This window comes from Cucumis sativus, chromosome 1 (assembly GCF_000004075.3).
Source record: "Cucumis sativus cultivar 9930 chromosome 1, Cucumber_9930_V3, whole genome shotgun sequence".
NCBI lineage: Eukaryota > Viridiplantae > Streptophyta > Magnoliopsida > Cucurbitales > Cucurbitaceae > Cucumis > Cucumis sativus.
The window spans coordinates 29,802,570-29,874,658 of record NC_026655.2 but is presented as its reverse complement, the minus strand read 5'-3'; the positions used below and the strand labels follow the sequence as shown (position 1 = coordinate 29,874,658).

The window sequence follows — 72,089 nt, the reverse complement described above, 5'->3', positions numbered from 1 at the left end:
GGTCTTCAAGGATTTGGTGTGAATGCTTTAGGAGACAAAAGGCATTTCGTCTCAAAGTAGGAACCTTCGATCCAAAATTGTATATAAATATTATCATAGCATGAGACCATAATTGTTTGGGTCAATCTGAGTTAGATTATACAGCTCCAACAGGAATTCCGCAAAGCTAATGTCACATCTTACATCCAAATCCTCTATATTATCGTATACGTAGCGTAGTCTCATTCATCCTCGTTTTAAATATCACCGTAGCTCATGAACATGCAAGACATTTTTCAATGGATATAAAAAAGATAGTTATATGAATAATAATATAATTATGTAGTTTAATAAAATTATGTTTTGGGAAAGAGAAAATTGATGTGATAGGAGATAAGTAGTAGAAGGTGATTGTTTGAGTCTTAAATGAGAAGAGAGAAGAAGTTGATTTTTTGTTCTTTAAAAAGGAATGAAGAAGATATTTGAGAATTTAAAAAGGAGAAATAATAATAATAGTTATTATTATTTTATTATATAGAACCTTGGAATGCATGCCCTCACTATTCATCATCTTCTTCATCTCCAACCTTTGCAAACCCTAGCCGCTGCAACGTTTTCCACCCTTCTCCGTTCGAACGTCACGCTACCAGTCGCGCCTCTCTCTGTCACTTTGAAGTCGAATGTTTTTTCTCTGCCCTCGTCGTCGTCCGCCCGAAGCCAGCTGTTCTGCTCCATATTTTGATTTTGATATTTTATTTAGATTTATTGAACTTATATTTTACTTTATTTTTCTTTAAAAGTTAGATAGGGTCCCAACTACCACTAAACTTTGGTTGACATTTTCTCTCTGATTGGATTAATCATGTTGAGGTTGGACGAGAGGATTGTGTTATATATCTAACTCTTTTTTGTCTGTTTGGTGTGTTTTGGATAGCTAAAAATGCTTTTACACCCAAAATTTGACGTTATTCTTCATCTTTAAAGCATTTATTTTAAGCTATATCTATTTCTTTAACCAAAGTTGTAACAAGCCTTCAAATGTTAAAAAAAAAAAATCTTTCCATAGCTTTTATTATTTTTTTATAGCTTTTTTAGGAATTTTTCGTAGCTTCTTTATTATGTTCATGTTGCTATTATTTATTTTATACCTTGCTACACATTAAAAGTGAAAAAAAGTATTATAATTCACATTAAAAAAATGTATATATCTTTGTTGGATTTCACTGTGTTTTACAATCTCCTTGTTAGTTGTTTTTGTTGTCCAGGCATTATTGTATTCATTGGTAGCTCTTATCAATTTCCAAAAAGTTAATAAGTAATGAAAAGTGAAGTAAAATTATTGAAATAAAGTACAAAAATAGTAAATAGATATACATACAAATTAAAACTTTGTACTTCGGCATATTGCATCTTGGATGTGAGGTTGTACGTAGGATGGTAGAAGACAATAAAGATAATGGAAGAAACAATGATCCTGCAAATATTATCTATAAACAAAATCCATAAATATAACTTCCAACCAACTTCAAGTGCCTAATATCTATCTAAGAAAATCACAAATATGGACACACAAAGTTATCTTTAATAGACTTTTTCGCCATTAAACAACGTGACAGAATCTTTGAAATCGTTTTTAACCAAATATCCCTATTAATTAGTTGCAAGCTTTGTACGTTTATAACATGCAGAAGTAAATTTTTGCCTTACATATATATGCTAAACCACAAAGGAAAATACTACCATCACTTTATATATGTTCACTTTGTGTTTTGGCCAACCAAAAAGCATGGTGTTTGCTGATTTAAAATGCAAAAACATTACAAAAGTATACAAAAGATCAACATAAGTGAAATACAACAAGCTTTCTTATTAGGCAAATTCAATGATGTGTGCATTCAGAATAGCATAAATAGCACAGTTGGTTCTCAACAATATCAATGTGTAAACTTATGAGGAAAACAAAAAGAAAAAATGTAAACAATTATACAATGGATTCATGTGTCCAATGTATCGATCAAAAGGAGCATAGAGAGCAAGATTTCTAGTATCAACGATGTTATCATAGTACAAATGAAGTGACTTACAATTTGACTTTACATATTGTACAAATAAGACACTAAAAGAAATCGGGGCTCTCCCGACATAGAAAAAGACATCGACAAAAGCAACGTTGGAACAAACGTCCTTCTCCAACGCATAAAAATACACGTCGGCTGAGACATGTATTTTCAACGTTGTAGTTCAAGACATCAGGAGAAGATAAATAAATATTTAATTCTCACATTTTTTTCGAAGTCTCTTTGTACGACGTCGGAAAAAGTTTATACATTCCCGACATCATAAGTAAAACGTTGGAAGAGAAAACTATTTTCGATATTTTTACTTATAACGTCGGAAATAGAGGGTGTCTTTCGACGTTTTAGATGTGCGTCGGAAATTCTCTTATAAAAATCCACTTCAGTTCTGTAATTCATAGAACTGAAAGGAGAAGGCCGAGAGAATTGAGAGAGAGACTAAGAAGGAGAGAGATCCACGCCGCCGCTCGTCGCTCGCCGCCGTCCTTGTCCAACCGTTCGTTGTCATCTGCCGCCGTCACTCTTCATTTTGGTATTTGGTTTAGTTTAGTTATTGTTTTGTTTTAGTTAATTAGTTTTAGGTTTTAGATTTCAAACTAGTTTTAGGTTTTAGATTTTGAATTAGTTGTAGTATTTAGATTTTGATTAGTTGTAGGTTTTAGTACTGAATTTGAATTTGAATTTGAAGTGTTGGGATTTAAAATTGAATTTGAGATTGAAGTTGAGTTTGAATGCCAATTTGAATTTAAGAATTATATTGAATTGGAGGAGGGTTATATTGAAGGGGGAGGGGGTATATATTGTGGATTGTAGACGACGTTGCCCTAAATAATTTCTATATTTGGTTGGATGAATATTGTTGGTGAACGGTATTGTTGTGTACATTTTAGTTTAAGTTTGTATGAAAAGTGTTGCTTTTATAATTTATAGTTAGTTTGTGGTTGAATTTGATTTATATTTGATTTTGTAGCTATTCTCGACAACGTAAATGCAACGTCGAAAATAGGTATCACCTCCCCTGACGTTGCATGCATGACGTCGGAAAAAAGGAAATAATTATTTAATTGTTTCATTTTCTTCGACATGGTCAACATTGATGTTTGAGAATGGGGAACACATTCCCGACATTTGTGTGTTTTGTGTTGGAGAAAATGTAAAAAAATAAATATTAATTTCTCTTTTTCTCGAAGTGGCCAAGGCGACATCGAAAATGGGGACCACATTCGCGACGTTTGTGTTTACTGCGTTAGGAAAAAGGTAAGATTTAAATATTAATCTTCCTTTTCCTGACGCCTTAAATCATGACGTCGAGACTAGTCATCTAGGTCGACGTATAATTTACGACGTCAGAGAAGTTTTTTTTTTTACATGATTTTTGCCTACGCCTTTTTCTGTGTAGGGATAGCTTTGAATTCTTGTAGTGCCTATTCTATTGCCGAGCAGTCACTCAATTAGAGCTTAGCATGATAAATCCATGATAATAACACATGCATAGAATAAAACATACATACAAGCAAGCAGAGAGCGATCATGTACAAAAATCTAAACAATATTGATACAAGATCTAAACGATCGTGTACTAATATCTAAATGACAAGTTGTCCATCCCATATACACAAAAATAGACCAATATCACTAATATATCATTTAGATTTGATACAAAATCATTTAGACTGAATACAAGATCATTTAGATTGAGTATATGGGACGTACAAAATCATTTAGTTAATTACAAGGGACGTACAAGATTGTTTAGATTAGATATAATGGTACAAGATCGTGTAGCAAAATGACTTAAATTTGATATAAGATCATTTAGACTGAGTACAATATCGTTTAAATTAGCTACAAACATACAAGATCGTTTAGATTGAGTACAAGAATACAAGATCGTTTAGATTGTATACAAAGGTACAATATCGTGTAACTAAGTAGAAGGATACAAGACTTATTAATGGCGGGGTATTATTTTTTTAATTTGAGGTCGTGGGCTGTGGGTTTTTTCTAATTTTCTTTTTCCAAAATTATTTTCACCCTTTGTTTTATTTTGAAAAAAAAAAACCTTTATTTAATTATTTGATTTAAATAATGAAATATTTAAAAATCAAGATCTCAACTAATTGAAATTTAATAATAATGGGGGAAAATGGGAAATGATGTTTAAATTAGAGAAAGGTAAGCATTTGAGAATTGGTGGCCGAATTGAAGTTCCGATATGGTGAGAGAGAAGAGCCCTGGCTTAAAGATCCTCTGGGTTTGGACTCTTGGCACTGCCGCCATTCTCGCTACAAGCGTTGTTCGCATGAGATTGAGAGATATGGAGAACACAGTCAACTTCAACTCCGATCAACAACAATCTCTTCACCACCAACAAACTTCTTCCACCGATTCCTTTTCCCTTGACGATGCTGACAAATCACAGGTTTAGAAGCTTTCACGCCTTTTAAATTGAAATTCAGCTTAATCTAGTAATTCTTTCTATTCCAATCTATCATCAAGGAATCTGGTTTTTCTTCAAATCCCATTTTCGGTGGAGTGTACATAATCTGTTTGATAGAATTCCTGAATGGAAAGAACTCCCATATTTTCAGTTGTAATGACCTTGCAATTGCTTTGGATCTTTGATGTTTTAGTTTAAATGAAATGTTTTATGTTTACTGCTACATTTACAAATTAGAAGGTCTGCCTCTAATTTGAAATTGATGGGTGATAATGAGGCTTTATACAACAAGTGTTTGTTGAACTGTCAATTCTTCATTCTTAATGAGCTTGCAAGTGCTTTGTTGCATCAATTTGAGTGAAATTATGCTGCTGCTATGTTAGCTAGGTTGATTACTAGCTCTGCCTCTTAGTTGCAAATTGCAGTTTGGTATGCTGAATGAGGTTTTGAGACAATTTCTTAGGATGGGCTTCATTTATCATTTTTCAACTGCTCTTTGTTTTTAGTAACTCTCTTTCTAAAGTTTTTTCTTTTGGATCTTGTTCAAAGTTGTTATTTAGTTTCTCACTGACCTGTTGCTCCACTTCTTTCAATTCTCATAGAAACTCTTGTTGGTCAAACAGTTTTGTGTGGCTTTCAAATTCACTAAGTGGGGGAGCTTTTGTCTAACATTAGAACATGTGTTTACGTAAAAACGTATTTATGCCTGGTCTAAAACCCCTAGAGGTGCAAGCTGAAAATGAACAAAAAAAGTAATAAGAAAAACATCAATGATCTTAACAACAAATGCTAGGTTGTTTCAATTGGAATAATTTTGGTCGATCCGCTTAGTTTTGTTTTCAAAAAATCATCTCATTGGTGTTTTATTTATCTTAATTCGATAGGTTGACTTATAGAAAGTCTTCATTTTAGGATATTGCTGAGGGTGCAAATGTTATTAACTAGGAGCACAAGTTGAGCTTGCACAAATTGGCTTTCTATAGGCCTGTAGATCATGTTGATTGCCTATATGATCATTGACCTTTTACATGGTGATAATCACCAGGAGAGTAATAAAAAGCTTTAATATGTCAGAACCATAATTGTTATGTTCATGAACTGCATGACATCTTGTGATAGGATCTGTCTCCTTAACAACTACTTTGCTTCATATGTTATTTTCATTGTCAAACAGCTTATATGCAATAGATGTGTGATCCATGAGAATGCATAACTTGAAAAGAAAATATTTAAGAGTGACAAGCAATGCTTATATGCAACCCACATTCTCGAAAACTCAATGTGTGTAATTATTTGATGTTGTAGTACCAAATGAGTAGCTATCATCAATATATCTTATATTTTATTTATTTATTCTTTTGTTCTGGGATGAATTTCTAGAATATATATCTTGTTGAGAATTCCACGCATGTAGAAAATATGTTGTAGAGGGTTAATACTGTTTGTAATCCTACTTTCTGCTTGTTTCGTTAACAGATGTAAGAAACTTTGACAATCAGTTTAGGGATTTAATTGTATAGAAATTTGAGTGCTTACGCTTATAGAAATAACTACTGTTTTTAGTTCAATCTATCTACCAATTTAAACTGAATAATATGTCCATAATGCATGAAGCTGACATTATATAATTGGTTGAAAGATCTTACACTCACCTTTTAGGAGCGGTGGAGGATGTCTTAGTTCAAGGTTAATGAGTTCATCTTTCCAATTGAATTTGGATGTGAATTCCTCCCCTTCGTCTGATTCAATTTTGTTTGGGAACCGATGTTATATAGTACAAGAATTGTCTTTGGATGACAGTATTGACCATGACAGTATTGACTTTGTCTCTCATCTAAAGCAAGTGTTCTTAGGTGATTTACAAGTGGTAGACATCTGAACAAGAAGAAAAGTTGGTTTAGGTGTTGAATGAGTATAAGTTAGCCATTGGGTGAAGATTCACATGTGTCAAAAGCATTAATCCTAGCTTTTTACATGCACATGGTTGTTAGAGAATGCAAAACTTTCAAAGCCAACTGAGCCCAACCATAAAAAAAATAGTCATGAAAGAGATTTTCAAGGTCCTCCTATGTCATAAGCAACCATCATTTAACTTCCTAACATCGATATCACATTCCCAACCATCCTAAACTCGCATGAAACAAATTCATTACTATGATTTCTAACTACTTTTTAGGCGTTCACAGTTGGATGAGTAATACCTGGATCCATTGCATTTAAAGCTCCCTAAAAGATTTGGTATCACTCTCCAACAAGATACGATGGCGAACTTGTACTCCTTCAATATCCTAACAACTTTTTTTTTTTCTTGATTAGATGTTAGCTCCTTGGATATTATAACATGCATTTTCTCAAGATTATTGATCTACCAAAGCATGCCTACTCAACAATAGGTCGCTCTTTTAATTTATTAGTTTTTGCAGAAACTTCAACATTGAAATTAGCTGGCTTAGAAAATGTTGCTGAAAACAACTTCAGTCCGCAAGTCATCTAAAAGCAATTTCTACATGAGTGATCCAGAACATTATTAAGAGAGGGGTCAAAGTAGGATACTATATGACATGAAACATATTAGACTTCACAATCTTGCCATCAACTACTCTACCGATAAAGTACTTTAATCAACATCAATCTTAGTCGTAACAGTTCATTTTCAAAATGTGAAAATGTAAAATCATTAGGAGATCAACTCATTAGTAGAGATGTTGAGGGGACAAGGTTGGGGATGGCTTTCTAGTCCTCAACGTTGCTCCTCTTTTCTGTTTTTCATCTTTGTAAAGTTCTTTATTTAATCTAGTAGAATATCCTGATTTTTTTCATTTTGTTTTCTTTTTCTTAAAAGAAAGAACTCAATTATTTTAAATAACTAAATGTTTTTATTAAATCATTCAAAACTTAGAGAGAAATTACTCAAATTTAGTGGAACAAAATAATTACCTATCAAATTCTTTGTTTATGTAGTTGGCAATGGCTTGGGTTTAAGAGTGAGAAATGAATGAACCAAGATTACATTTGAATAAGAAGATCTTGAGAATATGAAAGTAGACTAAGAGAGGTTTTAAAGAGTTGAAAAGATAAAACTATACTATCAAGATGCATCTTCTCTTTTACTAGCTGAATCATAGGAACTCTATAATTAAGTGTGATTACCTTAAACACGTTATCAGGTTGCATGAAAATGTTAAGGGTTATTAGGTGTTGAGTTCGTATTTCAAATCCTTGATTCAAACAATGAACCTAGGGCGTTACATAATCAATGACGTTCAATTCAAATATATTTGTTGTTTCGGTCATTAAACAATAAAACTTAAAACTTAATATAATGTTTATATAATAATAAGAACATAAGAGTTATAATAATAAATTATGGCTTAATTCTAAAAATAATATAGTTGTAATATCTTTGGAACTTAGCCAAAGGATAAGAGAATAAATTTATAGGAAAATGGAGTCAAAATACTTGGGAAGGTTAAGTGTCAAGGAAAGACAAGTTAGGCGTTTAGAGGTTATGTAGGTGGCAAAAGGACACCAAATGACCTCTAAATGAAGCTTAATGGCGACAAGATGAAGCTTAAGAACCTCTAAGCTTATCTGATTGTTATGGACTAGGCAGCTAAGAAGAAGGCTAAGGCTTGAGGGTTGAAATGATGGCCAAGTGTAAAGAAGTTATGTTGTTAAGTGTTTGGCGTTGGAATTGTACTAGGCAAGAGGAAGCTTGTGGGTGTGAAAAACCTCCAAAGAACAAGGTGATGTTTGAAGTTGCTAGGCGTTGAGCTTGAAGCTAGGCGAAATAACCTCCAAAGAGGTTATCTATGTGTTTAAGGTGTTAATGGGCTAGGCAAGAAAGGATTGGAGGTTAGCAAGGGGCTTTGGACGTATAAGTTTGGCGAGAAAGAAGTATCATAGAGGTTAGGCGTTTTGTGTTGGGCGGCCAAGGCTATGCGAGATGGTCATGGAGGTTAGCTTGGCATTTTGGACAACTATGTGACATGTTTATAGCAAATGGTTTAAGAAATAATCCAAGTGTCTTAATCATGTTAACATGCATTTTGAGATGGAGAAGTTTGTCGTGTCTTAAGGAGGTTTAATGGTGGATTAAGCAAGGTTGAGGTGTCAAGTTATTTACATGCAAGGACTTCTATAAATAGGCAACTTCGCTTAAGATTTTCTCACAACTCACTAGTGAAAAATCACTCAAATTGATCTTGAAAGTTTAGAAATTGTGTCTAGTTTATGAGAGAGCATTGCTGTTTAATTTGGGTTGAAGAAGCTTACGTTTAGATCAAGTTTAGGTGAGAAGGTCATTTTCCTGAAGAAAACTGAGCAAAGTGCATTCCAAGAAGGCTACATAACTTGTCTTTTAGAGTTTTGCACTAACATTTTGAGGTAAGAAAATTAATACATTTTTGAGAAACTTTGTAGAAGGAAATTTTATCAAAAAAATTATGGCTTTTAAGTTATTAGTTTTCAAAGTTGGTCATGTATTCTGGATGAAAAACGTTATTATGGGTAGTAGGTGAACGTCATGCATGCTAGGCGAGATGGACTTGGTGTTTTGGTAATAGAAGTTATTTTGTGTTGTTGTGACATTTGTGGCTAGGTCATGGCAGAACTGAGCGGTAAGATATGCGCTCAGCTGCGTGGACATGTGGTGGGGTTGATGTGTGGCCTTGTGCACGTGTTGCCCCTCATTGTGAGTTTGGCACGCGACGTACGTCCCTCACTGTGAGGTTAGGCCCATTGGGCATGCGTGCGGCCAGCCCTATCCACTATGTCATTGGGCACTGTTGGACTGTTTTTGGGTTGTTTTGTGCTATCATGATATTCTTTGAAATTTTAAGGGAATACTTGGATTGTTGGGGTTGATGGCCTAGATCTTGTGGTATTGTAGTTTGTAATTGTAAATATTATACAAACATTTTATTTATCTAATAAAATAAAGTGTTTTATTTTATTTGACATTTAGTTGCATTAACCTACAAAACCAATAAACTAACATCTAATGTTATCTTATGTAACCTAAACATGTATGTGGAGATCTACAAGTGAATAATGTTTAAGTGATAATCTAGATAATCTGTAGTAGATGGATAAGGTTGGATACCTTATCCTGGTGACACTATGAATACAACTTGTTTTGTAGTTGTTATAATTGTTATAAAGTGCTATAAATGATTTGATCCTAATCATTCATGTCGAGATATTAGAGCAAGAGTATTCTAGACAGGGAGTTCGTATAAGACTGGACTATGAAATGAATAGTTTCTCTTATTAAACCGTTACTAGTTGAGACTGTTTTTCACCAGGATGACCATAGGTTACTTGACCTGAATCTTGAGTAAGTTGTAAACTCCTACCTACGAAGGCGATCCTTTGATTTACATGGATGAAAGTGGCCTATATTGTAGATTCAATATGACTACCATTTTGGGGATTCATTTGATTGGATAATTGGGAACACAGTTACACAATAAGGAATTCACTCCTTCACTATAGATACAATAAGTAGAGAAATTGCTCTCTTAATGGATGATTCCAAGTCTTGAACAATGTAGTGTCACACCCTCTCTTGACTTGAGAGGAGTTCAATTATTATGAGACTATAATTATTATTCATTAGAGGAATTAATGGTATTTAAGAAGTTAAATGTAACTACAGGAGCAAAACGACAATTTTTTGTCTAGCTGTACTTACGAGCAATTTGTGAAGGGTCATTGCACTATTGATTGGTTATATCTAATGAACATAAGAATATATCTATAGTAAGAAGAGTGCAACTATTAGTCTTTAGTGGAATGACTGATAGTTAATTAATAGAAATTAATTAACTAAAAAGTTTAATTAATTAATCTCATATTATTGGAGCTTCAATCTGTAGATCCACAAGGTCCCTTGTTAGTTCAATAAGGATAAATAGAAATTAAATTTATTTTGGTTTAATTTGATTTGTTCAAATTGATTAAAAGAAATAAATTGTATATTTTGATACATTATGTTATAAAGTTTTTATGAGAGAAGTTAATATTTCAATATTCAAATAATAATAATATGAATAAGATTCATAAATAAACTATATGTTAAAATTAATATGGATTCGATTCATATTAGAATTATAAATTATATGAGATTTAGACAATTTGTTATATTATATATAATATAATATAAAGTTTATATTATGTAAGATATAATATAGTTTAAATTTATATTGATTTTATATTATAAATATATTAATTTTATATTATTTCAATTAATATAAACTTAAATAACAGAATAACCGGAGTTACTCTACGTGAGGAAAAGGGAGGAAATTATTTTGATAACTTTCTAGGCTCCATCTCCCTTTGTATTTTTTTGGTTAAGATACATAATGAAAGAGTGGTCTCTCTTCTCTGCTTAACGATCTGATCTCTTCCAGAAAGAAGAAAAGAAAATCTTTCTTAAACGTTTTCCTTTTCACCAAACCAAAATCACATAAGCCCACAAACTCTGTTGATTTTCACCTTGAGAATAACAAGAAGATGTCACACTCCAAACCGCACGCTGTGACCAAAACGCAAAAGTAGTGGAATAGACTGCTAGTTAGTTACAACTTTGAAATTTTCTTATCACAAATTTTATTCTTAACTCCTTTTTAAACTATTAACAACACTCAAAACGCAACGGTGGTTAGTGTAACGCCAAGCAAAATAAATACAAACCAAAACGTATACTTTATTAATAGAATGCATTTCATACATTATTACAATACTTTGACCAAATAACCAATGCTTAACCATTTTCGAAACATCTTGAATCACCTCGTCGCAAATCTTGCAACCTTCTTCTCTACTTGGCCTAAACGCCTGATTCTAGAAGATAGATTTTTAAAATGTAAGTTTAAAAGACTTAGTGAGGTTTTATGAAAACTTTTTGTAATACCTTTTCATAATCATTTCGCAAAAATAATATCAAATTATTTAAACGTACTGACAAATCATTTCATTTCACATAAACCTTTCTTTATGCTTAACAAATCATTTCATTTCGCCAAGGATCCCAAATCGATCTCTATGCTTGGTTCCAATACCTTGCGTTTAGACTATTGTATCAACAACATTCGAGAACATATAGACTTGTCCTTGTTGCTCAGGCTGCTAAGACTTATACGCTCATTTCAATGCATAAGCCAACTTCTTATCAACATGTAGCTCGTACACCCCATGGTAGCCTTCACTCTTTATGTGCACATAAAAGTTAGCATCATCTCAAATAAATAGTTAATGGTTTGAAAACCATTTTATAGTATTGAAATCATAATCATCAAATTGAGTTTTAACATTATAAAACATACTTGAAAACATAACTTTTCATAGAAATCTCTTTGAAGCATTCTCATTTGAATTCTTCTTTCAAATCAATAAAGATATATCATAATAAAGTTTTTAACATAAATTCATTTGAGAGAAAAGTACTCACCAAACTTTACTAAAGAAGTTCTTCTTCTCGCAAGCATATTCTCACGTTGCTAAACCAACATCACTTTATTTCAACAAAAACTCTCATCATCTCCTCATTAGTTACCTAAATCCTCATATTTATGGAGTCTTTAAACTAACTTAGTCATGAATAAACTCTTCTCAGTTCTCCAGCTTCTGCTTAAAACTTTATACGTGTAAATTTTATATTCAACCTAGTCATGCTTAAATCCTTAACCCTACACGTTAACCTTTGTCAAATCAAATTTGACATTTTTTTCGTCAGACCTTGCTTCCCGCCTAACCCTAAACCGCAAATAACTTCAACCACTTAACATTTCTTGCAAATAACCTTATTGCATGATTATATTTTTACTAATAGTTAAGGTGAACAACCTCTCAGTAGTTTCGTCCTACTTGCTCGTATTTCGAGATGCAAATACTGTTAGTTAAGCTATGATTTGTATATGATAATCTTGAATGTAGTAACAGTAACTACTCCATAATTAAGACGCACACCTTTTAATGTTACTCTTATGAGTTTTTATTGATATTAATTTAAATGACTTAAAAGTTATACTTGGGGGTGGGGGTGGAGGGGATGTATTAAGATATATTATAAGCTAATAATTGGGTGAAGTAGATTCAATTTTTCTCTCCTCTTAACTAGGGCTGGAATTGGTACCTTATGTTGGCATTACAAAGGGTAAAACCTTATTATATTCTTATATTGATGTGTGGAGTCATACTCTAAAATGAGGTTTTATTTTCTTACTATGTTTTGCAAGAATCCATTGGACGGGTGAGTCATACTCTAAAATGAGGTTTTATTTTCTTACTATGTTTTGCAAGAATCCATTGGACGGGTGAGTCATACTCTAAAATGAGGTTTTATTTTCTTACTATGTTTTGCAAGAATCCATTGGATGGGTGAACCCATATTGGAGCAATTGATTGATTTTTTTTTTTTTTTTTTGTAGAGTTGGGTAGCAAAATTTTAGTTGCAATGTACTTATTTTAAGCTTGTTTGTAGCAAAAGACGTCCATATTTATTCTTTCATTATAAACCCTTTACCAAAAATTGTTATTAGTCCATCTTTTTGAACAAATATTACAAAGTGTATGATAATGTATGTATTAAAGTGTTAACTGTTTGTTTCCATACGAGTGTGTTGTATTAAAAGTACTTTGTAATTGAACCAGTATGTGTAATGATAGGAGGGCAAGAAAAATAGGGACTGTCATTTAATATATTTTCTTGTTAAACAAATGTAGTAATGGAGGAGTATATGACATTTAATTTTTTTAAAAAAAAATTGTCAAGATTGTCATATTCTTGACGAAAAAAATGTCAAAATATATGAATTTGTGACATTTTATAACTCTCGTCGATATGCAAAGAAGGATAGATAATTACTCTAATATGTGTACCCACTTTACACAATTTAACTTTTAGATACTAAACTCTACAAGAGACCAATCTTATGGCAAACATTTTACAACTCAAGATCAATTCAATTAATCGATTTTCAAGTACAATCGTGATCAAATAACCCAAAACATATCAAACCAAATCATAATAAAAAAACCATAGGAATATATGCAAGTTTGCGAACTAGCATAATCATACGTTCCCTCAAACAAATCAGAGATTTAATCGATGTAAATTCCATTCAAATCTAGAGAACCACACCAAACCCTCTGTACCCATTACCCAACTGGTGTATAAATATGCTGAATCCAATATCCCACCTAGCTAATATGCACATGTCGACATTTTCTGCCAGACATACTTGAAGCATACAGTAATCCCAAGCAAACGTTTGCCATAAGATTGATCTCTCCTAGAGTTTAATATCTAAGAGTTGAATTGTGTAAAGTGGGCATCCAGCCTTATAATGATTTGTATTTTTGAACCAAGATTTGAGCTGAGGGTAATTTACAATATGTGTTGGTTTTTTAAAATATGGTTGGTTAAATGTGGAGGATGTGTGACAAAGTATTTCCTTCTTGGACATTAGTGTGTAACTCATTTTCAATGTCTTCTTCATCTAAATCTATTTTAGCAGCTCAAACTCGTTGATCGTTTAGAATATATTCAACATCTCATTTTCTTAATTGAATTCAGTAAATAATCTGCATTACGTAATCCATCATCGTGTATTGAATGAGTTGCATGCTCAAACTCTCAAAACAATAAAGCCATTTGGTTCTCCACGATAGACTCATTTACTGTACGAAGGAGACATCCATTTGTGAATAATGTCTAATGATCTCCACGTTGCATTCATACAATACTTGCATGGCATGCATCTTGCTTTGCTTTAAATTTACAATATTTATTTTCTTTCAATTCAGTGGGTAGATATCATTGTAAATTTAAAGCTCAAGTTCATTACACCAATAATCCTCAACTCACCATTAACAGTCATGTTTAGTTCCCTCAATCTAACAGACAAAGTTTCTATCTATTTAACTTCAAACAAATCAACCCATACACTCAATTTAAAGCAAATAAATATTGTAAATTTAAAGCAATATACATAGTAAATTTTGAACTCAAGTTTGCCTAATTAATTCTCAAATGCACCAATCAAGTTTAATTCTCCCAATTTACCAGCCAAAGTTTCTATCAAGTAAATGTACACACATACTAAATTTAAAGCAAATAATTTTTTTTTTTTTTTGTATTTTCTAGAACTTTTATATATTTACGGTTTCAACAAATTTCAAGAAAAAAAAAACGAAAAAGCTAAATTTAACATGAAAGAAGGCTATCAAGGAAGTGGGAGAGAATGGGTGAAACAAAGGAGGAGATGAAAATTGGGATATGTTTAGGGCTTTCCCAACGGCAAAAAAAGCATCGCCCAAGACCCGCTATTTGGAGGCCTATTTTAATGTCGTTGGGATACATATGTCATCCATTTTCTAAATTGTAAAAACAGTAAATTTAGAGGTAGATAGTCTGATATCACTAATTACTTATCATATTGGCCATATTTTCAATAGGTAAAACATAGGTGTCGTGATCTATTTTTTTCTATTTTTGTCATTTTATGTAATTTCCCAAATTAATATGTTGTTGGGGATAACCCTTTATCTCGACACCTAATTATTATGGCATCGAGATAGTCCCTATATTCCGACTTATAGTTTTGGCATTAATGTTAACGTCCTATAGAAAACCTCTTATTTTTGTGTAGTGATGAAACGTGAAATAGAACTTTTTTTTTTTCCATTAAATCCATTGTCTTTTCAATTATTGTTTTCAAATATAGCAAAATGAATCAAAATATAGAAAAAAAAAATTAGAATCTAACAATAGATACTCTATATGGTTGTCTATCAACGTCATTAATAGAAGTTTATTGTGTCTTTGGATAGGTTATGAAATTTTGCTATATTTTGAAAATATTTCAAATCGTTTATTTTATTTGAAATAATTTTTTTTAATTCCTATTTTTCAGATTTTCTTTTGATTATTCACCTTACATGAAAGAATAATTTTTGTTCTCTTTTTTTTTTTTTTCCTTTTGAACAAATTGAGAGATGGAAAAGTTTTTTACTTCAACATATATGGAGATGGAAGATGGAATTTGAATAGTAAGATATACACTGTGATCCTTATCTACTAGAACTATGCTAGAATCCTAAAGGCAATGCAAATATTCTCATACCCTTTTAACTTTATTAGAGTTTAGTTATATTTTGGTACATAGGGCTACATGCAAATCATAATATTTTCAAATAAATATATTCTTATTCTCCTTGATGGATATGATATAATTCTCTCAATTACACAATGTATTGTTGGTAAGCTTAGTAAGCAGAACAATAGCTAGCCCTCTTTCAGAGTCTGCCTTTTATCTTCCTTTTGAAGACACCTAAAAGTTCTATGACTCAACTTTATGATAGGGAAGTACACACCATGGTTGGAAAGATCAAAACACAAATCCTTTTCAAGGACAATATTCTATTTGTTATACCTCTTTTTCCATTAGGTTCTTCATATCTTGGCTAGTAATTAAGTGGCTTTATTTATGTATTTGTTGGACAAAATCTTTCATTTCTACCATAGGAGGATTAAGTGGACAAATACTTGATAAATTAAATGAAAACCCTTAAATAGGGAACCCAATAATTGTGAAAACTCCAAAGAAAAGAAAGATAGACCACCCTCCTCTTCAACACTTTCTCAAACTTTTATACCACTCACACTCTTAACAAGACGATACAAACAAAAACTAATGTTAGTATATTTGAACCCTTTGAAACAAAAATCATAAGATTCCTTTTATAATTTGATTGACACTCGTCCGTTAAAATTTTAACCTTTTCAATGTGAGACCATATTGATGTTTATGGTGCAACTTCTATTTATATTTGGCTCATCCAAAAAAATTTCAATCTTCGACATAACTTTTACCACAAACCCTAACATAATTGTCAAGTCATTTGCTCTAGTGCAAACTTATAGACTACCAACATCACATCTTCTATTATGATAAAGCGAACATCTAACATAAATAAAGAAGAATTTTGGCTTTTTAAAGAACACGTCATCGTTTGTCTTGATGAGAAAAATAATGTCAACATTTATCCAAAACCTTTTTAAAGAATATGCTTTACTAAAATAATATTTTTCTATCTATATTTTAAACCATTTTTTTCCTTAGAATCTTTTTTGGAATTAGTCCTACCCTCCAATAGGCCCCATCATCTCTTAATTCACCACATACACTACAAACTCTTTACTATTCGTGTTAGATTTATTTTAAATATAATATTATTATTATTCTGGTTCATATGGATTATATGTCATTTTATCTCTTTGGAGTCTATTATTTTATTAAATAAACAAATATAATGTCATAATTAAACACTATGATAAGTGGTGTCTATAAATTATAGAACCTTAGAGATTAGTCCTCTCACTTTGCCTCATTCAAGTAGTTCACTCTTCCCATCAAAAAAATTAATTAAGTTAAAGAAGGTCAAGCGAGAGAAACGCAATCACTTAGAAGACCATTCATAAATCATGTAGTTCATGTTGGATCAATATGGCAATCCTAGAGGGGGTGAATAGGGTTTAAATAAATTTTTTGACAAATAAAAAGTAAATTCAACTAATTAAATATTTTTTAATTTAAATAAAGAACTTTGTAAACTTTATTAAATAACAAGATTGATAAAAATATATGAATGGAAGTATGTAATCAAACTCAACCAGTAAGAATATGTAACTAAAATTAAATTAAAAAATAATTAGAAAAGAGTTAGTGAAGAACGACACCGTAATTTTATAGTGGTTCGGCTAAACTCAACCTACATCCACTTTTCCAAGCACCTCTTGGGATTTTGATTGAAAATCTTCTTTTGACTCTTTCCACGGATTTGAGCCGAACCAATTCTTGCTCCTTTTTCGGGTTCAAGAGCAAACTCGATCCTTTCCACGGGTTAGGATCCAACCGTTACAATATGTTGAAGTTTTTAAATCACACAAAAAAAAACTCTCTAAAAGAGTGAGTATACAATTTGAAGCTCACAAATTTACAATAAGAAGCTCTCAAGAATAAGATGAAAAAAATAAAAATTGGAAGTTTTAAAGAGAATAACAAGGTTAACTTTTTGTACTTATTGAGGATTGTAAAGTTTTAATAATCTTAGTCATTTTAAAGTTTGAGAAAAGTGAAATATTTAAAAAGAGTGGAAAGATAAATTCAAAATCATTTTGGGTCATTAGATATAAGTAAAAGAAAAATGAATGATTGATATTTAAACTCAATTAGTCGTTAGATACAATACAAATAATAATATAATAATATGTCTTTTCAAAATACTTTGTTTAAAAAAAAAAACCAATAAAGCAACTTCACCATCTGTTTTTTTAAAAAAAACTAGCCGTTAGACAAAGAAAAATAATAATATTAAAGTCATTTTCTTTTTAAATTCATTTTCTTTATAAAAGCCAATAAAACATAACCAAAACCACATTTGTTACTCCTTCATTACTCCAAGTGGCTTTTTCTAATTGGTTCAAATTGAATGCTTGGTCGTCACGTTACCATCTCGGTTATTTTTCCGTTAAGCTTCTTTTAGCAATATTTTCTTCGTTTGAACTTCGATTTAGGTGATTAAAGAGGCGTTGGAATCATTTTTCAAAGCTCTACAATATGGTCTATTCAAATTAATAAAATTGTCAATAAAAAAATCAGATTTGTTATCATCAAAACATAAATTAATTAAATAATTAAAATAAATTAATTTGAGATTAAGGGCCAAAAAGCCAACAATCTCCCCTTTTTTATGATGACAAATCATTGAAGAAAAATAACTTGAAACACACATGATCAACAAGTAATTCTATTATCAAGATGTATAACCATAAAGCTCATGTATATATTTCACCACAAAGATCATACTTGAAAACAATTGAAAAAAGAAACTTCTTCGTCCTTAATTAATTCTCCGTCTAAAAAAATATGCATTATTTAATAGAAACAATTATGCAACAAATTCATAAAAACATATTTTTCTTATACTTCTCCCCATTTGTAATCATCAAAAACAATATCAAGGAAGTTAGCTCTCCCAAAAAAAATTATGAACACATACAAAATGTCTAATTCTCCTCCTATCAATATGCATTATGGTAACAATATCAAGTAAGATATAAAATCAAGATGCATCACAACTAATAATTTCAAGCCCTATTTTTATAAAGGTTTCTTCATTCAAAGGCTTTTATTTAAAATAATCATGGTAAATAACTAAATCAATAAAGGTATTTAAGAAATCACCAAAATTTTAATTCGTTTAAGGATTCTTTGGTTGATTTTTCTTGGAATAAGTCTTCTATATGATTGTTTTTCTTTATTAGTTTATTAATATTTTTTTATATTAAAGAATCTACATGAGATTTCAAAATTGATCCAGTTGGTTTAAATCTATTATTCTTAAATTTTTGAAATCTGTGCAACTACTTATAAAGTCATATCATAGAAACGTCATATGATGATCACATAAATTATGTATAACTTATATTTTATATGTTATGGATATATATTGATAAGAATATAAAGTATGCTTTAGAGTATCAACTTATCCTAGTGATTTAATTATGTCGTTTAGATTGAATAAGAGTTATAAAATTATTTGCAATATTAATATTTTACAAATCTTACAATATTATAATCCCTTAAAAACTATGTTATTTGACATTTATATGTTATGAATAATTTGTTTTAGTCACCAAAGTGGCCAAATTAATAAGTTATATAGATATTAAATGAAATTTAATTGGGAAAAACAAATAAGTTTTAGATTTTGAAGAAAAATCTTTTATCCTCTTGTCACGAAGAAGATAATCTTTTATTTTCTTATTATGAATAATATTTTTTTTTATCTTCTTATCCTAAAAAATATTGTATCTTCTTATTATGAAAAATAAATAAAAAGAAAGAAAAAGAAAATAAAGATATCATCTAGAGATAATCACAAAAGATAATCACACTATCAAAGTTAGAGTTTTCTAAAATTCATATATTTTTCTTTTTGGATTAAAGTTATTAGAGATTAATTAGATTCTTAATTACTCCATTAATGTTACTATTTTTCTCATGATTGAGTTGCTTAAATTTAAAATATTATAATGTTTTAAATTATGCATGTTTAAGTTCCATAAAATTTGGTACAACAAATTATGTTTTATTGTCGTTTTGTGTTATGCTTAACTCACAAATAATTTAAAGCATATATATTTGTTTGTGATTATTTGATATATATATATATATATATATATATATATATATATATTATATATATATATATATAAATATAATATAAATTAAATAATTTGTTAGTCGTCAAAGTGGTCAAATTATTAAGTGTTATAAATATCAAATTAAAGTTACGTTAGTTCAATTATCATTGTCGTTTACGACTGTTTTGTTGTAATATATATATGTTACGAATAATTTGTTAGTCACCAAAGTGACCAAATTAGTAAGTTCAATATATATCATATTAAAGTTAACTAAATTACTCTAATGAATGATATGGTATTATAAAACATAAATATATATTATCATGAGTATATTGATTTTCATTATTATAAAACATTTAATTAAATTGCTCAAAGATAATGAGTAGATTTATAATTTTTAATCTTATTGTGGTTAATTAATTGGAATTGTTTTATCATGATGTCTATGTTATGAACCGTTTGTTATTCACCAAAGTGGCCAGATTGTCAAATCCATTTGATGCTGATGAATGAGATGGTATTATGAAACATTAATGATTTGTCATAAGTGTATTGATTTTCATTATTATAAAACAATTAATTTGCTCAAAGGTAATTAGTAGTTTTATAATTTTGAATCTTATTGTGGTTAATTGATCATATGTTGGGTTAGATATTGTTATTATATCTAAAGATAACTAATGTATCTAATTTATTTAAGCATTTAAATTATCAATTATGTGAAATTAAATATTATAAAGATTGTACATTATCGTGCCTTCCAAAGAAGAACTTCAATATAGATATTAATGATTATTTAATATTATCTAAATCTATGTTATATCTTTATGTTTATATATTTTTCAAAGCAATAATGTATAAGCATATTCATTTTGAAATTGTAGCATATGCTCCCGTTTCTGTTCATTCGCATTTTACATCTATAATCTAGTTTAACATACTCAATTTCTCTAATTGATACAAACAAATCTGATTCCATCTTAGAGTTTTGGATCTTGATTTAACACTTTTAAGTGAGAAACCTGTTGCACTTACTTTTGCTAGCGGTGATGAGAATAGATATTTCTATAAAGCTTGGAAAAATCAAATAGATTGAGCCTAATGTTTATACGAATGATTGTAGTAAACAATATCAAGTTTACAATTACAATTTTGAAAATGTCAAGGATTTTATAAAATTTATGGAACTTACGTTGAGAAAGCACATTGTTTTGACTCATTTGCTAAATTACTAGTAAGTCATGATATATGTGCTCAATACACAATACTAAAAACACCACAACATAATGGTTTTGTAGAAAGGCGTAATCGTACATTAATGAATATGATTAGAAACATGTTTATTAATTTATCTTTACTTGTGTTCTTGTGGATGTATGCATTAAGAACTGCTCAATATTTATTAAACAGAGTTCCCAGTAAGTCAGTTCTAAAGATATCTTTTGAATTATGGACAGTAAAAAAACGTAGTTTAGGGCACATGCATGTTTGAGGTTGTCAAGTAGAACTAAGAATTTATAATCGACACTAAAAGAAACTAGATTGGTTCTTCATTAGTTATCCAGAAAAATCAAAAGGGTATAGATTTTATTATCTTAACCATAGTATGAGAATAGTTGAAACTAGAAATGTAAGGTTAATTAAGAATGACGTAACTAGTGGAAGTTTGGAATCCCGTAAATGAAAATTCAAGAAGTTAGGGTGGAAATTCCTTCATCTATAACTTCTTTTCAAGTTGCTATTCATATAGTTGTTGACTATGTTAATAATCCACAAGAAGAACAAATTAATGATCAAACATCACATAATGATGTTATAACAAATGAACATGTAACTGATAGATCACAAGAAATAGAGTTAAGAAGGTCTGTAAGACAAAGAAGATCAGTTGTCTCTAATGACTATGTGATTTATTTGCATGAGTCAAAATTTGACTGAAGTATTAATAATGATCCAGTTTTGTTTTCACAAGCCATTAAAGAAGATAATTTTGCCAAATGGTTAGATGCCATGAAAGAAAGAGTTAAAATTAATGAATGATAATGAAGTTTAGGATCTTGTAGAATTGTCTAAAGTAAGTAAAAGAGTTGGGTGTAAATGGGTCTTTAAGACCAAACATGACTCAAATGGCAATATCGAATGATACAAGACTAGACTTGTTGTCAAAGGTTATACTCATAAAAAAGACATTGACTACAATTAGACATTTTCTTATGTCTAAAAAAAATGACATATTAAGAATTATTATGACATTAGTAGCTCATTATGATTTAAAGGTTCATCAAATGGATGTAAAATATGCCTTTCTAAATGAAAATTTAGATGAAGAAGTGTTCATGAATCAACTAGAAGAATTAATGGTTGAAGAAAAGGAAAATATGGTGTGTAAATTAAAGATGTCAATATATGGACTTAAACAAGCTTTCAGACAATGGTATCTTAAGTTCAATGATACCATCATATTTTTTGGTTTTAAAGAAAACATCGTTAATCGATATATATAGATAAGGATTAGTGGGAGTAAGTTTAATTGTAATACTTGTTCTATATGTTTACTTACAAGAGATCTAATCATCTTGAGGTGATTGAATATTCATATTCAGATTTTGTCAGATGTGTGGATACACGAAAATCCACTTTAGGCTTTTTGTTTCTATTAGCTGAAGGAACAACTTCATGAAAATGTACGAAGCAGTGTATTGTTGTGCATCCCCTAAATAAGTTGAACTTGTAGCATGCTTTGAAATAAATTATAATTCATGTTTCATGCGTGGAGAACTTTATCTCAAGATTTGGAATTGTAGACAGTATTGCCAAGCCGTTGAGGATTATTGTGATAATTCTGCAGTAGTTTTCTTCTAAAAGAATCGACAATTAGTCTAAAGGTGCTAAACTTATGGAATTAAAATACTTTGTTGTTAAAGAAGAAGTTCATAAACAAAGAGTGTCAATCAAACACATTAGCACTAAACTTATGATTGCAGATCTACTAACTAAAGGATTGCCACCAAATGATCATGTTAAACGTATGGGCATTAGTAGATATCATTATTGAAATCAAGATTATGTTATTTGACACTTTGAGCTCATTTATTTATTGTTTTTTATTTTATCTCATGGTTCTATTCTTATGATTAGTATATACATAAATGAATTATGTAAATCAACCAGGATATTGTCTTTGATAAAAACACTTATTGTTGGATCATTATTGATTATCTTTATTATAGATCATGTTAATAGAAGAACTATTTCAGTAACACATGGAAGGGAGTATGTTAATGCAATGATGTATGACCGTCATGATTTTTTAGTAGTTTCTTTGACTCGACATGATATATTATGAAGTCTAATTTTGCGCATTATGTATATGAACGTATATGGTAAACAATGTAAGTGGACCTAGTGGAAGAATGTTATATTCATTTTAAATATAATATTATTATTAATGTGGCCCATATTCATTATATGTTATTTTATCTCTTTGAGACTTATTATTTTATTAGGCCCATTAGGTAAAAAAATAATGCCCCAATTAAACATGACGGTGAGTGGTGTCTATAAAGAGAACCTTAAGGATTGGTCATCTCACTGCCTCATTCAAGTAGTTCACTCTTCCCCATCAAAAAAATTAATTAAGTTGAGGGCAAGTGAGAGAAACACAATCTCTAAGAAAACCTTTCATGAATCAAGGTATGTAATTCTCTAACTAAGTTTAATTTGTGAAAATCATGTAGTTTAAATATCTTGATATTTATTGTTTTATACAATGTTATAGTTTTATTACATAATTATGAAAATAAAACATACATTTCCATCGAGGCTGTGTGTTAACCTCACAATTTATCCACAAGGGTTGGGGCAAGAACAAGGATGATTATCTTGTCCCTGTATATATCCTCGTCGCCCCCATTTCATTTACAATAATTTTCATTTAATTTTTAGAGGATTGGGTTGGAAAATTCGAAAGTTTAGTTTTCCTCGTAGAAATTATTCCTCATTTTAAATGTTTTTATAAAAAAAATCTTTAGAAGGGTTTTTAAGGCAAAAGAAAAAATCAATTAAATACGTCTTATAATGCAAATCCTCATAATTTAAATGATTAATTCCTCATGAGTCATCTTATAAATGACTAATTTCTTGTAAAAAATGTTAGCAAAAATACTTTAAATCTATATAATAAATTAATTCAAGATCATTCATATCAAATTGTCAAGAATAAGTTATATACCAGATTCGATCTCCAAGTAATTGATAATGGCTATAAAATAACTATTGTCTGATGGCTATAAAATGACAAATGACTATAAAATTTGTTGTTGCAATTCACCTAGAAGGAATGATTCATTGAGAAGCCTTAACGCCTAGACAAAACATGTACTTTCTTGACTTGTATCTCCTGTAGTGTGCTGGTATCTCGCTTGGTTAGAATGCCTTCTTTAGTCAGCTTGCGTAATAGTTAAGTTGCCAACTAGTCAGAACACCTAACGATCAATTCACCAAATGTTCAATCTCACGTACTAGTTAAAACACCTAATGATAACCTCACTTGTTGCCTGGTTAGAATGAAAATGCCTTATCAAATCTCCTGGTCAAAGCGCATATATACTGCAAAACAGAAACAAATTAGAAAATGGATGAGTCATGAATCACGCTTTTTTAAGACGTTTCATGACTCTGCACTTTTGTGCAAACAGATTTGATCGTCCCATCATCCCCAAGATAAAACAACCTCGTTCTTCAATCAGAATTACACATAAACTTATTGACATTCTCTACAGTCAAATAGACACTATAATGCTCGGTAGACGACAGAGAGAATTTTTGGAAGAGAACAAAATCATTGTGTTATTTTTCTATGTATATTTAGAATAGAAGAATGAAACAAATATATATAGTGAGTGAGGGAGACATCAACCGTCATAATATTAACGACAAAGGGAAAATCGATTAATAATTATTTAATTTTGAAACACTTTTAGTTTTGGAAAGTTTCATTTACCAAAAACATTTATATTATAAGAAAATGGTTTTGTAACACCCCATATACTAAGGTACTTTATTCTTAATCAAATTATCTTATTATTTAAAGATTTAGGGTTTAGGGTTTAAGGTTTAGGGTTGGACAGTGCTAAGTATTTTGGAGCTACATAATTAAATACTTGAAATATTTTGTTGAACGTTTGAGGTAAGTTAGTTAAGACATTTCTAAACAAGCTTATAGAAGAAAGTTTCTTGATTTTAGTTCTATATTGGAAGTTATTAAGCTCCAAACTCGAGTAAAGTTTTTAGATGAAAATTAAAATTCTGGACAAGGTCCAACGATGGGCAGAAAGCCAGGATGACAATGTGAGATATGCATGAAAATTATGCAAGTGAGGTTATTTAAGCCTTAGAGCATGCAAAGATCAAGTCCACCAGAAGGCTAAGTGACATGAGGAGCGTGCTAGGCCATACAAGGTGTCATGCACATGCAAACAAGGATGTCCCAAAGCATGGCGAGTGACACATGGAGTGCACGACCAATCCTAGGCACACGCACACAACGTGCAGCGTGCATGAGGTGTGTGCGGCGTGCTAGGACTTTGAGTTAGCACAGGGCCAGGCCTTTAAACCTACGTGTGCACGTGCAGCCTGTCACCTATGCCATGAGCGCTAGCCGTGCCAAAATGCCATTTTTTAGAAATTTTTTAATATCTTTACAGTTTTTGGGCAAAGTTTGGATATTCTCTAGACCTAAGAGATTATTTTGGATTTAAATATCATTATTTTAGGTAAAGAGAAGATTGAGAAAAATTTATAGACCAAGGATCTAGCCTTTATATGTGAGTGACAAAATGTATTTCAAATAAGGATATCTATATGAATTTGCTACCGAAATGTTTTAACATGATTTGAGTTTAATCCGATTAATGAGCTATTTCTAAAGCATGCGATTTATATAAAGTATTTATTGAGCACAAATTGTTGAGGTGCATTTCTGACTAGCAAGAGAAATGAGTTTATAAAGGTTGTAGTAAGGCATGGTGCATGGTTTATGGTTTATGGTTTATGGTTTGAGGTATTATTTTCAAAGCTTATGATTTTAAACATGTTTTTATCTATACCAAGTTATCTTGTTACAACTACAACCCTATAGGATAGATTATTAGACGTGTTGAGGAATTTTGAGGTAGAAACACCTACCTTTGAGGATTCAGGTAGGGACGTCTATCTCTAAGGTAGAGTTGGGGATTCAGGTAGGGACGTCTTACTCTACTATTTGAGCTGTGGACTATGTTGGATTCGGTATTGATTAACTTGACCATCTTCTGAGGATTTGATATCTGATATAAATGAGGAAAAACCTGAGATTTTATGAGTTTATTTGACTCAACTTTTTATCGTGTGCTTGTTTCTAAAACCTATTCATTGGGCTTTTTAGCTCACTTTTTCAAAATTGTTTACCACTTTCCAAGTAGAGACGGTGCTCCCAAAGCCTGATATGTTGTTGTCCATCTGCTAAAGAGTTCCATCTTTTCTTTAGTATATTGTTGGGTAAATTGTACTTTTATGTACATACAATCTTGTAAATATGTCTAAGTTATAGTGAGTTTTATGTTGTGAGAAGTGAGGGTTGGTTCTTATAGTTAAGGAATCTATGGTCTGTATTAATAGTCTATGTAAGATTTATTTTGAAATTATGTTATAAAATGGGTTGCACTTGAGTTCTTATATTACATCTTTTTTTAGAGTTGTGTTATTTGCTTTTGTGTGATTTTCAAGTGAAGTTAGGGTTCGCAAGTATTGTTGAGAGGAGAACGATATTGGTAAACTTCACGCCATCCCTCAAATCAAGAGGAGGTGATCTGGAAAGAGGTGTGATATTAATCTAAGGTGATCATTCAAGGCCAAAATCTAACAATTAGATACTAATTTAGTAACCATGGGAATCATGGTGTTCCAGTCATTCCGAAAGGACCAATTACAAGATCTAAAACATCAAAGATTCACCAATCATTCATTCTTCATGTACAATAATGGATAGAGTCGATTCACCATGAATTTCATGTGCCATATACTAATACAAGAGACGAAAGACCATTTGGAGATTTGAAGGTCAATATTTTCTCGATTGAAGTGGACTATGAGGTAGAGATTAAGTTTCCTTGAAGCCAACAATTTGAAGACCTCATGAATTACTTAATATCATATTTTTATTTGTTTTAATTTAACAAATTAGGGTAACTACCATTAATAGCTTAGTATTAAAGATGGTGGTTGGAAGATAAAAAGATTAGTTAATGTTTTAAACACTTTTGGTATTTTTATTAATTAAGATAGAACCTCTACAAGGTTATATAATGCCTTTATCCTTTCATTTGTAAACACAAAATTTTTTATGAATGCAATTTGAAATCTCATTTCGAGAGTTTTCCCTTAATTTGCAATTCTTATGATAGAATGCGTTCGAGCCATTCAATCTAACATTGATTAAGTTTGATTATGGATTGACTCAATTTAGAACAAGATTTCCAAATCTTGCTTCTAGATCTTCGATCTAAGAGGTAATTTAATCCTAACTTTCTCTTGGTTGATCTAAATTAGTATAAGGAGGTGTTAGTTTTTTATTTCAAAGGTTTTTGCTACGGTAATAGCTTGAATCTTTGGATTGAGGATTGGGATTGCCTTATCAGTAACAAACTAACCCATCTTAAAGGAAATGCCAAGGAACAATAACCTAACAAGTGGAAATGCTTCCTATTGTATGGTTCAGCGATGGCACAATGCAAACAGTTGCAACTTGGCTTACTATGAATACAAGTGAGAGAGAGATTATGAGAAAACAGGAGGAAAAAAGAGAGAAAATCAAACTCCCACACCATTCTACTAGTGGTGCACAAAGTGAAGCTGAGGATGACAACCACGTTTTGGGGGACAAGGTGAGTAGTACTTGACGATGACCGTGGTGGTACTAGCGGTTGGGCAATGTGAGAATAAAATAAGGAAATAAGAGGTTTAGAAAGGGTTTTAAGAGTTATGGAAGAGATCTTATATAGTGCAACTTTAAAACCCAACAAAAGTAAGAGAAGTAAAAACTTTAAGAATTCTCCATAATATAGCTAGGTTCAATCCCTTTCAAGATGGACAAAGCCTTTGCACTTGTTCTTTCAAAGCAAGTGCCATAAAATGATAAGAAGAGAAGATTTGGAACTCCATTTTGGTTTGATTTCCCCTTTGATAGTCAATTCTACCCTCTAAGCACTCAATGCCTATAATATCACATTATGGTCAAGTAGAAGTATATAACGTATCCAAAATTAAATGGAAGATAGCTCTCACCAGTTCACCTAAATAGTTTGATGGTGAAAAGTTCATAGTTTCAAGCAAATTTACCTATACCCAACTTGGCACTGTCACATCAAATTCAACTTTATTTTATTCTATTTTGATAAAACTCTAGAGATCATTTTGAAAAAATGAAACTTTTTCAAAATAAAAAATAAATAAATAAATAAAAAACCTTAACAATTTGAATAGTTTAATATCCTTAAGAAAGAGGTTTATTTTGGATATAATTTAACCAAATCTTTTAAGTAAGAATAGATAGATCCATGTGAGAATAAAAAAATGAGTAATGAAAAACATGGTTGTCTCTATGCCATTAATTAAGTGTAAGCAACACCAAGAAGAAGAAGAAGAAGAAGAAGAAGAAGATGCTGACTATGAAGCTTTGACTTTTCATTCAATTTTCACCCACACAACAATTTTGATTCATCAACACCAAAACCCTCTCCCCATCTCCTTTTCCCATGGTGTTCACATTGGGAGCTTCTTTCCCTATTCTTCACGCCAACCGTCTCCCCACCGCCGTCGTCTCCGCCGCCGCCACCACCACCAATCCCAGCAGTAACAGCTCCACTTCCCATTTGTTTGAAGCCACCTTCATCCGTCGGGCTGCTGAGATTGCTGATAAGTCTGCTGGATTCACCGCTCCTCATCCCAACTATGGCTGCATCATCACCACCTCGTCAGGTGCCGTCGCCGGCGAGGGTTTTCTCTACGGTCAGGGTACTGAATCTGCTGAGCTTCAAGCAGTTCAAGCTGCCGGTGAGCGGTGCCGTGGTGCTACGGCGTTTCTCAATTTGGAATCCAGTGATTGCCCCAGTGACAATACTGCCGTGGCCGCTTTAGTCCAGGTTTGATTGCAGCTTTCACTCTTTTAATTGATTTGTTTTTAATTCAATTAGTATAAATTTTCTGTTCAAGGAATGCGGTTTGAAGTCTCTTTTTTAAACCTGATTTAGAATTAATATGTTTGGCTAGTGAATCTTGTTAACTTAGATGATGTTGCTTTTTTTTGTTTTTGTTTTTATCATTACTCTTATTATGAAATTAACGATTGAGACTGTACAATTAGGCAGGGATTGAAAGGGTAGTTGTTGGAATGAGGCATCCGTTGCAACATCTAAGAGGAAATGCTGTGAAAGCTTTAAGAAATCAAGGGGTTCTTGTTGATGTTCTTGGAGAGGAGCTAAAGAGCAGAGCAGTAGAGGTAATTAGTTTGAATAGTTGAATTATGATTCCTTGCCTCCCTTTTGCTAGGCCTTGTATTGATATGTTAAGGTTCATTTCCGTTTTCCTGTCTAGTGGTACATACAATAAAATTGGATCGATTCCTTTCTTTCCCCCTTTTCTTTTTCTCAAGCCATTTTAGTTTTTCATAATGTTTTGCTTAGATAATTATTATGCAGATCACTTATACGAAGTGTTGATTTTTCTTATAGGAAGCTCGAAAAGCATGTCTCCTTGTTAATGCTCCATTGATTTGTAAAGCTTCTTCTCGAGTGCCTTTCTCTGTACTTAAATATGCGATGACTCTTGATGGTTAGTATTGTAGCTTCATTTTCCTTTTTATTTCAAGAGAATAGCTTAGGTGAATGTGCTGTTTTATTTCTCTGTTGGTTTTAGAGGATGGCTTAATCCTCTTGATTATATACGACGTCTTATTTTCAAGGAACTTTTTTCTCATCTGGTTAAACGTAGCATTTTGGTTTAATTAGAATCCTATTGTATATGCAAATGAAAAATAGCATTGAAGTGATTTTATATTAACTATCAGGGAAAATTGCTGCAAGTTCTGGTCATGCTGCATGGATTAGTAGTGTTTCATCTAGACGACGAGTTTTTCAATTACGAGGAAGAAGTGATGCTGTTATAGTAGGAGGCAATACTGTACGCCAGGATGGTGAGTTTTGCCATTTTCTGTTTCTTTTCATTTAGTGGAACTGAGTTGTTACTTGTTAGTATTGCTTCATTGTTTTTCCCCCAATGACGTCCTCTGAAATAGATCCTCGACTGACTGCAAGACACGGTGGTGGGCATATTCCTCTACGGGTTGTCATGTCAAGGACTCTCAATCTTCCTGAACAAGCAAATGTTTGGGATACAAAGGGTATGTCAACCATGGTTGTAACGCAGAGAGGTACTAAAAGGAGTTTCCAGAAACTACTTGCATCAAAAGGAGTTGAAGTAGTGGAGTTTGATAATCTAAACCCTCGAGATGTGATGGAATATTTTCATGATCGTGGATTTCTTTCAATTTTGTGGGAGTGTGGAGGAACACTTGCAGCTTCAGCCATTGCGGGTGGAGTAATACACGAGGTTATGATCTTTTCTTTTCTGATATGTACAGTTAATTCCCTGATGTATACCTCTTATTTATTTAAAGAAAACAGTATGCAATGGACTTTTCTTTCTTTTAGGTGTATTACACCATAGAAAACTTTATCTAATATATAATGAAAACCAACGACATGTATGCCTTACTTGAGTTGTGTTTGTGTCTGTCTGTCTGACATGTTGGTAATCCTTTGGCACTAACACCTATTGGATATCAATCTAATTGAATCTATTATTTTGAAATGATATGGCATTAATCCTTTCTTTTGTTACATGCAATTTACACTTGAGTGCATGCAGTTGCTTCGTGGGGCCTCATTTTCTTTCATTAACACCCATGTAAATCAGTTCTAATTATGCTGTTGTTTGTTCAGGTTTATGCATTTGTTGCTCCTAAGATTATCGGAGGGAAGAATGCTCCATCTCCTGTTGGTGAGCTTGGCATGGTCGAAATGTCTCAAGCTTTGGAGCTAATTGATGTTGAATATGAGAAGGTTAATTCTAATTTATAGTGTTCTCATCATTTAGAAGATATTGCTGATTACGTGGAATTGTACTTCTCTTATGTCCACTTCCGTATATTTCTTTATGTTATATTTTCCAAGTTAATCTTCTATAAGATGTGCAAAATATATTTGATCTGTCCTTTCATGTAGAGGTGTGGATAGTTGGTCTTCCTTATGAGCTATAGGAAACGTACACTTAAGTTTTGTAAGGTGCCCATAATTGAACATATTCAATACACGTGATGATTTAGCAATTTTTGGACACAAATTTTAACATATTTAAAAACACAAACATATTTGAGAGAAATTAATGAAGATATATTTGTCTCATTTTTAATTCATGAAATTACTTGGACAGTTTTATTGTACAATTCACTACAACATTTTAAAGCATGGTTGATTCTTTTTCTTCTTTTTTTTTTCAGAAAATTTGTTTTTCTAGTCAATTGGAGAACTTGTTTTCTTGATAAAGAAGCATTTCATTGAATGAATGAAATAAGGATAAATGGAGAACTTGTTACATTTTTTAGTTTTCTTTTTGGTTTTTGTTACCAAAGATATCAAGTTAACCTGTCCTTTTACCTTCTCTTGAGCTAGTACATATTATGTTCCGGGTTCACATGGTCTAATGTCCATACATATTGTTACATTTCATCTACAAGCATATATATAATCCATTTTGACTGGGATCTGACCTTGACATACAGATTGGAAAGGACATGTTAGTTAGTGGATTTCTTCAACCAATATTAGATGTTGCTCCGGTAATCCCCTCCTGCGATGAAACCTTTGCAATTGATCCAACAGTTACTCCCTATGAGCCAAGTATTATTTTCTTTTACAAAACATGGGATCCTTATGGCGCTTTTTCAAACTTTTCGCGTCACCCCATTCATCTCACCGATGAAAATGGCAATGGTTGCACTTGGTTGACGGTTGAGCATTATTATCAGGTATGCCCACCCTTTGCTTGAATTATCGTCTTACTTTCAAAATGCAGTATAGTGCCTAACCTTCCTTGAATATGCAGGCTCACAAATTTGTGGGTATCGATGATCCTGTAGCTCAGGATTGTGTGGAAAAGATAAAATCGGCAAGAAGTCCAGAGGAAGCAGCAAGAATAGGAAGATTAATGCAGAGGCAACACCCTAAAATGGTATTGCTTATCTTACTAGTTTGGTTTTAAGTCAGCTTTGTTTCTTTTGGCATGATGTGAAGATGTGATTTTTGTATAAAACTTATAGATCAAAGATGTGATTTTATTCACAGCTTATTCCCTTCATGAGGTATTTCGTGGGCTCTGTTGGGTATTAAAAGCCATAGTGGTGTGGTAAAATGCTTGTAGAGCTCTTTGCTAGAATAGTTTATTGATAGGAATTAAAGACATCTTTTTAGACTTGGAAAATCATGTTCAATCTCAAGGTTGAAAAAGAAAAATAAATAAAAGGGTTTGAGATTTATTGTTTTCAAAATATAAGATCTTATGAAGAAAAACGAGGTTGCTCATCTTTTCTAAAGCTCTTAGCTAGATCTTCAGTATTTGTTGGAAATCCTTTTTAATTTTCAACACAAAAATCAATAAAAAAACAGTTGAAAATTCCAAGTTTAGGGGGAAAAGGAACAAGATGTTAGCATGCCGAAACACATTCTCACGCAAACTAGATAGAGCATTCACCTGATAATCTTTGGGAATTTTCATTGCAGATACGATCTGATTGGCGAACTGCCAAACTCGACACTATGTACCGAGCATTGAAATGCAAATTTTCAAGTTACCCTCATCTGAAATCTATGCTGCTATCAACTGCTGGATCTGTTCTTGTTGAAGCATCACCACATGATCTTTTCTGGGGAGGAGGTCGAGATGGAGAAGGTCTTAACTACCTTGGAAGACTTCTGATGCAACTGAGAGCCGAGTTCCTCGGCCAGTCTACAACACCGAACAGCAGCACCACAGAGTTCAACTGATGAAAAGAACTAGAATGAAGATAAAATATCAGACGAGTAAAAGATAGAATCCAACGAGCAATTTCCTCATTCTGCCCCAAAAATCAGGTACCCACAAGTTCATAATGTATGTCGAACCATGTTTGTTTGACCCCAAAATAGTATCTGATCGGTAGGCAGCCAGACTTCCGCCTACTGCATAATTTATATCTTATTTTTGAGTAAGGAACGAAATAAAAAAAGAGGAACATGTTCTCTGTGGAAGATTTTAAATTCTAGGCAGGCTCTTGATGAGCTAATTGCAAGCACTTTTATGTGTTTTTTTCGAGGTTAAACATATTTATCATACATGGATTACCATTTAATTAAGAATGCAATAGGACTCCTCATGAGATGGCTCATCGATGTTTTTCTACTGTATATTTTTCTTGGCTTTCTAGTTTTCTTAATAATCATGATGGAAGAATGTTTTTGGTTATGCCAAAGATTGACAGACTATTAATGTTTGATGAGTTCTTCTGGGTCCAAAAAGAAAAAAAAATGTTGGAAGTATTTAGTTGTGTTTAGGATGGATGGGGGTTTGTAAGCTGTGAGTTGGACACACTTCGTTCATTTCCACACATATAATGAACTACACTCATGTCTTTAAAATGAGACCTATATTTTTCCCACAAAAATCCTAAAATAGGATTCTCATTGGAATGTTTGAAGCAAGTTTGTGGAGCTATATAAAATGAAAGTGCGTCTAAGAGATTGTGAACAAAATTCTTGTAGTTTTTTTCTTTTTTTTTTGCCACAGTAGCACTATTCACAATTGACATTAAATTTTAAAAGAATTAACTTTCTTCATTCAATGTTTCCAATGACACCATCCACAGGCTACCACCATCAATCACCGATACTACCTCTAATGCTCATTATCAATGATAACCACCACCTATTGTGACTAGCTTGTACGACTGTTTCTAACAATCAACTTTAGTGATCACTATTAATGACTACCTATACAACTACTGAGTGTTACATAGTATTGGAAATATCCTTGTAAAGATGATTGGTTGATTATTTGATATGTCATGAATGATTTATTCATTTCTTAAATATTAATCACATAGACATCTCATAATTGCTAAAGACTTTTGAAGTGACAAAGCAATATGTAATACTAGAAATTTCCTCGTGAAATGATTGATTTTGCCAACATGCCCCATGCCTTCATCCATTAGTATTTTTCTAGTAATTAATCAAGTTCAAAAGAAATGACAATTGTTTCACAACCCTCTTCAAGATCACGCTTAAAAGAAGACAAGTATATTTACAAAATATAAAATTATCATTTATAAAATCCACAAATTTATTATATTATATTTGAAAATATCTTCAAAATTGTAGATATAAGAGATTAGCCTTATGATTTGTGAAGTATTATTTCGTTTTAAAGAGAAATTACACTTTATTGCTTAATAATCTTTTGTAATCTAATTGAAAAGTATGGTTAAAAGGTATAATTATTAATGTAAAATATTATAAATATTCTAATTTTTACTTTTCTAAAATTTTCAAAGATATTACATTACAAACTGTTTACGAAAGAGATGCATCTATATTGAATGGAACAAAGTATTAAACAATATAAAAAAAAGAGTAAAAAGATTGAAAAGATTTTAAAAAGATTTTGTTGTCCAAAGATTTGTTGGAATTAATTTATATACCAAAACGAAAGAAGAAAGCGAGAAATAGAAAATTATTGATAAACGACGGCGTTGTTCACGCAGAAATCAAAAGGAAATAAAATATTAAATTATACAAAACATTGTTTTCAATTTATTTTTCTTTTAGTTTTATTTTTACCTAGAAAATTTTGCTTCAAAATCTACTCTCAGCTTTATGATTTGTCAAAATCAAAATTTATATCCTCACAATTTATTTTATTTTAAAAATAGTCTGAAGATGATGAACAAGATACAAGATGTCTACCCCATCTACTTCTCATGTAGCATATGTGAAATCTAAAAGATACAAGATGATTCATGCTCGGAATCCTTTGATACGATAGTGAAAAATAAGCAAGATTCCAAAATCATCCTCATCTGAGTCTTCTCACTCTGTGCATGAAGACTGCAGAGCATCCTGTGTCATCTACATTTCCTATCAAGGCCTCCAATGACTCTGTTTCTAGCCAAATCAAAGGTTGTTTCACAAGCATCCTCTTGAAGAAGGCCTCCAAAACCCCCAATGGGGAGTTTGTTAGAACCTATGTGAGCCCGTGAATATTGCTTTATTCAGTTTCAATTTTCTTTTAGTTGACGTGGAGAAAAGAGTTCCATTAAGAAAAATTACAAAGAATATTTTGTTGGGACAAAATTTTTATTTGACTCCCTTTTAAAAATCAAATCATTGTTTTCTTTTTTATTCAAGATTTTTCGTTGGGGTCTTTATTCATGTCTATGGATATTATTCACGAGTTGAGTTATTCGGTAACGATGTTGTCGTGTAAGAAGATAGACAACAAAGAACAACTTCTCGATAAAAATAGTTAGTCATTTGCATAACTAGAAGCGTGTAAATTATAAGACCCAAGACCCATCTCTAATTTGAGTATAAGAATTTAAAATCAGGTTAAGTGTTTTGGAAATTTGTGTTTTGGATAAGAAAAGGCGTTTTGAAATAAGCATTCGCGTTAAAAAGTAAAATTTGGCTAAGTATTAAAAAGTTGGCTTTTGATTAAATCCGTAGAAAGGACTAAAAGATAAAATCTTTTATGGTTAAGTACAAGTTTTATGATTAAAAAGTTAATTCGCGAGAAATTTTTGAGAAAAGAAGGGTTTGCGGTAGGATCTATAAGTCTAAATACTTTCAAGAGAAAGAATCTTCACGTAAGTTAAGAAGTAAAAAAAAAAATACTAACGGTTAGACTGGGCGTTTTGGGTAGTCTTCGAGAGAAGAACCAAGTGTTTTGTGGAGAAGAAGTCTATGAGGAAGCCTTAAAGTTTAAATTCACAATAAGAGTTCTATGCAAGTAAATGTTGGTTTGTTCGCGAGGAAGATTTCTTGGAGTAAAAATGTAACCACGCGATAAGGTTATTCGCGAGAAATGTTAAGTGGTTGAAGTTATTATTGGTATGGAGTTACGCGAGAAGAAAGGTCTAGTGAAGAAAATTTCAATATGATTTGACAGGGGTTAACATGTAAGATTAAGATTTAAGCATAGCTAGATTAAATATTAAATTTACACGTGCAAAGTTTTAAGCAGAAGCTGGCGAACTAAGAAGAGTTTAAGCATGACTGAATTAGTTTAAGGGTTCTATAAATGGAGGACTTGATCATTAAGTAAGCAAAAAAGATTTTATTTTAAAAAAAAAAGCTAAAATACTGTTGTTTTGCTTTGGCGAGAAGAAGAAAAACAAAGTGTTAAGTGCAGTAGTTTGTTCCGCAAGAATGCTTCACAAAAAGAGGAGGATCTTTGGTAATATGTGGTGAGTGATTTTCTTTCAAAGTTTTGTGAGTGTTTTCTCTCAAATGAATTGATGTAAAAACTTATATGATTTCTCTTTACTGATTTGAAAGAAAAATTCAAATGAAAAATGTTTTAAAAGAGATTTCTATGAAAAGTTTATATGTTTTAAAGCATGATTTAATGATTATGATTTCAATACTATAAATGGTTTTCAAACTATTAGTTGTTTCCTTGAGATGGTGCTAACTTTTATGTGTACATAAAGAGTTAAAGGCCACCATGAGTATACGAGACTACGTGGTGATAAAGCTGACTTATGCTTTGAGAAGCGTATATTGTTTAACGACTTGAGCAACAAGGATGAATCAAGATACTCTCGGATGTTGATGATTCAATAGTCTAAACGTGAAGTTACGTGACCTAGCGTAGAGAGTGATTTGGAATCTTTGGCGAAATGAAATGATTTGTTGGTGTGTTTAAATGACTTGATATTATTTTTGCGAAATGATTATGAAAAGATATTGCGAAAGGCTTTCATACAATCTCATCTTTTAAGATGAGGTGTTTAGGCCAATTAGAGAAGACGGTTGAAGGATTTGCAACGAGATGACTCTCATTTTTGAAATAGTTGAGCATCATTTATTTGGTCAAGGTGTTGTATTTATGTATCAAACGTCTATTATTAATAAAGTTAAGTTATGACTTCTGTTGTGTTACGTTATATTTATCACTTAGTAGTTTAAAAGCAGTTGAGAATAAAATCAACGATAAACCAATAGCAATATTTAACCTAAATCGCATCCTATAGGCTATAGTTCCACGTTTTGGATATCTTACGGATTGGGGTGTAACATAAATTCTCTCTTAATGGTGTGATTTTTTGCTGCTTCTTGTATCTGTCATCAATTAGTACTGAGATTATGATATATGAAGTTCAAGCTTCTTAGTATGATGATTTAAAGAACTTTCTTATATATATGTCTGGATGAAGGACGTAATTCAGGGGGAGATCCTCCAATTTACTACCTTAGTATGTTGATTGATGAGAAACTTGATTAAGCGGGAGATTTTGATTAGCCATATCTATCTTTGAAATAGTTGTGATAGTGTTACTAACTGCTGAGTGAGTGGAAGGGGATATAGAGTTTCTCACTCAATACTATTTACATCACCTATTTACATGATTGAGTGGAAGGAGACTCACCCACTTCTTTTGTTTTTTTGTTTTAATAAACGAACGCTCGGCCTCCTCTCATGCATTATATTTTTAATTAGTTTTCAAACCCTATTATTTTTTAAATCACATTATTTTAATAAAATATCTTATTTCAAACTTTATTTTGGTAAAATAAATATGAGATTGTTTTTTTCTTAATTTATTTATATTTTATTTTCACGTATACAATTTATTCTTTCCGGTTAAAAACGGCTTTAAAAATGTAACTCCGGCGACGCCATTTCATTGACATTCGTCTCACTCTCTCGGAGGTGCAGGAAGAAGAAAGACTTCGCCACCGCCACATTTAGCGATGATCTTCTCTTTAGTTCCTTCTTCCCCTATAATCTGTTTCTCAAGGCCCGCAGCAGCGGCGATCTCCACCTCTACGACTTCCCTCTCTCAATCTCAATATTCCTTGGAATCCACATTCATCCGCCGCGCCGCTGAGATCGCCGATAAATCAGCCGGATTCACAGCTCCACATCCCAACTATGGCTGTATTGTCGCTACTCCTTCCGGCGCTGTTGCCGGGCAGGGCTTCCTCTTTGGGCAGGGCACCAAATCGGCTGAAGTTCAGGCTGTGGAAGAAGCCGGTGAATACTGCCGTGGAGGTACAGCGTTTCTTAATCTGGAGCCCAGTGAATGCGCCGGCGATGACATTGCTGTTTCTGCTTTGGTCCAGGTTCGGCAGTTGCCTAATCCATCTCTATAGTAATCTGTGTTAGCTTAGGATGTGAAGATTTGTAGAGGGAGGAGGTGCTTTGTTGAAGGATGTAGTTATTTTCAGTCCTTTGACCATTCAAAACAATTATCTACTTTCAACATATTTTCAAAATTCAACCTACAATTAAGGCTTCAACTTCCATTGATAGCCATTTTCTTAAAAACAACCTCATCTTTATGCTGTTTTTCACCTTTTTCTAACTAACATTTGAATTCTAAAAGGCTGCACCTAAGCCCATACATACATTTTTCCTAAACATAAAAACCAATAGTTTCAATATTTCTTTTCTTAAAAGGAAAATATAAATTCCACGTGGCAGTTTTTAATTGGGTGCAGCCCAGTTTTTTTCTTTTCATAAAAAAAACAAACAGTTTTTCAGTACTACCTTTTTTATAAGGTGTAAGGCTTGAAGTTCGATCCAGAGGAGTTAAATGATATTCATACCTCCGACTCCGAGCTAGCTTTGCTTCTAGTATTGGTGTTTCTTCAGTTTTTTATATATATATGTTACCTAAAGAACATAAAATTGAGAGGGCTCGAACCTCCCTCGGACCTATATTAAATCGACTGTTGGTATTAATCAATAAGTTGGTGTCTAGTTAGCAGATAATAAGTTTTACTAGCTAACTGCAATCTAATCTCTATTGTTTAAAACTTATAACAATCTAGTCTTCAATAGATACTTGTAGCCACCATGTCAAACTTGTCTTTACAGCTTTGGTAGAATTTTTCAATATAGAGACTAAATTCTTACCAACTTTAAACTAGAAGACAAATCGTTTTGCATCGTTGTTCATAAAATTTGATGAATTAAGTTGCTTAAATTGAAACGGCTAAACTTTTACATTCCGAACCTTAAACGATTAATCATTACTTAAATAAAACTAAAAGCTTAGGGGATCATATATGCTATGTAACATGATACCGGTTTAAGAGAAGAGAACTTACCAACTACTTTTGAGCAACATCTTTTTGGATTTTTCTCGAACACTGCTGAGAAGGAAGACATTCAACCCCACTATCTAAACTTTGTGATTAACATAAATTTTCAATCGACCATTGCATCGTCAAATTTAAACATTCTCATTTCTCCTTAACAAATGCCCCTAACAGTTTGAACCTTCAAATTCTGATTGCCTACATTCAAGTTTGAAAAACTAAAGTAATAGTGACTGGTACTCTTTCAGCTACAGCAACTAATAGGAATTTGGGAGGCTGAATATAATAATTCGAGCGCTGTTGTACTGCATACAACTATGTGTAAGGACTCTTGGTCTCACTTGTGACAATCATTGATTCAAAATGTCTAACAATGAAACCTCTCCCTAAGAACTACGGTTATATTCAGAAGGGCAAAACATGACAATAACACAACAAACAAAAAGTAATTCGAAATAACCTCCAGCCCGCTGGCACGTCCCCTGCTAACACACATATTCACAATTCAAGGCCTAACAAATATGTTTGCTTGATAAAACCGAATAACATCGTATGAAATATTCCTTCATTGAATGAGTTCTTTTTGTTTGTTTTTATTTGTTCTCAAAGTTTTGTGACTGGACATTTAGGCAGGGATTAAAAGGGTAGTGGTTGGAATGAAGCATCCTTTACAACATCTAAGAGGAAATGCTGTGAGGGCTTTAAGAAGTCAAGGAGTTCAAGTTGATGTTCTTGGAGAGGACTTACAGAGTAGAGACATTGAGGTAAAGTATATTTGGAAAATAAATGAATTATGATTGATTTTTGAACTCACAATTCATTTTGGATTTCTGACACATTTATTCGCTACACATCACTTCATGCAGTGTTCATTTGTTTGTATAGGAAGCTCAAAAAGCATGCCTCCTTGTTAATGCTCCATTGATTTGTAAAGCTGCTTCTCAAGTTCCTTTCTCTGTGCTTAAATATGCCATGACCCTTGATGGTTAGTATTACAGTTTCATAACCCTTTTTTATTTCAAAAGGATGGGTAGACTGGGTAAGAGTGTGTTTTGTTCCTCCTTTTGGAGAGTATGGATTTCCTTAGCCTTCTATTCACTTTACTAATTGTAATTCCAACATATATGGAGATGAAAATATTGTGTAAACATGAAATTCTTGGTAATGAAAGGAGTAACCATTATCTTAAAAAGATTGTGAGGTTTGTTCATTATCCAATGTAGGGTCATCAAAAGTGTCTTTTTTTTATTTACCATCTTAGATTGATACTAATTTTATGTCGAATATCTATTTGGAATTTATGTGCTTTTATTTTACTTATCAGGAAAAATTGCTGCCACTACTGGTCATTCAGCATGGATTAGTAGCGTTACATCTCGACATCGGGTTTCTGAATTACGAGGAAGAAGCGATGCTATTGTAGTAGGAGGCAACACCATAAGAAAGGATGGTAAGTTTCACCATTTTTGCTGTAACTGTCTCTTGTTGTTGAGTATCGCACAAGTCTTTAATGGTTCTTCATTCTTTTATTGGTCAATATTGTGCTGTCCTCTGCATTAGATCCCAAACTAACTGCAAGACATGGTGGTGGACATACCCCTGTTCGTGTCGTGATGTCAAGGACTCTTGATCTTCCTGAAGAAGCAAAGGTTTGGGATACAAGTAGTGTACCAACCATGGTTTTGACACAAAGGGGGGCTACAAGAAGTTTCCAGAAACTTCTTGCATCCAAAGGAGTTGAAGTTGTTGAGTTCGATAATCTAAACCCTCGAGATGTAGTAGAATATTTTCATGACCGAGGCTATCTTTCGGTTTTGTGGGAGTGTGGAGGAACACTCGCAGCTTCAGCCATTGCATCTGGAATAGTACATAAGGTTCTAATCATTTATTACACTTGTTCTGTTACTTTAGATTTTAGATTTTCATTTCTTCAGAGATATTGAATCCTGAGGCACTATTTTTAGTAATTATTTTGTTTTTAAAAATTAAGCCTATAGATACTTCCATCTAAAAGTTTCTTTGTTTTGCTATCTACTTTCTACCACTGTTTTCAAAAACTCAAACAAGTTTTGAAAACTAAAAAAATTTGTTCTTCAAAATCTGTTTTTGTGTTTATAATTTAGTTAAAAATTCAACTCTTCTATCAAGAAATTGAGAGAAAATGAACACAATATTTAGAAAAACAAATGGTTACTCGACGGCACTTTATTCTTCAGTTCCAAATGTGGTAATGTACAATTGTAATATTTGTAACTGACTTTTGAATTGAATCACATCCATAAGGAAATCTGGATAGTTGAGTAAAACTAACTAGTACAGTCAAGTAGAACACTTTGACTGCGTGAGCATGGCTCCTGCGAAAATATGACAATTGACATGCATAAATCGAGAAATTGTCCAATTTTCTTTTAGTAAGTTATGTACACCATAAATTAAGCTCACTTTTGTGGCTTATTATGGTTTCAATTCTATGATATTACCCTTTAGTAGGACATTCTCTTGTGCATTTCTACATGCAATTTACTCTTTTGCATATATTTATAGATCACCAGCCATTTAGACCTATTTTTCAATTCAGGTTTTTGCATTTGTTGCTCCTAAGATTATTGGGGGAAGGAATGCACCATCTCCAGTTGGTGAACTTGGGATGGTTGAGATGACTCAAGCTTTGGAACTAATTGATGTTCAATATGAGAAGGTTATTTTTCATTGATTTTGTTCAATTGTTACCAAAATATTTATAATTTGCTTCTATTAATATATTGATTGATATTTCTCTTGTCTCCACTTCATTTCTGCCTCACAGGTTGAGGAGGACATGATGATCAGTGGATTTCTTCAACCTATATCAGATGTTGCTCCAATTATCCCATCCCGCGATGAAACCTTAGCAGTCGACCCAACCGTTGTTTCCTACGAACCGAGTATAATATCCTTTTACAATACATGGGATAATTATGGCGCTCTTTCGAACTTTTCACCTCACTCAATTCATATCGTTGATGAAATTGGTGATTATAGTACTTGGATGACTGTTGAGCACTACTATCAGGTACTCGTCATTGCTCTTATTGTCTCATCGATTTTCTTTTCAAATACATAGGGTGAAAAATTCGAACTCTTGACGCCTTGCTTAACCAATTGAGCTACACTCATATATGTTATATTATACTGTCAACTTTTAATAATGAGAATTCTGATGCTTTAATGTGTATAGGCACACAAATTCGTTGGGGTTGATGATCCTTCTGCTCAAGAATGTGTGGAGAAAATAAAATCAGCGAGTAGTCCTGAGGAAGCAACAAGGATTGCAAGGTTACTGCAGAAGCAACATCCTGATTTGGTATGACTCTTCTTTCTAGATTAATTTTTTTTGTCAATAAGGGCATTATTGTTGATTCTGCCTCCATCAACCGCTAATTGGATCGGCAGATCCAGAGATTGGACAAGGTTGTGGTGGCTAGGGTTCAATGAGATAAAACATTAAGCTCTGATACCATGATAATTTTATATAAGGTATTGAATATTCAGAATAATTTAGAGTACATAATGACCTTTTACATAGGAGAATAAGTAAACCTCAAAGAAACCCCTAAGAAAAATACATAAATAGGAAATAGCAAAGAAGAAAAGAAGAATAAGCCATAAACGCTAATTTCCTTTTAGTAAGCCTGATTATTCCCAAATACGGTCCATGCATTGTGCATTTACCACTTGAAAAACAATTTAGCAACAAATTTCAATGATAGTTCAATAGTAAAGATTTTCAATGATGTAGCGAGTGGGTAGGGAGTTTGAATTCAATAGTTGTTTGGAAAGAACTACATGGGTTCAAGAATGGAGTCGTAACACAACACCTAGCGAGCATGAGTTTAGAACGACGGACTTGAGTCCACCACACTATAAGACGATACGACAACATGTCAAGCAACGGTGTGGTACTTCAATTATATTTCGTCTATGTTGAAAAACAAAATGGCAGAAGAGTTCGAGATGGGTAGACGGTAACAAGTAAGCCCAATTGAGTGTCATACATTCATTTTACGGATAGTTGCAAATTTAGCAATTAAATTCAAAATAATTAAGTATATAACAACATTTTAAAAAAATTACAAATATAGCAAAATTTGTCAAATGCTATCAATGATTAAGTCTATCACTGATAGATCATGTTGTAAAAATTGGTATATCACCGATAGATCATACGAGTCTATCGGTGATACAAGTCTATCAGCGATAGTTTTGCTATATTTGCAATTTTTTTTAAAAGTTGCTATATACTTAATTATTATTCCTCAAATAGTCATCAATTACAATTACCCTTCATTTTAAAGGACGATCACTTGGATAGTATAGTCAACTTTAATAGTTGTCAATACACATGTAAAAAGTTCGACTACGTGGAGATTTCATGCCCACATGCAATTGTTGTTGCAAGGTTGAGAAGCATTAACGAGTATGCACTTTGTAGTCAATCTTATAGTGTGGAATCTCTTATATTAGTATATGCAAAACTGATCTCTCCCGTACGTCGTGTGTCAATCAGATTTAATTTGCAGAACACGTGCAAGCTTAAAGATGCATAAGGTGTGGAAATTCGATTTTACCAAAAGTGTCTTGATGCTCTAGTGTCTAAAATCCAATTAGATTTTTTTATCATGCTTGACGGTTTTAAAATGTCATAAACTATTGCATTTTTTACGGTTTTAAAATGTCATAAACAAATACATTATTGACCGTTTTAAAACGTCATGAATATGTATATTCTTGACGGTTTTAAAATGTCATAAACAAGCGCATTCTTGACGGGTTTAAAATGTCATAAACAAGTCCATTCTTGACGGTTTTAAAATGTCATGAAAATATGTATATTTGACGTTTATAAAACGTCAACGTTATCTATTATTGACGTTTTATCAACTGTCAAGAACTTTGGCTTTCTTGACACCGGCTTCAACGACGTTTTTAAAACCGTCAACAATAGGGTCTCTTGACAATTTAAAAACGTCAAGAGAGCTTGTCTTTGTATTAGTGTCGGGAGCTGTTTCACGATTTCCAAGATACAACTGATGATGAATGTGTGTTCATTGGTAACTCTACTAGTGTAGGGATTCTTGGAAAACGGGAGGCTCTCTTAAAACCAAATTGTAGAAAAACTTTACTTTTGAGTGATATTTTGTAAATACCTTCTTTACATAGAAACCTGGTATTTGGAAGTTTGTTGAATCGAGTTGGGTTTAAAATTGTACTAGAGGCTGACAAGGCTATTCTAATGAAAAATGGTAACTTTGTCAATCAGGGGTATTTAGCTGCCTTTTATTCTAAACATGGTTAATATTGCTTCTAAGATTAATGAAATTGCTTTGAGTTTTGTTTATATCGTTGAATCAATTAATTTTTGTGGCATGGTAGATTAGGCCATGCGAATGTTGCTTCAATAAAAAAAACTTAGAACATCACATCTCATTCTAGCATCTAAATCACGTGAAAATGATAAATGTTTTGTATGTGTAGAAGCAAAATTCAATAAAAAAAAACTTTTACAACAGTCATTACTAGGAGCGCAAAATTACTTGAATAGATTCATACTGATTTAGCTTATCATCTCCTTTGTAGAATAATTTTTTAGATATACAAAAATTTATCTTTTAAAATCAAAGGATGATGTTAGTAGTATGTTTTTTAAATATAAAAAGAAAAAAAAAAATAGAGAATCAAATTAGATAAGAAGATTAAAAGGTTGAGGTTTGACAGGGGTGGAGAACATAGTGATAATTCTCTTAAAACAATTTTATGAGTTAAATGGTATTATTCATGAATTTATAGGACTTTATTTTCCACAGCAAAATGGAACAGCAAAAAGTAAAATGTATGGTTTGTGACGATTATGAGTATCATCTTTGTCCAAACTTCCAATTTTCTTTGCAGGTGAGATCTGATTGGGAAACTGCCAAGTTTGATGTTATGTACAAAGCACTTAAATGCAAATTTTCGAGTTATCCTGTTTTGAAATCCATGTTGCTATCAACTGCCGGATCTATTCTAGTTGAATCATCACCTCATGATCTTGTTTGGGGCGGAGGCCGATTTGGAGAAGGACTAAATTATCTGGGGAGGTTGTTGATGAAACTCAGAGTCGAGTTCCTCAGTCCTTTGTGACGATTTTGTTGAGAAGTTAAAAGCATGTTTTAATTAATTAAAATAAGTTGCATACAAAATTAATGGTGCGTTTGGATTGTTTATAAAAGGAATATTTTTTTAAGGATACATTTTTCTAAAAACATTTTTTATAAAATGAGTTTAAAATCCAAACAGTTACATGTTTGATTTAATCTTTTTATACATATTTATATGTGCCGCCACATGTTCGAGACGACACTGACGTCCTCAAAAGAACTATTTTAAAAATAAAATAGAAGTTATCACCAATCTTTTTTACGGTGTGATTGGACACCGAAATAAAGTAAACAATTTTTAAAAAAAATGGTCTGTGAAAAATAGAATTGAGTTCGGAAGTCATTTGTGTGTGGAAAAGATATTAGCACCCCACAACACTCATTTAGAAAAACGGTGACCAAATTTAAAATCATAAATTGAAAATATTTTTTAATTTATTTTAAAACTAATGTGTTATTTCATCTCTCACTACTTTAATATTTGAAGCAATGATCTCATAAAATAAGTGGAATAATATTTCATTAATTAGACTATATATTGAAGAAAAGTTTCCCACCTTCATAGAGAAATTATTACAATTTCTCAAAATTTATCATAAACTAGTCTTTGAATATTTTTTTTTTAAACACTTGATTAAATTCATTTTTTCTTGAGATCAAATCTCGGACTTTCAAAGATATTGATCTCTCACCTCGAGAATCTAGAAATAACAGACTCTAGAAATAAAGAAAGAAAGAAAAATGGTAGAATAATCATAATAAAAATAAAACAATAATAAGAAGAAAAAGAAAAGAAACATAATAGTAATAAAATATACCCATAATAAAAAAAATGATGATAATAATAATGATGGTAATAACGATAATAATGGTAATAACTATAAAAAAATTTATACCCTCTCTTTCCCTCTATATTTTAGAGAGAAAAATATAAAGGTTAAGATTTAGGATTTAAAAAAAAGTAATGAAATACGGATAAATAAAAAAAACAAACATTTTTTTTATGTCTCTTTCTTCCTATTTTTTAGAAGGAAGAAAAAGACTAAATTTTTTTTTTTAAATGATGATAAAAGAAAAAAAATACTAAAATTTTCCTACATTTTATTTTCTTTCTCTTTATCTTTTAAAAAGAGAAGAAAAGAAAATTAAGGGTTTTAAATACCAAAGAAATTACTTGTTCTATGAAGTGCGGATCATTGGATTAAATCCCTACCAAATGCAACCTCCAACTAAGTTTAGTTTAATAATGATATTTGATTTGCTTAAGATAAATTTTTTTAGAAAAGTAAAGACAATAAGGTAATGAAAATAGTAAGAAAAACTCACATTTCACATAAGTTTTTTGGCAAGATTCGTCCAACTAAGCACTCTCTCTAAAGAACTTTTTTTCTCTAAGAAAGTTTCTTCAAATAATTTTTGTATGAAATTATCCTCTAAAGAATTCTTTGTTTCAAAAAACTCTTAACCATTTTTCAAATGACAAGGGTCCCCATTTATAGACCCAGATTGTTCCACAAATTAGAAAAAATTATAAGAATAAAAATCAAATTTTGATATTATGTTAATAAAACAAAATTTCATTTTTCTAAAATAAATAAAATGAAATATTTTGAGATTATGTGAAAAATAAATTAATAAATTAAATGGATATTAAAAGATTTTTGTTTAAAATTGATTTTCTTTTTTTCCTATAAACAAGTCAAAGATTTTATTAATTTAATTTTTTCCCCTAAAATGAGTAGAAATAAGATAAATATGATATTAAAATATTTTATTTAAAATAAATTGATTTTTTTTTATTTTCTAAAATAAAAAAAATGAGATATTATAAGATATTATGTCATTACTAATTTTTTTTTACCTTTTTTCAAAAATAAATAAATAAAAGTTTAGCCATTATTACTAATATTATTTTTAAAGAAAAATATCGGTAGGATAAAAATAGGTGGCTACAATATGCAAAAGTGTGTTTGGTTTGTCCTATTATTAACAATGTTTATACTTTGGCCAAATTATCATAAAAGACTATTAAACATCATAAACTACTTTAATGAAGAAATACACATTTTGAATCTTTTATATATATATATTGAAAATAATTGCATGTTACGTTGAAATTATTAATTTTTTAGTCACTTAAAATTTATGAAGTTTAAACTAAACATTAATTTCATTTCTTTTAACAATTCAATTTTAGAAGCATAAATATCTTGTAATGTAAATACGTAACCATCAAAAAACATACAATTGACTTTTAACAACAAAATATAAATAAGATCAATATTTTTTTGTGAGACAATATAATATCAACTAGACAAAAATGTGTGCAATTCGAACACATTCTTCATTCATCTTTATCACGAGCTCGATCAAAAATCATGTTTTTCGTTGACATCCTCAATGATTTGTTTCACATATATTAAGTCGGAGTAGATTTGGCTGAGAGAGAAACATTTGCAAATCCCTTTTAAAAATGTATATGAACACATTGAAAAAATATACAAAGTATTTAAAAATCAAAGGAAAAATAAAAAGAACGGAGTGAAAAATAGATAGGAAAAATGAATTAAAAAACAAAGGAAGAAAAATAGATATTTGGAAGGAATTCCTATTAAACACCAAATAAACATATCTTCTAAAATTTGGTTGAATATGTTTTCTCAAAATTGGTTTATTGCATAATCTCATTTTTTAAAAAAAGTTATTAAACAAAGGTCAAACACCTCAATTTATCTTAAAATGAATTATTTTAAAAATTAAACAGTTCAAAAATCAATCCAAACACACCCTAACACATGTGAAAGTTATATAATTAATTGATAAATGGTTGGCAAGATTGTTTAAATATGTTGATGAAGTAAGTAGGAAATTAATTGATCTAAACAATCTTATGAATAGGATTGGTATGTTGTATTGTAAGCCATCTAAGTGTAAAGTAGAATACAAATAAAAGGAGTTAAAGTATTTCAATAAGTTTTTTTTTCTATTTTTTTTCTCTTAAATATTCTATTTTGTGGTTATTATTTTGGAGTGTTCATCAGACACTTCCAACAAAGTTGTATCAGAGGCCGAATTATTTTGATCGTCATCATAAAATTTTTTACAACAATCTGAAAGCAAAATTACAATGTCGTTCAAAAACAAAGTTCTACCCGACCTTCCAAACTGGAGTCACTCGACAGAATAAACTATCGCCGTTGGTCCTAGAAGTTATTGATCTTTTTCGAACAGCTTGAAGTCAACTACGTCCTCACCGTCGAACCACCAATCAATCCTCTAGCACCACCAATTGACCCTCTGGCACCCTCCGACACCCTCTGATCCAGAATCATCCACAGGATCCCTTGTCATCACTGCTGACCAGGTAAAGAAAGCATCTGCAATTGATCCCGAGAAGTACAAGAAGAACAATAAGACAGTTCGTGGACATTTGTTGAACCATATGTCGGATCCCATGTTTGACTTGTTTGTAATTCAAAAATCTGCCAAAGACATATTGTGCATTCTAGAGTCTCGCTATGGTGGAGATGACACTGGACGAATGAACTACGTTGTGGGAAAATTGTTGCAGTTCCAAATGATAGATGATAAGCCAGTTATGGAACAGATACATGAGTATCTGGTGGCAAATGTCCTATCTGAAGATTGATGTGTGAGATACTTGAAGCTAACGTTTTACTGGAAAAATTATCTCTCCTTGAGCGACTACCAAAATCACTTGAAGCACATGAAGAAAGATCTGAAACTCCAAGATCTGATAAGCCACATGCGTACAAAAGAGGCCAACAGATTAAAAGATAATTTAGCTTCCAAAAATTTAAATTTTGTTAATGCAGTTGAGTCTTCTTTTGTAAACAAAGAGAGGACAAAACAAGATAAAAGGCAGGATGGGAGAACCCCATAAAAGATGCAGTTTAAGGCCCTTGGAGGAAAAATCAAGAAAAGGAAACTCATCTGCTATGTCTGTGGTAAGGAAGGACACAAATCCTATCAGTGTAATCAAAGGAAGGGAAAATCAAACAACCAAAAACCAACACCTCAAGCCAACCTTGCTGAATAAGATGATGAAGTCATAGCTGCAGTTGTGGAAGTGAACCTAATTGAAAACAAGACTGAATGGATTTTGGATACTGGAACATCAAGACACTTCTGCACCAACAAAGATCTTTTCTTGATTACGAGGACGCTGCTGATGGAGAATACGTGTGCATGGGAAACTCAGCTATTGCAGGAGTAATCGGGAAAGGGAAGGTTATTTTAAAATTAACCTCTGAAAAAACTTTATCCCTGAGTAATGTTTTGTATGTCTCTTCCCTACGTAGGAACCAGGTGTTTGGAAGTCTGTTGAATCACTGGGTCTTAAGATTATACTAGAAGGTGACAAAGTGGTCCTCACCAAAAATGGAGAGTTTTTTGTTAAGGGGTATATGTCTAATGGACTTTTTGTACTAAATACTGCCTTTATGAATGTGAATATTTCTAGTTATGCCTACGTAATTGAAGCTATTGATCTATGACATGGTAGACTAGGACACGTGAACTTTGCATTAATTAGGAAGCTTAAGGATTTAAAGCTAATTAATGCATGTGAATCACATGAAAATGGTAAATGTCTTGTATGTGTAGAAAGTAAGTGCTTTAAGAGACCTTACAAACCTGTTATGACGAGAAGTACTGAATTATTAGAATTGATTCACTCGTATCTAGCTGATTTAAAAAACACTCCTAGTAGAGGAGGCAATAATTATTATGTATCTTTTGTTGATGACTTCTCTAGATATACTAAGATTTACTTGATAAAATCAAAAGATGAAGCTAGTAGCATGTTTATGAAATTTAAGGCAGAGTTTGAAAATCAACTAAGCAAAAGGATAAAAAGATTAAGGTCAGATAGAGGTGGTGAGTATTCTGATAGAACTCTAAAAGTATATTGTGAATCAAATGGAATTATTCATGAATTCATTGTCCCTTACTCACCACAACAAAATGACATAGCAGAACGTAGAAATAGAACTCTTAAGGAAATGATGAATGCTATGTTATTAAGCTCTGGTCTATCGGACTTGTGTTAATCTAGGAAAGTAACCGACAATAATATTAGCACCACGGTCTGGTCGAATTTTACTTTCAGGGCAGTGATTCATCACGACGCATCAAGTTATTTTGATCGTCATCATCAGAATTTTTACAACAAACATCTTCGACCACCATCTTTGATGGTCGTTACTGAACGTCTATCAAAATCTCCATACTCAAACTCTTTTATTATAATTTGAAATTATATCTAAAACAACTTTTAGCAAATAACAAATCAAACAAACTTTTGCCTAAAACCACTTTTGAAAAAAATTTGTCAAACACATTATATTATTCTTTTAAGGAGTTCTTAGAAAAAAATGCTTAAATGAAAATGCATTTTTTAAAAAACATCTTTTGTTTATGTCATACCAAACAGACCCTTTAAGATATTATTATTTACTATAGTTCAACAAGAATTGTTACAAAATTAAGATAACAAAAATTAATAACAGATTAAAAACTAAGCATAAGTTAGTTGGCATAACCAAAACTTAGAGATGAAAAAAGTATCTTAAAACGAAAATGAAATAATAGATTTAGGTAGTTATTTGATTAAGGAAGAAATATTTATTGATAATGTGTGAGATTGTAGTATATGATTTTGGATTCATACAAGAAGAGTAGGATAAGAATGACATTTTCTTTTGAATGAAAAGATGATTTAACTAAATAGAGTTCCCATGTAACCATCGACTATAGAAATCTAATGCTTCTCTGGGCTTGTACTCAGGCACTGTATGTCCCGCTCCCTGCGCATTTCCACTCTTTCATGTATCATTATATCAATTATATAAATACATATACATTTTCCTTACAAAATTACTTTCAACTTTCATGTATAAGTAACCAAAACTTAATTTGTAATCATTTAGTTTGTAAATAGAAGAATATATATATCACATTAATTAAGTTTGGATAACATTTGAGAGCATAATTTTGAAAAGAAAACATCATACCTTTATGGTGAGAAAAGTGAGGTTGTGCTCATATCCTTGTAAATACCTTTAAGAAGAAAGGGGAAACAAATATGGTTGGGATTTATCAAATATCAACATATAATATTTTTATAATTCTCCTCTTCCTCTCTAAACTTCAGATATTAATTTCCAAATCTCCCCATCTCTAATTGCTCTCTCATATATTAGACTTTTTCATAAAACCCTACACATACTACACACACATATATAGTTTAGGTGAAATTCACTATCAAATTATATATATCTTTAATATTTTTTTTTAGTATAATTAAACGTTGAAGAATTGAACTACTAACTATGTGACCACTTACACGTTTGAATACCATATAAGCTACACTTGCTTTAGCATATACATATAACTTATATTTATTGCAATAAGTGTTTGATATACGTGTACCTAATGTTGGTCTTATTTGGACTTTGTATAAAAGATATCTAACACATTTATTGTGCTACAAGAGTATCAGCACGACCATAGATAATCTAAAATATGTGGCTATATTTCATGTTTTGTTAAATAAATTTATGAAAAGATAGAACTTTTTTTTTTTATTATTGTTAATGAAAAATGGAAAATTAATGGATAGAAAAGTATTTACCCAGCAACTTGGGAATTGGTGAACCATGGCCTCCATTCATCAACAATTTTGTAACCAATGGAAGAAGTCCATGCTTGGGTTCCAGTATATGGCACACACATATCATGGTCTCCACTGTTTTCAATTACCATGATTTTAGTAAATTTATTAATTCATGATAGTATTTCCCTATTAACTATTCAAAATATATTGATGAAATTTTATTTTAGTACGTACAACATTTATTTATTAATTAATTAATTGAGCCAACTCACCTTGGTAGGATAATTTCAAATCTAAACCCTTTATTAGTTATTGAAATTTTATTGAAAAAATTTGAGAAAGAAAAGAAGAAAATATTAGTTCTCCAAGGACACAAAACTAAAAATTTAGGCAGTTTAATACTAACCTTTTACATTTTTGATTTTGAAGATTGAGTTTATAAACATTAGTTAATAAATATGATTTGAGAGTCTAAATTCATTCATTTTAAAGAGATGTTTGAAGTAAATGGTGAGTTATTATAATTCTTGGTTATTATAGTTGAGTTACGATATTTTGTGTTTGGAGTGTAGATTATTTTAGTTTGAGTTATAATAGTTTGTATTTGTGAGATAAATTATATTTTAGCTTGAGAAGATATAGTAAACATTGTAGCAAAGAATAAAAAAATGATGAATGTCAAATGGTAAAAAAATTGAGCTATATAATTGAAAATTTTGAAATAGTATTTACTCTAGCTAGAAATGTTTATTATAGTCTTACATAATTTTTGACCCAAAACTAGCTTTATCATTATGCATTCATAATTTTTTGTTCTTTACTTACATGGTTTACTATTTTTTTTATCAAACTAAAATAATCTACGTATCAAACTCATATTATTAAAACACAAACTAAAATAATCTACATATTGAGCACAAACTATTGTAATCAAATTATAATAACCTAAGACTATTAATAAGTCACTCGAAACTCCAAACAATGGCTCAACTTGACGGTTTTTTTTTTTTTTTAAAAAAATTAAGTCTATTTTTTCATTTAACGGTTTACAATTATTCGTATCTTTAAACATTTTTAACTAAATAATAAATTCCTAGTTTTCAAAAGAGATTATAATAAAAAGAAATTTAGAGGTAGAACCATGTTTATAAACTTAATTTTAAATATTAAAAAGAAAAGAAAATGAAAGGGTTATGAAATGAAAGTAAAAAAGAGTAATTTTCTAAGAATGAGTTGTTTTATTTTTAAAATTTGGCTGAGATTTTGAATGTTCTTTTCTTTCTTTTTAATTAGGTAAATATGTAATGGTTAATTATGAAGGATGATAAATGGTAAAAAAAAGGAGAGGGTGAAGAAAGTAGAGTAGACCTGAAAATAAGGGCTCTATAACCTTGAGAAGTAAGGTTGATATGATAAGGAATCATACTTCCAGCATCGTGATCGTAACTTATTCTATCTGTACATAGCTCCCATGCACCTGTCACACTTTGCTGCAAATGTGTATTCATTTACATATTCATACATCAAAAACTATATATTAATTCAATTAATAATTAAAATGATCATACGTTATATATATTTATAATTAAATTGGATTGATAATTATAGAAGATTTAATTTTACCGGCTCTGCGTGAATGGCTGCTCTTACTGATTCGTCGTTCAACCATATAGTTGCAACTTCATCGTTCTATTCTTCCAAAAATAAATAAAAGAAAAAAGGGTTTGAAAGATAAACTTATGATATAATTAATACGAGAAAACAAGGAAGTAATTAAGGGAGTGTGAGAAAAGAAAAAGGAAACTAACCATACATGGAACAGTGGATTCATGAGTAATATTATGGGACCGAGCTAGCTGAGGCCAAAGAGGGACAATGCCATCGCGCACCGGTGCCCTAAACGGCCAAGCACGGCCGAACATCCGCTTCCTAACAGCTAATGTAGTCTTCTCTGTCGTCTGTCCAAGTTGTTGAAAACTGGACGGCAAATTTGTGTTCATTTCTGTGTTTGGTGAGTGATAACATGGCTCCAATATATCGTATATGTTTAACCTTCTAAGAGCCTGATAATTCACACAACCAAATGATAGAGTAGTGTATTTGAAAGATGTTGATGAAGGAGTGTGTTTTTGTAAAATTGGAACAAATAGTAAAATGGTGCACCTGGTCAACTCGGTCAAGCTTGTCAATGCAGTCAATAGTTTGAGGATCGAAGTAATTTCCACCACAAGCTGCTTCAGCTTCCTGTTGTAATGTTATTATACAATAAACTTAAGCAAAGGTTTAAAAACTAGATATCAATTAAGATTTTAATACCTCAATTTTTTAAAAAATACCTTAAAGATGGAGTGTGAGATGAGGGCCATGCCATGTGCAAAGGGGACAAGAGCATTGCCATCAAACTTATCGTCCGTCACACCATTCCCCACCATGTAACCCTATTCATTTCATTATAATACCTTTTCATTTCTTCCATTTCTACCTCTATCTTTTTTCTTATTATTACTATTATTGAGCTTATATAAATAAATAAAAATTAAATCTTCATGTACGTACCTTTAAATTTATGATTGGTGCAGTTCCATCTTTGATTCCTTCATACATCATAAATCATTTTAGATTAGAAAGTTTACTTTTTAGTCTCTATTTGGTTCTCAAACTTTTCATTTTACTAATTTAGTTTCTTAATTTCCAAAAATAGGTTTAAAACACATTAATTAGCAACCAAAATTAAAATATTTGTTTTTGAAATATATTTAAAGAGAAGTACAAAATTTAACTCCACACTTGAGAGAGTTGTTAAAAGTACATAAAATGAAAGCTAAAATGACATCAAAAGTTTATTCAAATTGCATATTTTTAAACTATCAAATAGAATATAGTTGTGTAGTAATGTCTAACCCCAATAAAAGTTTAGTATATTTATAAATATTTTAGTTTATTTTGCTACATTTAAACTATATAAAATGAAGCCCTAAACCATAAAACTTTAAAATGTATATTGGTTTAAGAAAAATACCTTTGACAACTTGGAAGGTAAGTGTAGGGACATAGATGCCTGCGTAAGACTCTCCTGCTATGTAAAATGGATTTTTAACAAACTCTGGAAATTCCTTAAACCACTGCAAATATTCCATTTTAAATTACTATCATATATATATCAATTTTCAATCTAATCCCTTAAACTGTCTGAAAACAATTTCAATTTTCAGTCCGTATTCAACATGATTATCAAAAACATGAACACAGCAGTTGAAAATAATAGACATTATTGTTTTCTTTTCTTTTTTTTTGGAAAAATTAGAGGGACTGAAATGGAAAATAGTATATATAGTTTTTGAATGAAGAGTTTAAAAAAAATAGAAGAAATTAAAAATAGAAAAGTAAATTACTTTGAGAAGAAAAGTGTGGGTATCAGAAGCAGTTTGAAGATCTCCAGTTATGTAGTTAGAGTGGTTTGTTGAGTAAGATAAGCCAACCCCAGCAGGAGAATCCAAATATATAATATTTGAAACCTGCAATGTAATAATTTTCACATACCTACGTTAAACATACCAAAATCAATCTAAGATACTTAAAAAAATTAATGATGAATGATAGACAACTTTTAGTTATTCTATAGTCTGTATTTTTAAAACAAATGAAGACTAAATTACTTTAACTTTTTCTAAATCGTGGAGGACCAAATTTGCAATTTTTTCTTTATTTTAAATAAATTTAAATGCCTGAATTTTTAAAATGATTGTGAACGATAAAACTATTGAAAATATTTAATAAATATAGCAAATTTTTTTAATTTGATCCATAATAGACATTCATACTCTTTAACCATAACGGTCAGATTTTATAATTTTAATTATAAAATCAGATGAACTAAATTCTGACATTTTCTAAATCACAAGGACTGAATTTGTAATTGTCAAATCCTAAAATAATTATAAGGTCGAATTAGAATTGAATAATTGAAAGATCTTTGGCTCACGATTTTTAAAGAGAGATGGATTACGAATTCGTGATTTTTCTTTTTCTTTTATTCACAACATGAGAGAATCAACATCGTCAAACCTTAAGCTTAAAGATTGATAGTAAATTTTATATTAAATTGGAATAATTTTGGTTTGAAATTTGAATAATTTGTAACTGAATTGAATAAGAGAAAAATTGCATTTGAGTTGAATAAGAGATTAACTTACAACTTAGGGTTAAGTTTCGTATAGCTCCATATGAGATAACTTAGACTTTCGACTTTTCGTCTATTCTATAATTTTCTTACTAACTTAGGCATCAAAACCATTTTTTTTCTGTTTTGCAAGTCATCTCTTCCTCAAATTAAAAATTCAACTGAAGGTGAGGTACACGTTTTTCCTTTGCCAAAATTTGCATCAATAGTTTGTTGTCAATCATAGGAACGAGAATGATTTACCGAAATAAAATTGAGAATATATGCAAAAATAAGAAAATAAAGGCTATGATGGATTGGTTCCCACGAAGTCATGGGTGAATTAAATCCACATAGCCAAAATCAAAGAAAACCATGGGTAAATGAGATCCTCTTAGCAAAATCAATTGATGTAAGCCAATAAATTGAAAAGGGAAAGACAAATATAAGACAACATAGGCCAAGGTCAAGGCAAAGGAAGAGATCGAGGATGAGATTACAAATGTAGATGTAGTGACTAAGGTCGAGGTGATCAATGCCAAAGAGACCAAGTTGAAGCAAATATCCAAGTTAAAGGTCGAGGTTGAGGCTACCAGTCCTTAAGCAAAGGAGATCAAGTTGAAATAAAGATAAAATAGGCAGAGGTTGAGGCAACCACAATACCGAGGTTGAGGAGACCAAGTTAAAACATAATGGAAAAATAGATGCTAATACTAAAGCCGAGACCAAAATCCTAGTAGACATTGAAGAGGTGACCAATATTGAGGGTATCGAGTTAAAATGAATAGCAAAGATTGAGCCCGGAGAGACCTAGTTAACAAAAAAAGACATAGTTAAAGAAAAGAGACCTTAGGCAACCGAGGTGTAGGCCAAGGAGATGAAGAGACCAAGTGGGAACAAAAAGAAAATACCAAAATGTTCAAAGTTGAGACTAACTAGGTCAAGGCTGAAAAAATCTAGTTGATGCAAGGAACCGAGGGTAAGGCTTAGGCTCAAATTTGTTAGGAAATCGTGAATTTGCAATTAAAATTCACTTGGAACTAAACCAAGGTCAACCCTAAATGTATGTAGGTAAAATATTTTTGCATTGTGGAAACTTGCCGAGGTCGAGGCCAACCCTAGCACATAAGGGTAAAGATTTTCGTCAACCATACTCTAACGTCTAAATGATTGTAAGAATCCAAAGTGTTGAAGGGCAAAGCTTAATCTTATCAATAAAAAGCTAAATTGATCATTTAGAGGCAAACATAAGTTTCAGCTATATATTCACACAAAAATAATCAAGAAGCTGAAAGTAATGAAACTCTATCGTTTAAAGGTAACTCAAATTTTAGATAGTCCAAGGTTGAGGCAGATCGAGAAGGACCATCGTAGACTGGAAAAAAGAATTCTAAAAAGCGAAGAGACTGAAAAATAAACGACATGCAAAACTTGATTGAAAAGGCCACCACTTGAGACCGACCAAGCCAAGGCCGAGAGTGAGGACTGATCAGCCAAGGCCAAGATTGAGGGTAGTCGAGGCTTATCTGCTGCAATTGAGCCAACCTGCCAAATTTCAGGCCAATCTGATTTTACGATACCTTGCTTATTATGATGACTTTTTGCTTTTTCATAATGGTCGCTTTCAAGTCAAAACATATTGTTGTTCTCCTTTGAGAGAATGTATTTCCTGAAGATATCTAAATTCATACTCAATCGGACATTTTCTCAATGAAAGATGTTCCTTGAGTAAGCAAATTTACAAGGGATATGCTTCATTATTAAATAAAAGCAGCTTTGCACAGAATATGTTTCCCTGCCAAACAAAAAACTAGCATATTTATAGGGAATACGATTCCCTATCAAACAAAAAGCAACCTTGTAGGGGAAATGTTTTTCCCTATCAAACAAAAAACATATTTATAGAGGATACGCTTCCTTGTTAAAAAAAACGGGTATAGAAAATATATACTTCCCTATCCAAGCTCCGAAGATGGTCATTTACAAGTCACCCCACTTTTCATAAATCGATATTCATCCTTCTCGAGAAGGTTAATTTTAAGCTTCAAATATTATCATAATTTGTTGATCGCCTTAACCTTTCAAAAATAAATTTTCATCTCTCTTGATAAGATGATTATAATCTTAAGAAAAATTATTTTCATCTTTCTAACAATATTCAATATGAGATTAGTCCTTCAAAAGGAGATGGACCTTTAAAATATGAAACCTTGAGAAACCCTAAATCTCGATCTTATTGACAGAGTATTATGGATCATCCCCAAGATAATCTAGAAACCACCTTAGAACGCTAGGTAACCCTAGGAGAAAAATCACGTCTAAAGAAGCATCCAATATTAATTTTACAAATTTGATGTGTTGGGCACCTCACATGGTAACAGGTGAGAAGTTCAGCCTTGCTGATAATCGATTGACAGGGTCAAGAAGCAGCACAAAGTTAGAAGAAAGTATACTCTAAGTTGGACCTTGAATGTTTAGCTTATAATTGTGACTAGTCAAACCTCAAGATCCAACATAGGACTGAGGGCTAATGTTATGGGTGATTTTAAACGAAAAGGTTATAATAGACATTTTGAAAAAACAAACTTAGGAAGAAGCATGATACGAGCCAAAAGGGACACTTAAAGATCGAGGTGGGTCTAGAAAAGATGGTTGATTTGGTTCGCACTCAAACTAATGGTTGAGGTTAACCCTTGCTATATATAAAATTGAGATTTAGTTTATAAACTCTAAAATGAAATCAGTATAAGAAGTGAGTTGATCTTCCCTAACAATACTTTGGTAATAATATCACTAAATATAAAAATAATAAAATAATGTGTTTGACAGATCAAATTAATAATTTAAAATTTTGGAAAATTCAATATAAAAATAAGAATAGAAATTGTAGACATTAATTTAAATGGAAAAAGAGGGTAAGTAAATAAATGAAAATTGTCATAAATAAAAAAAAAAACTCATATTTTGAAGAGAGACGCTAAATAAATAAGTATATATATGTATATGTAGATATATATGTATACGAATATGTATGTATATTTATGTGTATATATATATATATGTATATATATGTATATGCATGTGTATGTATATGTATATGTATATAGAATTATGGTGTGTCACCTTGGACCAGCTGTAAGGATTGAGATGTAAGGTGGGTAGGGTTCCCTTTGGATTCCCTTCCTCAAAATTGAAAGGTCCTGCATATATATATATTATTTACATTCAAATACAATTGTTCACCATTTTTTTAAAATCAAATTCTCCCAAATCAAACAATAAAGTTATTTAAATATGTAGTTTAAAATAAATAAACTTTATGTTATGATATAATATTGTTGTTTAAATGATTTCAAGGATTTGCCTCGTTGCTTGTATATCATATAGATCTAAAACCTTTGATATATTTTTTAAGTATAAAAGAAATTGTAGTGGGTTTTATAATTTTAATTAAGTTTAGAAATTTGGAAGTTTGTCTGATATTAAATATTATTTTAGCATTATCTTGGATTGGAATTCAACAACACAGGTCAAAACAGTATGTGAGTGTGAATTCTCAAGAACGGTCGGGTTAGAAGAGGGTGGCCTAGGTGGAAGCGGGCTCTTTAGGGTTTGGAATCAGGAACTGATCTGACGGTGAAGCATTTTCTTTGGAAGACTAGGGTTTCTGAGGGGGTCTACCGCCCTTGATTCTGGCGCCGTTAGGGCTAGAAGAAGAAGAAAGCGGTGGATCGATGAGATGAGAATCTCGCAAGATAGGGTTTCTTAGTTGTTTCACGTTAGAGAGGAAGAGCGAAATTTTGAAGGTATAGGAAGAACGAAACGGAATTTGAGAGGTAGGAAGATCACAGATTTTCTTGAGCAAGACGAAGAAGAGAATGGGAGAGGAGAGGAAGAGTAAACCGATCGAGAAGAAAGAAGGGAAATAAAATTGAAATAAAAGAGAGCATTGAGATTGAAGAAGAGGGGAAAGAAAATGAAACAAAAGAGACCTACGAAGCTTTTTTTCCATAAATAGTTTATTTAATTTTTGGATTAAATATTTTCTATTAAAATTAAAAAAGAAAAAGTTAAAAGGCAAATACTGTCTATTTTTTTATTATTTAAATTTGGATAGCTAAATCTCAATGATTTTTTCAAGATTTTTTGTTACACGATCGTTTATATTTAAAAAATGATCGTTTATATTTGAAACATGATCGTTAGATTTGATAGTTTAAATTTGTCTACCAAAATCTAAACGATTATGTAAGATTCTTTGTACACGATCATTTATGTTTGGCTATTTTGGTACATCGTTTAGATTTAGCTATCCAATATTCCAACAAAAACTAAATTGGACATTTCATTACCCAATTTGTTTACTACTTATCGGAAATGAGTTTTTTAAAAAACATAACAAACAAGCAAAATATTTACACTAGAACAATTTTGAAGAAAGAAAAAAAACCTACAGACCTACAATGAAAAGTATCAAAATTGCCTCATTCAACACACAATTAATCGGCCACAGCTATACGAGCTTTTTCTAAACGATCATGATACATGATCATGTAGAAAATGATACACGATCGATCGTGTAGTTTTTTAACGATGAGAAAAATGTTTCAATTCTAAACGATCGTGTTACCTTGGTCATGCTAAACAATCATGTTAACTATGGTAAACGATCACTTAGATCATATCCACATGATCATGTATTTTTTCTAAATGATAGAAAAAAGGCTTCAAATCTAAATTATCGTGTTGACTAAATAAGTGATCGTTTATATTATATCAAAGTAATATTTAAAAGAAGATGAACAAAAATAGAAGAAATAAAATCTGAAGAAATCTGTAAGAGAGGATAAATAAATGCAAAGAAGAAAAAACAAAAAAGCGACGAATTGTCCGCAATATTAAGAACAAACTTAGAATTTATGAAAATATTTTATCGACCTTATTAGCTTTTTGCTTTTGTTACACAAATCCTCAATATTAAATCTATGAAAATTGACTTATCGGAAATAATTGGAACTCTATCTTATTCATAAACAAAAGTCATAACTAATTTTTCTTTTTCTAGAAAAAGAAAAAGAACACTACTTTTGTATATGAAAATTTTTCATTACTGACTTGGAAGTTGGAACCAAAAATGGTACATTATTATTATTATTTTCTTTTTGTAAATTCTTATAATCTTGTATTAAATATCTCACTATATTATTTATTTTCCAATGTTTTTAATGCAATTATAACCAAAAGTTTTTTTTTATAAGATAAATACTTATTTCCACTTAATTAAAAGTATGTACATATATATAGTTGTATTTTGAAATAGGTTTAAATCCTAATATCATCGTTGAATTTTGAATTTTTGTTATTTTAAAATCAGCTACTTTAAGAGTATTTGTGGCAGAATTAAACACAATTAAGAGGATGTGTTGAGATGTCTTAATACTAAGAGAATTTTATTTCTTTTAATGGGTTACATTCAAACTTCAAAAAAGATCCCCCACTTCTCTATTTCTTAAATCAAGTAATTTAATATTAAATTAAATTTACAATATATTTAAAAATTTTCAAAATTATTTTTAATAACAAAAATTCTTATAATAAAGAGTGATATTTTTTATATTTTATAAATATTTTGATTTTATTTTACTACATTTAATTTTTTTTTCTTATTTAATAATTTTATACTAACATTGATATTGACGTTGATGTATGAACAAGGCATCATTTTCTATCTTCAACCATACAATTAATTTTTTATCCACATAATTATTATAAAAAGAAAAGGGTCCCAATCTACTGTTAGTTTAGTTTTTTCTTTTCTAATTATAAATATACCAATTAAATTATATAATAATATTTTAAATTTTTTATAAATATAGCCAAATCTAAAAAAGTTTATCTATTGCATAAACAATCTATATAAACTTTGTTATATTTACATTTTTTTTTGAAATATTGCTATAAACTTAATTATTATTTTTAAAATTTTCTAATTATTTTTATTATAATTAACTTTAGCTAATTCATGTTATTTTAGTTCAAGGATATTAGAAGGGGCAGTTTAGTGGGAGAGATTGGGGATAAATTCCAAATGGTCTAACCTTATATTGAATTATTTTTTAAATAATTAAAGTTATTACCCACTTAAAAAAAGACACTATTTTTAATAAATTTGTTTAGAAAATCACACACTGTTTTAGTCAAAGTTAAGAAGAACCAAAATAGAAAATTTTGGGTTCATTGGCACATCAGAAGAAAAGAGACTATTACGTCTAATACAATGAATGACATTGGGACTAAATAAGTAGCAGTACTAATCTTGGTTGTCATTATTATTTGACTCAATTAAAACTAAAGTCGTTGCATGTTATAAATCAATCCAAATTACAATACCATTCTTTGACCTTTTAAATATATTCATACCATAAGCTTTAAAAATATCTAAAGCAACTAGTTGCAAAAGAAACTACCTACTATGGCACGAAATTCACTAGTCTACTAACTTCGAACTTTAGTAATGGACGATTAAGAAAAAGAATGAAATGAAAATGTAAAAATAGAAATTGGTCTATTAATCATAGATAGAAGCTAGTAGAAACCAAAGAAAGAGAAAAGGAAAGAAAGATTAAAGAGTAGAAGTTACCATGTTCATAGACAAAGCCATCGAAGCTGGAGCACCCAGGGCCGCCGTTGAGCCAGAGAACCACCGGATCCTCCGCCGGACTCCGTTCCGACGTCACAAAATAATAAAACAGCTTTTTTCCACTCTCAGTTTCATCAATATTTATATACCTAATTAATTTTATTAAAATAAAAAAATATTTGAAATCCGAAAAAAAGAAAGAAAGAAAGAAAAATAGAAATGAAGAAGAACTGACCCAGAATGGTGTTTCGATGGAAAGTGATTGCTTGTGAATCCAGGCAAATGAGTTACGAGAGAACCTTGAGGAGCTGCTTCAATAATACTGATCATGTCTACCACATTAACTAACAAATATAACATTATTATTATTAATCCTCTCTCCATTTTCTTTCTTTTTCTTCTTTCTTCCTCTTCCTCATCTTCAACCTTAGCTTCTCCCATTTATATATAACCTCTTTTTTTTTTTAATTTAATTTTTATTTTTCAATATTCCTATTGCTATTTTCACACTTTATAAATTTCAAACCAATAATGACACATTTAAATATCATTTAAGTAATAATCATGTTAATTATTTGTTTAGAAATCTTCAAATATTTATTTACTATTTTTTTAAAAAAAATTGTTTTATAATTTATTTTTAAAAATATCCATAGACATATACATTCATATTTATGTAAAATTAAAATTATGAGTGCGATATTTAGTCAACTTTTCACATTTTTTGTTATTATGTTTCCAGTAAATCTTGAATTTAATTTCTAACTATTAGTTTGATGTTGAATTTTTTTTTGATGAAATATATTTTATTCTATGAAAAGTTAACGTTATTTTACCAAATTTTTTTTAATTATACTATTTAATTGTAGGTTATAAAAAGTTGTACACAACTATTATTATAATTTGTATCTCAAACCCGAATGAGCTGTAAGAACTCAACTTACTTGCTCCAAACAACCTAGAGGTATAAAGTTTAAATAATTATACAAGAAATTAATTATATATATATGAAAGAAAAAAAATAGAAAAGTGACAGAAACAATAATGTCACTTTTGGGCTTTCTGATGCCTCGTGAACATCTCTAGTTGGAGTCTATTTTATGTATTCAAACTAATTAAGTTTGGATTGTGACAATATAATATATTGTTGATAATAGCTTTGATTATTGGAAGGGCTGAAGTTGGGAGCTTTGTGATAAACACAACAATGTCTGTGTACAGAAACAAAAAGACAAAAACAAAAGTTAATTAATTACAAAATATAAATAAGTAATATTAATGTCCATTCATTTAAAAGTCTATTTAAAGCACTTTCCATTTCAACCCTATATATATTTGAATAATTCTTTGTTCTTCTTCTTCTTTTGAACACGATTCTCAAAGGAAATGAGACAAGTACACCAAAACACATCATCAATTTCATCCATGCACTTTTTTTTATTAATAATATATTTTTCTTTTCAATTTTAGTACTTAATCTTGCAATAATTAATCAATTGAACATATAACTAATGTTGTAAAGATGAGTCACAGTGTGAATACCAAAATCAAGAAAATATAGTATAAAAATAAATATATACTATGATATCATTTTTTGTTGAAGATCATGAAGGTAGAAAAGGTTTGGTCAAATATGTTTTGTTCTAACTCTTTAATATATCCTCGTTTCATTTGAGTTATTCATACCGTATTGTCTTCATATAATATATCGTTGAAAGAATTTTACTAAAAGACAAGTCACACGCTCCGCGAACCTCTTATGAGTGATGTATTTACTATACAATTTGCTAATTCTTATTAATGAGACAAATTTTCCAACATTAGAAAGATAAATTGGAGAAATTAAAAAAAAGTTGAAAAATTAATGGGATGAAATGTGGAAGTATTGTCTAATTTTGATAATTATACAGATTACTTTGAACTAAAAGTTCAAAAGAAAACTAATTTGGAAAATGTTCTAAATCACATTACAAGAAATCGAGATTCTCTCTACGCAGAAATAGACGTCGGTGAAAGTAACGTCAGAAAAAAGTCCATCTTCGATGCTTAAAAATACACGTCGGTCGAGACAAAACGTCGGAGAAAGGTAAATTAAAATATTTAATTCTCTATTTTCCCCGATGTTTGTGTGTGTGGCGTTAGGGAAGGTTTAGGCACTACCAACATCTATATTGACTACGTTGGGTAAAAATATACAATAAAATAATTGTTCAACTTCCTCTAACGTCATGCAAGAGACGTCAGGAGAGGTGAATCCTATGTCCGACGTCGTAAGTAAAACGTCGCGATAGGTGAAAACTATTCCCAACGTTTTACTTATTACATCAAAAATAGGTGGGTTTCTCGACGTCTTCGAAGTGCGTCGGGAGTTCCCTATAAAAACACACTTCCAGTTTTGTAATTCATATAATTGAAAATAAGAAGGCCGAGAGAGTTGAGAGAAAGACCGAGAAAGAGAGAAATCCACACGGTTGCTCACCGCTGCTCATCGCTGTCTCCTATTTGTCGTCATCTGTTGTCGCTGCTCTCCATTTCAATAAATGGTTTAGTTTATTTAGTTATTGTTTTGTTTTAGTTAATTAGTTTTAGTAATTAGATTTGAAATTAATTGTAGTATTTAGATTTTGAATTAGTCGTAGGTTATAGTATTGAATTCAAATTTGAAGTGTTGTTAGGATTTAAGATTGAAGTTGAGATTGGAGTTGAATTTGAGATTGAATTTGAATTTGAATTAAAAAGTTTCAGTTTCAATTTGAATTTGGGGTTATATTGAATTTAGGGTGATTATATTGAATCAGTAGTTAATGGTAGCTTCTTTAGTTCAAACTTATGGACGAATGTTGTGGAATATTGTTATTGTGGTAGAATATTGTTGTATTTATGAGATGTTGTTGTATCAATTTTTCTTAAGTTGAAGTATTTAATAAGTAATCTATAAATGTTGTTTGTGGAATGTTGTTGTATCAATCTCTGTGGATCAAAGAATGTTATAAACTTCCCAAGTTATTAGTTTTGTTTAGTAATAAATGTTGCGAAGTGATTGCGACACAAAGCGACCGACGTCCTTGATTATTTAATTTTAATAAATAAATATGTTTGAAGTCGCTACTAACCATATTAAGGTGTGATTAGTCACAAAAAAAAAAAAAAAGATAGTCTACGTAAATCCATGAGATTTAAGTTCAAGAGTGAATTGTTTGTAGGAAAGGTGTTAGCATCCAACAATACTCATAAAATAGTTACCTAAATTAGAGGGGTTCACAAAACAAAATTTTTTATTCACGTTTTTTAAATGTCCCACGGTTATCAATTCACATTAGAAAAATGTAGTTTTTTTTTTTCAAAAGATATGTTTTTATTTATTCACCTCAAGAATATTAAAATACAAAACTTTAATATTTTAATCTTCATCATAGGTGTCTAACAAGAAATTTCATGTATGTAAGAATTAATAAATTCATAGAAAACACTACTCAGTCTCATTTAAAAATATGAAATTGTTTATAATTTTAAAGACATAAAATCTATTTTTTTTTTCTGATTTTAATTTTTATATTTAAATTGAAAAATAAATAATAATAATAGTAATGACAAAATAATGTGAAATTTGAGAAATATACCTGTTCTGAAATAGTTATATAGGTTGTGTAAAAGTTGTGTGAGATAAAATAATAAAAATTATAGAGATAAAATAATACATAAACAAACTAATATAGAGACAAAATAATATAGAGATAAAATAATATAGGACAAGTAATACATAAACAAATAACATAAGCAACCGAATAAATAAAGTAGGATGCAAAATAAAGCACAACTCACAACATGCACGAACACAAATAATGACAGATGCAAAATAATTAATTAAGGCAGACAAGTGTAAGTAATGTGGGATGTCAGGATACCAAATACTTAATTAACACAGGTATCAAATATGTGCCAAATAATTACTAATTAATTAATGCATGATGTCAAATGGGTGTCAAGTAATCAATATCAGTTAAATAGTTAATGCAAGATGGATGGTAATTAATTAATGCAGTATGCAAATAATTAAGCAACATGCCAAAATGCTAATTAATTAATGCAAGATACTAAGTCATTAATTAACACATGATGTCGAATGAGTATGATGCAGATGCAAATAATTAAAGCAGAATGTCAAGATGATAATTAATTAATTAATGGAGGATGCAAATAATTAACAATGGAGCCAACTAACTAATTAATTAATGCATGATGCATATAACTAAATCATGATACCAAATGAATAATTAAGACATATGTCGAATAAGCTAAGGATGTCATGATGCCAAATAATTAAAGCAAGATGTCAATGGCTTCTAGCATGTCAGATAAATATAGCCAAATATTTGAGTTGCCACATTCCAATGTTGTGCGCTAATTTTTCAAAGATTGTGGTAGATAATGATTTTGTAAAAAACTTTGTAGGTTAACTTTTGAACAAATTTGTTGTACTATGATGATGTCATTTTCTTCAAGATCATAAGTGTAGAAAAGCTTTAGTCAAATATGCTTTGTTTTATCCCCTTTAATATATCCTCCTTTGATTTGAGCTATCCATATCGTGTTGTCTTCATAAAATATATCGTTGGAAAAATTTTACTAAAAGACAAGACACACGTTCCACGAACCCCCTTGTGAGGGATGTATTTACTATACAATTTGTTAGTTCTTATGAATGTGACAATTTTTCCAATATTAGAAAGATAAATTAGAGAAATTAAAAAAAGTAGGAAAATTAATTGGATGAAATGTAGAAGTATTGTCTTATTTTGATAATCATACAAATTACTTTGAACTAAAAGTTTAAAAGAAAACTAATTTATAAAATGCTCTAAATTACACTACAAGAAATCGGAGCTCTCTCAACGGAGAAATAGACATCAGTGAAAGCAACGTCGAAAAAAAAGCCCATCCCCGACACTTAAAAATACATGCTGACCAAGACAAGACGTTGGGAAAAGGTAAATTAAAATATTTAATTCTCGATTTTTCTCATGTTTGTGTGCATGGCGTCAGGGAAGGTTTAGACACTACTAACGTCTATGTTGACTACATTGGGTAAAAATATACAATGAAATAATTGTTCAACTTCCCCCAACGCCATGCAAGAGACGTCGGAAGAGGTGGATCCTATGTCCGACGTCGTAAGTAAAACGTCAGGATAGGTGGAAGCTATTCCCAACGTTTTACTTATTACATCAACAATAGGTGGGTTTCTCGACGTCTTCGAAGTGCGTCAAGAGTTCACCCATAAAAACACACTTCAGTTCTATAATTCATAAAATTGAAAAGGAGAAGGAAGAGAGAGTTGAGAGAGAGACCGAGAAGGAGAGAAATCCACATCGTCGCTCGTCGTTGTCTCTGTTCCGCGATTTATCGTCAACTACTGTCGCCGCTCTTCATTTCGGTAAGTGATTTAGTTTAGTTAGTTATTGTTTTGTTTTAGTTAATTAGTTTTAGTATTTAAATTTTAAATTAATTTTAGTGTTTAGATTTTGAATTAGTCGTAGGTTTTAGTATTGAATTTGAATTTGAAGTGTTGTTAAGATTCAAGATTGATGTTACTTGAATTTAGGGTTACATTGAATTTGAGGGGAGGGGAGGGGGGATATATTGAATTTTGGGTGGTTATATTGAATCTATAGTTAATGGTAGCTTCTTTAGTTCAAACTTATGGACGAATGTTGTGGAATGTTGTTGTATTTGTGGGATGTTGTTGTATCAATTTCTGTTTAGTTGAAGTATTTATAAATAATCTATAAATATTCTTTAAGGAATGTTGTTGTACCAATCTATGTGGATCGACGAATGTTATAAATTTCCCAAGTTATTAGTTTTGTTTAGTAATAAAGTTCACCAAGTTATAAGTTTTTTAGTTCTTTTTCGTTTATGCATATCATTTATCTTTGGAGCTTCATATCTCCATGAATACTAACTCATTTTATGCATATTACCCCTTGATTTGATGTGTTTTTTTTACAACCTTTACATCTATTATTGGAAAGCTATTTCGGATAAGTGTATAGAGCATTCTGCGAGAAAGGAATCAAAAGGAGAAAAGGCAACGCGGAAAGAAATGTTTGGGTTTAAGTTCTATCTTGTTAAGGTTAGTGACACGATAAGAACAGCTGATGAGAAAGAATCATGTGTTTGATGCAAAGTGTTAGGCGTTTAGCATTGTAATGGAGGAAAAGTATCTACACCAAAGAGTGTGGTGAAGAAGTAGGTGTCCTGTTGAATGACTAGACGACCCTCATAGGAAAGTATATGTCTATTATTTCCTCAGAAGATAAAGAGAGTCAGACGATTAAAGAGTTTGGCTTTCCAAGGAGACAATTTGGCGTCTCAAGGGAATATTCAATAGTCGTTGACATTTAGCCTACGTAAGTTTGGGTTGGTTGCATGGTGCGAGAGATCAGTAAGAAAACACGTGTAAAGCGTGGAACTGACCTTTGGATGTGAAAGGACACTATAGATAGGACCCAAGGTCGAGGGGAAAAGGGAGTTTTTGGAGATGTTAGATTTTCTGATAAATTGAGAAGGAAAAGTTCTGAGTGTTGAATGGTTGGTTGAGAGAACCATTGGGTGAGAAGAGAAAGCCAAAAGCAAAGAAGGAAGGAATTGAGGCTAAGTATTTTCGTGAGTGATCCTTAGAAATGAATAAATGTTTGTGAATGATTCTTCATAAGTAAAATGAGTATTTCTGTATAAATGAATAGTTGTTTATAACGGAAACGTTAGTATTTATGATCTTCGTATTGGAAAGAAATGTTTTATAAATGTTGTGTTACAATTACTCTTACGTAATCTTGTGTTTATGTTTATTGCATGACTTGTTTATTTATGTGATAATCTATGTTATGAGTAAATTGTGAGCAAATACTCTATTGTTATTAATCGGGTTGATTGTGTGTTATGGTGTGGTATGATCTATTGCAAGACGCTGGTGAAATCCTAGGTAACTCGCGTGTTGACGTTGATTGAATGTGAATCCCAAGTTTAGGCGAGGGGAGAATCCCAGGTCGGGGCGAGTTGTGATGTAATCTTGGCGTTGGATGCTGGTTGAATGAGAATCTCAGATCTAGACGAAGAATAATGTATGAGATGTTCGTTGAATTTGAATCCCATGTCTGTAAAAAGATTGAATGAGGCGAGACGCTGGTGGAAATTCCATGTAACTTGCATAACTCTAGTTAAATGTGAATCCCAATTTTAGGCGAGGGAAGAATCTTGATGACTTAAGCGAAGGGAACTTATTGTGCTTGTTGTAATTGTGGTTTGATGCGATAAGGACTATATGTTTGTGAACTGGCCTTGTTATTATTATATCTAGATTTGTTGTATTCCTCAAAAAGATTTCTCTCGAACTCATCACTCACTAATATCTTTTGCCTTACGTTTTAAATTTTTTCCTCCCCAAGTTATTAGGCGTGGAAGCAGGAGTAAAGGATGGATCTCAGGCGTGAAAACCAAGTTAAGGAGGGAAGGTAGAGTTGCTATGTAGACTTATGTGACGTGAGAATCGTGTCATCATATCTCGCGTCTAAGGACCCAGTTGGTAAGCATATCGCTCCTTAGCACAGATGGCTCAGTTCAGAAAGAAGGTGACTGCTACACCTAGATTGGTAAGACCAAGCTCGGGAGCCAGAGAGCCCAGGAGCTGAGTCAGTGAAAGAAAGCCCTAAACGTTGTCCACAGGTTGGGTTGTTGGGCGACCAAGGAGAAGGTCGAAATGATGTCTTTACACCTCTAAGTACCCCACTTCAAGAAGTAGTGTTTGTCGGCGAAGAAAGAAAAAAAGTCTTATACTCTAGAACACCTTAGCACGAAAAAGCAACACCTTGGTGAAAGAAGGAAGGTGTGTAGATCAAACTTGGTTTTATTTCTTTTTATGCAAGAAATAAAATGAATGTATTTGTAAATTGAGAACTTTGTGTAAAGTGTTAAGTTAATAAAGAGAACAAGTTTATTTATGCTGTTGTATTTATCTTGTGTGCTTATTGCCTATGGTTGCGGCCTGCTTTGTAGTTAATACAAACGATGTGATCTTGAATCGTTTATGTAGAGACATGGAAGTGGGTGAAGGGATAAGAGCCCTACGCAGCATAATAAATTTAATCAGAATATGAACCATTCTTGGCAAAAAGAATAAGAGGAAGCTAATGTGTGTTTCATGTTTTGAATGAGGCTTTTAGAGTATGTTTATGAAAATGTATTTACATCTTACATGCTCCAAAAGGATTTCTAAACCTCACTCACTAAGTATTTGACTTATGTTTTAAGTTTTCCTTCCCCAAGTATCAAGACGTTGAGACAAGTTAAAAAGAGTCAGGCGAGTAGCAACATGTTGAAGCGTTAGCTAGGCCTTCTAAGTTTGAATTTGAAGAAGCTATGCTAGGCGTTGAAGGTCTGAAGTCTTTATTTTAAGCCTTTGTCGTAAAGAAGTCGTGTTTAATGTACTTGAAACACGTGTTAGGTAATAAAAAGAAGTTTGTTAGTTATCATGCGTTGTGTTTTCTTATCGCTTAATAGTTTTAAGAGTCGAAGTTCAAACTAAGTGTCAAGTGTAAGATTCAAAGGACTAAGGTTTAAGAGTGTTTCACTTAGAGGCATCAGAACTACTCAAGTCGCATTCGCGTGCCGCAACGCGAAAGTCAGAACGCGTTGCTGGGCAAAGCATGAGAGTTATTTCTTTTTAAACACTTTTTTCTATTACTTCCACGTTAAAAATGCATTTAAGTCACTTGAGCTTCGAGAGAGGAAATCTCAAATAAAAATTTTCCTTCTTGTTTTTTTTTTCCTCTCCATGTTTAATTTTAAAAGTAAAATACAAATCCATACCTAATTTTCATATATAATTCTGTATTCATATAGTTGTGACAGTGATAATATGGCATTGCCTTACAAGAATTGAGAAGAAAAAACAAATAGCCTTGTACACCTTGTACACGATGAGTCATCTCACACAGTGGCAGCTTTGAGAGAGAGGAAATCTGAAATCTTGTTGGTGTAGAAATCTGGTTGAATGGAGTTGTTGGGACTTTGAAGTGTTGACAAGCTTGTAACACCTATTAAACAAATCTCAATAAATCAAACTTTTTCCATTATCATCCTACAATATTGGCTAAAAAACTTGAAAACCTATATTGGCCTCAACAAGCAATCTAATCCTTCCTTCTAGTTTCTCAACATTCAGACACAACGTTCTACTTTAGTTTCTAAAATTTACATAAAAAAAATGTATGTATTAATTATTTTCCATTGGCAATCCAACTCCAAATC

General features: G+C 31.3%; 5 protein-coding genes across 5 annotated transcripts in view; 3 read left to right on the top strand and 2 right to left on the bottom strand.

Annotated features, from left to right (window-relative positions):
- Positions 1-4,215: 4,215 nt before the first annotated feature.
- On the top strand, positions 4,216-5,769 carry LOC105436351. The gene is made up of 2 exons (XM_011661921.2): positions 4,216-4,476; positions 5,407-5,769. Exons 1-2 carry the CDS (start codon positions 4,270-4,272, stop codon positions 5,437-5,439), a joined length of 240 nt encoding a protein of 79 aa, XP_011660223.2. The 5' UTR covers positions 4,216-4,269; the 3' UTR covers positions 5,440-5,769.
- Positions 5,770-28,308: 22,539 nt separating this feature from the next.
- LOC101206129 (riboflavin biosynthesis protein PYRR, chloroplastic) lies at positions 28,309-33,244 on the top strand. Its single transcript, XM_004139118.3, has 9 exons — positions 28,309-28,893; positions 29,115-29,249; positions 29,482-29,581; positions 29,817-29,942; positions 30,045-30,358; positions 30,751-30,870; positions 31,590-31,835; positions 31,913-32,038; positions 32,587-33,244. Exons 1-9 carry the CDS (start codon positions 28,507-28,509, stop codon positions 32,848-32,850), a joined length of 1,818 nt encoding a protein of 605 aa, XP_004139166.1. The 5' UTR covers positions 28,309-28,506; the 3' UTR covers positions 32,851-33,244.
- Positions 33,245-37,675: 4,431 nt separating this feature from the next.
- On the top strand, positions 37,676-45,458 carry LOC101205892 (riboflavin biosynthesis protein PYRR, chloroplastic). The gene is made up of 9 exons (XM_011661919.2): positions 37,676-38,187; positions 39,798-39,932; positions 40,054-40,153; positions 40,493-40,618; positions 40,729-41,042; positions 41,747-41,866; positions 41,975-42,220; positions 42,386-42,511; positions 45,097-45,458. Exons 1-9 carry the CDS (start codon positions 37,816-37,818, stop codon positions 45,325-45,327), a joined length of 1,770 nt encoding a protein of 589 aa, XP_011660221.1. The 5' UTR covers positions 37,676-37,815; the 3' UTR covers positions 45,328-45,458.
- A 5,488-nt stretch (positions 45,459-50,946) lies between these two features.
- Positions 50,947-63,236, bottom strand: LOC101209433 (serine carboxypeptidase 1). Its single transcript, XM_004139053.3, has 14 exons — positions 63,016-63,236; positions 62,781-62,929; positions 59,264-59,340; positions 55,374-55,496; positions 55,001-55,103; positions 54,538-54,575; positions 54,318-54,419; positions 54,145-54,225; positions 53,790-54,044; positions 53,605-53,670; positions 53,350-53,471; positions 52,000-52,113; positions 51,380-51,425; positions 50,947-51,172 (listed from the first exon to the last, which is right to left on the bottom strand). The coding sequence occupies exons 1-14, from the start codon at positions 63,219-63,221 to the stop codon at positions 51,089-51,091; spliced, it is 1,566 nt and encodes a 521-aa protein (XP_004139101.2). The 5' UTR covers positions 63,222-63,236; the 3' UTR covers positions 50,947-51,088.
- Positions 63,237-71,499: 8,263 nt separating this feature from the next.
- The window catches only part of LOC101209186 (phosphoglycolate phosphatase 1B, chloroplastic), a 7,825-nt gene continuing 7,235 nt past the window's right edge, over positions 71,500-72,089 (bottom strand). Inside the window, exon 11 of the mRNA XM_004139052.3 lies at positions 71,500-71,875. Within this exon, the coding sequence (XP_004139100.1) occupies positions 71,769-71,875 (107 nt within the window). The 3' untranslated portion in view covers positions 71,500-71,768. The remainder of the gene's footprint in view (positions 71,876-72,089) is intronic.

Bases quoted from the DNA above. Each gene is read 5' to 3' on its own strand.
- LOC101209433 (XM_004139053.3), bottom strand. From the start codon at position 63,221: ATGGGAGAAGCTAAGGTTGAAGATGAGGAAGAGGAAGAAAGAAGAAAA. The intron at 59,341-62,780 runs GTAACTTCTACT...ATATATATGCAG, and splicing joins TGGCTTTGTCTATGAACATG to GACCTTTCAATTTTGAGGAA. The intron at 53,671-53,789 runs GTTAGTTTCCTT...TTGGAAGAATAG, and splicing joins AATCCACTGTTCCATGTATG to AACGATGAAGTTGCAACTAT.
- LOC101205892 (XM_011661919.2), top strand. From the start codon at position 37,816: ATGATCTTCTCTTTAGTTCCTTCTTCCCCTATAATCTGTTTCTCAAGG. The intron at 41,867-41,974 runs GTTATTTTTCAT...TCTGCCTCACAG, and splicing joins TTGATGTTCAATATGAGAAG to GTTGAGGAGGACATGATGAT. The intron at 42,512-45,096 runs GTATGACTCTTC...TTTTCTTTGCAG, and splicing joins AGAAGCAACATCCTGATTTG to GTGAGATCTGATTGGGAAAC.
- LOC101206129 (XM_004139118.3), top strand. From the start codon at position 28,507: ATGGTGTTCACATTGGGAGCTTCTTTCCCTATTCTTCACGCCAACCGT. The intron at 29,250-29,481 runs GTAATTAGTTTG...TTTTTCTTATAG, and splicing joins TAAAGAGCAGAGCAGTAGAG to GAAGCTCGAAAAGCATGTCT. The intron at 32,039-32,586 runs GTATTGCTTATC...TTTTCATTGCAG, and splicing joins AGAGGCAACACCCTAAAATG to ATACGATCTGATTGGCGAAC.
- LOC105436351 (XM_011661921.2), top strand. From the start codon at position 4,270: ATGGTGAGAGAGAAGAGCCCTGGCTTAAAGATCCTCTGGGTTTGGACT. The intron at 4,477-5,406 runs GTTTAGAAGCTT...TCTTCATTTTAG, and splicing joins ACGATGCTGACAAATCACAG to GATATTGCTGAGGGTGCAAA.